Raw genomic sequence first — 72,089 nt, 5'->3', positions numbered from 1 at the left:
GAACATCGAGAAATGTATTAGTATTTTGACATCTGATTAGTAGAAGTAACGTTAAGAAAGTAAAATAGATTTTAGTTTATAGCCTAAACATTTTTAAGACTTATTTTCATCCAATTCAAGTGTGTTATTAAAACCACTTTCTATGTACCATATACAGTGGTACCTCGGTTCTCGAACTTAATCCATTCCAGAAGGCTGTTCGAAAACCGATTTGTTCGAAAACCGAATCAGTTTTTCCCATAAGAAATACTGTAAATTAAATTAATCCGTTACAGACCTCCAAAAATTACGCATTATAAAGCATTTTAAGTTAAAATATTGCTTATTTATATCTGTATAATAATACTTACATGCATAAAGTCAACCACAAAAACTATAAACACAATAAAAAACAATAAATGTAAATTTAACTGTACTTTACCTGTACTGAGGAGAACTGGCGGCGTAAATGAAAGGTGATGAGGAACTTGGAGAGTAGGAGGGTTATTATTGTTTGGAAAGGGAGTCACCTTCCATAAAAACGTCAGATAACTCTCCTTCTGGGGTTCTTTCTCTTTTCTGTCTCTTTGAACCGCTGCAACCTGCTTGAGACTCACTGGATCTATTTCTCACTAAAAACTTGTCTAATGAGGTTTGTTTCTGTCTCCATTTTAAAATGTTTCTGAAGTAAGACATGGCATTGTCATTGAAAAGGTTTATGCTGCGGTTTGCTACAGCTTTGTCAGGGTGAACTTTTTCCACAAAACTTTGTAACTCCATTTTTCACACATTTCCTTGATAAGTGAACTAGGAACATCCTCCCTTCCCTCCTCCTCATCTGAAGACACTTCTTCAGTTGCCTTCTGTTGCTGCTCCTTTTGAAGGTCTTGGAGTTCTTCCATGGTGAGCTCAGTGTTGTGGTCTTCCATCAACTCCTCCACATCATCACCACTCACATTCAAGCCCATACACTTGCCTAGTGAGACAATATCCTCAACAACAGGCTCAGCCTCAAAGCCTTCAAAGTCTCTATCTGCTACTGAGTCTGGCCACAATTTCTTCCAGGCTGAGTTCATGGTCCTCAAAGACACTTCCCTCAAGGCTTTGTCTATGATCCTCAAGCAATAGAGGATATTAAATTGATTTTTCCAGAACTCTCTGAGGGTTAACTATGTGTCAGAGGTAACTTCAAAGCACCATTGAAACAGTGCTTTGGTGTAGAGTTTCTTAAAGTTCGATATGATCTGCCGGTCCATGGGCTGAATGGAAGGAGTCGTGTTAGGGGGCAAGAGCTTCACCGTAATGAAACTGTACTCTTCCACCAACCCATCCTTCAAGACTGGTGGGTGAGCAGGTGCATTGTCCATTACAAGAAGGGTCTTGAGTGGCAACTGTTTTTCCGTGAGGTAATTCTTTACACTTGGGGCAAACACTTCATGCACCCACTCCATAAAAAAAGCCTGGTTATCCATGCTTTACTATTAGCCCTCCACATGACATTTAGTTTACTTTACAGGACATTATTTTTCTTAAAAACCCTCGGGTGCTCAGAATGGTACACAAACAAAGGCTTAAGTTTTAAGTCCCCACTTGCATTACTACATAGCAATAGAGTCAGCCTCTCCTTCATTGGCTTGTGTCCTAGCAGTGACTTCTCCTCCTTGGTGATATCGGTCCTCTTTGACATTTTCTTCCAAAAGAGGCCTGTCTCATCACAGTTGAACACTTGTTGGGGAATAAAACCCTCAGCTTCTACATAGTCCTTAAATTCCCTAACAAATTTATCAGCAGCGTCTTTGTTAGAACTGGCACCCTCCCCATGTCTCACCACACCATGTATGCCACTTTTCTTCCTAAATTTTTCAAACCACCCCCTACTAGCCTTGAAGGCATGATTTGTATCAGCACTCGTTCCAGGGGTGTTTTTTAGGAAGTCAGCATGCAACTGCTTTGCTTTCTCACAAATGATGGTCTCAGAAATGTTATCACCAGTTAGCGGTTTTTCGTTTACCCAAATCAACAACAGTTTTTCTACCTCTTCCATTGCTTGTGATCTTTGTTTAGTAAGCACTGTCACTCCTTTTGCAACATCAGCTTCTTTGATGACCTCTTTATTTTTCAGTATGGTGCAGACTGTAGACTTCGCCATACCAAACTGTGTAGCAAGGTCAGACACACGAACACCACTCTCATGCTTCGCTATGAGATCTTTTTTCATCTCTATTGTGGCTCTAACAACTTTTCTTTTTGGTTTGCTGCTTTCATTATCCTTCTTTGACCCCATGGTGGTTTATTTAATCAGAATATTTAGAAAAACAATAAAAAGAAAAACGAGAACGTTCACAGCAGATTTTAGCGGGGGTGTGGACTGAGCAACAGGTGCGGGTAAAATGTTTTGGGCAAGCTTGGCGTGGACCGAAAATGGTCGAAGGGTCGTTCGGGTCATCAGTTGGGTTATTTTGGGGGTTCGGGCCACGACAGCTTGGTTCGACAACCGAGTTTATGTTCGACAACAGAGACATTTTTTTTCAAACAATATGTTCGAAAACCGAATTGTTCGAGAAGGGAGTCGTTCAAGAATCGAGGTACCACTGTAACATGTTAACATTCGAGATGAAATAAATAAGTGAAACGTTTTTATCATCCAATACAAATTTCGATTTTGAGAGTTTAGTCAGTTTTATTGCAAACCCATAAAATTTAAGGCGCTAAGTTACTAATAAGTACACAAATTCGGCAATGAATACTATATACAAAATTGACGTTGGTTGTGGTGTTCAATTATGTAAAGATGTTTTATTACTCAAGGTTGATATTAAAAATAATTACTCGTTAGCAGTTTTATTAGCATTTAAATGAACGTTCCTTTTAATATTAAGGTGGTGATTTCTGTTACTACTTGATAATATTTGCTACCATTCAGTTTGTTGTTTAGAGCTTCAGATAATAAGATATATTTGGATTATTAAACGCTTTAAGAATCCGATTAATATCTAAACCGAAAGACAAAAGAAAGAAAATATTTGCCAACTGTGATCTATTGAAAAGGATCAATTAAACATATATTTTTAAAGATTTATAAAAATCTATAAGCATTGGATAGTGATTTTCACACTTGCATATAGAGCATGTATAATACATAAACATAAGTCATCATCTTTTTCCATCATGCAATTTTGGTGCATAGTCGAGACTGGTATTAAACACTGAAGTTATTGACTTAGTGTATTCCTGTCACTCAGAGATAAGGTTGAGAGTTTTTAACAGTATAATTCTCTCTAGCGACAATACACATTTTAAAGATGGAGAAGTATATTGCCGAAGTTCATAAAAAAAACTGTAATAGTACAATAACATAATAATGAAAAATTATTAAAGAATTAAAATATTAACAAAATACTTCCGACTAATTTCAATAGATCAAACTTGCCATTTTCTTAACAGATACAGTAAAACTGTTCTCAATAAGTTTAGACCTAAAACGGTTCCGATTCATCTGTAAAGAACACAAACCTCCAGTCTGACTAACCCCTCTGTTTGTGTTTCAATGCTTATTTCAACTTTTGGCTCAATCATTTTTTCTCACCAATGGTATTCAGGCAGTTAAACGTTTACTGATAGCATTTGATGCTAAGGTCTATCTTAATGTTCGTGCGGTAACGCCCACATTTGTATTTACAGTAAGATTGATGACAACATCTGTACCCGGTCGCCATCATCTATCTCGTATGTTTCTACAGCCAAAACAATTATTTCTACACGCTTATCATACAGTGTTTTAGTCCTGTATTTACACTACTGATAATGGGTAAGTATAGCTTACTGTGCTTTTACAGGCTTTGTACTGTCGTGGAACTTCCTTATTGGTCGAGTAACAACCATTCACAACATACATTATGAACATGTATTCGAGTGCTATTCATTTTCACATAATAAATAAATGTTTTTCTTTAGTACATTTTTATTACCTTTGTTCTCACTGTTTCTTTAATTACGCATGTATATAAAAGTAAATTGCTTTAATTCTAGAAATTACATTATTTGTAAACAGACAATCAAATTATAAATCTGTAACAGCAATGGAAGTTAGTATGAAAACCAAAAAATGAAATGTCTATTATGAGAGTTTAACCTTTTTTTTTTTAAATCGTTGGGGATATTCAATTTATCGGAACGATCCAAACGCAAATATGAAAAGATAAATTAGAGGTTAAGGGCTGAGGAATAATTATTTAAAAGATGGAGTTTGGGAACAGAATTTATATGAATATTGGCTGATTTATTTATACTATCAGGTTCCTCTTATATCGAAATATTATATTAGGGGTAAGTGTCTTCCCCAAGCTGGCTACACATAACGAAACCTAGTATGACGTGAAACATTGTTGGTTTGTTTGTTTTTTGAATTTCGCGCAAAGCTACACGAGGGCTATCTACACTAGTCGTCTCTAATTTAGCAGTGTAAGACTAGAGGGAAGGCAGCTAGTCATCACCACACACCACCAACTCTTGGGCTATTCTTTTTCCAACGAATAGTGGGATTGACCGTCACATTATAATGCCCCCACGGCTGAAAGGGCGAGCATGTCTGGTGTGACGGAGAATCTAACACACAAACCTCAGATTACGAGTCGAACGCCTTAACCCACCTGGCCTAAAAAGGAGGAGCATCTCTAGTGTTGCGGAGAATTGAACCCGCGACCCTTAGAGCGCCATAACCACCTGGCCATGCCGAGCACTAACTGTGTTGGTCAAAATACTTAATTTCTATTTGAAATTTGCTTTTGGATCGTGTTTGATAGAAGAAATATTAAAAGAAGCTCATAATAGATTACATCGTGTGTATGTATATATATATATATACCATGTAATTTATAAATATATATATATATATATACACACACACACCATGTAATTTATACACATCTGAAAAAAAAGTTAAATTGCTTTTAAATTCTATTTAACTGAATAAAATAAACATCATTAAATTTAAGTAAAAAAAAACTTAATTCTTTCCAACTGCAACATCATGTTAATTACATCTTCAGAAAAAATAAAGCCCCCACGGCTGAAAGGGCGAGTATGTTTGGTGTGACGGGGATTTGAACCCACGACCCCAGGATTACAAGTCGCGTGCCTTAACCACCTGGCCATGGGGTGTGTGTTGGTATTTACTTGCTGAAAGTCCTGGCGCTATTCCTCTTAATCATTTTGTATAGCATTACTATTTCTTGTGTTTCTGGTATAGGCCCCCCTTTGTAAGACGTTATAATTATATTCTCTAATCTTAGCAGTCGTGCCCGTTTCGTAACTGTTTTCTTTAATCATGTCACGGACGTGGAGGCACGTAAGTTATAATTGAAGGTCTCAGGTCTTTACCATCTAGATGTACTTGCTTCACGAATCTTAAAAAATGTATTTCTAAAGTAAAATAAAAATTTTAAACTTATTTTAGAATTTAACTTTTTAAAATTGTATTAAACATGTCTGAGTGTTAATACTTATTTATTTTTACGATTATATCAGAAATTTGTTAAAATAAATAAACAAAAATGCGTATCGTGTACAACGGAATTTCATATTCACTAACACGTGTCACATGTTTTTTTCTAGCATGAGGCTACACAGTATTTTATATGCGATGTGCTCGCCACAGGGATCGAACATCGAGATTTAGTATTATAAACCTCGACGTTATTGCTGAGGTAACACATTTCCCATGATTTATCCAACAACACAAGTAAAATGTTTTGACGAAATTAAGAATAATTTTTATAAAAGTCAAGAGGTGTAAAAAATAATAAGAAATAACTTAACTAAACCCACATAAGTAAAATGCAATTAAAAATCATTTAATGCAACTTGAATACTACAGTGGCAGTCGCGATAAACTGAAGAAAAAAATGCAACAGAAAACATGAGGAAAGGCCTAAAAATATCTTTTTGTAGAGCATTGGAATCATATGGTAGCATTACTCTTTTGTCTGCATTAGTTCGTCCTGGTGATGTCAGCCTATAGCAAAACGCAAGATGTTCACTTTTCAAAAGATTTGTATTAACGTTTGAGAAAGTATAAAGTATTGTACCTATTGACATTCAGTTATTTAACTTCTCTCTATAGAGATTAATTAGTATTCTTAAGATATCACAAGTTTATTTCTTAATAAATAAAACTTGATAAAATATTTGTATTTACTTGGAGGTTTAATTATAACCATGCCTGTGTCTGTAGCCATGATAAGGAACTGCGTGACCATACGTTGGATAAGGAACTGCGTGACCACACGTTGGATAACTTACAGCGTAGCCAAAGTAAAAGTTTTCAAGTCTTTGGTGTCCCTTTCCACCACCATGACGATAACCATGATAAGGGTAAGCGTTTCCATAACCCTATAAGGATAGCTGTACCCACCTCTGTATCCGAAAGCCGATCTAGTAACTTGTGTAAGTTTTTAATTCTTCAAGTTCTCTATTTTTAAACTTTAGAACGTCAAAGTTGAAGGATAATTAATATAAAATCATTGTTGTGTAATATGTTTAAAATGTAGGTGATATTTCTATTGTTTTAGATCTTCACTTTTATAACTGCATACTGAAAGTATGCAGTTTGCCACAAATCTATAAATCGAATAAAATAAACAGTTTTTTTTTTCTGGTTAATGTATCAGGGGTTTTCTTTGTGTGCAGTTGATTACAAATTGGATAAATATATATAGAATATTTAAGAGTATAAAATTTCATTCCAGACTTATTAAGTACTTGTGTTTACTAGAGTATTATTCATTTTATGGATCATTTGAAACAATATTATATGGTTGAATGCATTTTTGAGTTACTGTTAAATATACAAATCTGTTCAGTTTAAGAGTTATTATTTATTTTATTTAGTGATCTAATCTAATATTTAATGATTATTTGGTTTTAGAGAACGAGACAATTATTTTAAAGCTCTGGATAAAACAGTAGTAAGTAATAGCGTAATGATTTTTCTGTACATACGTATGATTTGTATTGAATATATTATTTTAAAACAAGGTGATTGTTTGCTGTCCATTTACTGTTGACATTCATCACCAACAAGTCTCAAAGACCTGCTATAAAAAATCCCAGTCTCACAAAACTTAACAATTACTTTGGTTTTCTATCATAATGTATGTTTTTTTTACATTTTCGAAGCTAGAAAGAAATAGATAATATATTATCACTTGAGCTGTAATTGAAATGAATTAAATTAAATGCAATAAAAGTGAAACTCTTTTAATATAAATGTAACATTTACCAGTAAATCACAGCGGGTGTTTGCAAACCTTACATTAAAGATTTTTGCTATAGCCTCATCATTGTCTATAACACATTGGGAAAAATATTAAGTTCTATTAAGCTAATAGAGTTAATCTACTATGTAAAGACTTCTCATCCAAGAGAATGTGTCACCAATTTCATCATTTTGTGTCGCATGAAATCCGGATAGATCTTAAGTGCCTTCGAGGCGCGAGAAAGATTAACTAATTGATAGACTTAAGGTAACAAATACCTGAGAAAGAACACCCTCCTATTTCCCGTGAACTGTAAGCAAATAACAAAACAACCACTCTCTATTCACATGCAAATGTGTGGTAAATAACTCTAATAAGGTTTACTTTTACTCTGATACGACTAAGTAGTGCTATGAGAAACAAAAGACACTCCAAAAACGACGGTATTTTTATATGTGACCTACCTAGCTACTAAGACCAGCGCCGCAGTCAAATTTACCACCCAACATCCAAGTTAAGGTGTTGACTGTAACACTTATAACGCATCTACAATTTAAATCATGGAGTAAGGGATATCTGTGACATCGCATGAATTTGAACCTAATCCGTTAGTTCCGAAATTCAGAGCTCCATCACAAGACTAATGCAGCGGTTGTTGTTGTATACACAATGAGCTATCTGTGCTCTGCCCACCACGGGTATCGAAACCCGGTTTTTAGCGTTGTACATCCGCAGACATACCGCTGAGCCACTGTGGGGCCTAATGCAGCGGTCACAAGACAAATGCTGCAATAATATACAAATTTAAAGCGATCATGAACAAGTTTATAAGATAAGCTAAGTGTCGTAATATACCTGATCTCTGTATGTTATAAGATTAGTATTACAAACGTGTAGGTTCTAAGTGTAAAAATATTATAGTGTTACTACTTTTGTAAGCAGTACTCTATTGAACGATAAAGTCCACGTATCTAATAGTTTTAAACAAAAGTACTAAGTGCGCGTGTGTGGTTTGCACTGATTACAACAATTTAATGTGCATGATAGTTAAATAGGGTTCCTAAATAGTTTTTTTACTAAAGAAGGGTACTTTTAGTTAATTTTCATTAAGAGTTGAATTGTGTCAAATAGATATTGTAATATATTAATACGTATTATTATTTTCATTATTACAAGTATGTTGTACTTAAATATTTATACTTAACCGAAATAAATGGACTTATGGTTACTTAATAAAGTAGTTTAAACTGTTTTAATTATTATAAACTGTTTACTTGTTCCAGTCATCATCTTGATTTGATTTAAACACACTAGATGGCTTGTTAAATTTATAGCGTACACACAGTATTTGTGACACGCCTTTTGGCTTTATAGTGTACACTTTTGGCTTTGTTGTGTAAGCATTAAGTCTTTATAAGCAGTGCCTGAAAGACACCTTTTGGTTTTAAAGTGTATACAGATATTCTTTGTTAGTATTACCTGAGAAACTCTTATTGGTGCGTAACTCGCAAACTGAGGGTTATGGGTTCGAATCTTTATTCCACCAAACATGCTCGCCTCTTCAGTTGGGGCATTATTATGTGACGGTCAATCCCACTATCTGTTGGTAAAAGAGTAGCCCAAGAGTGGGTGGTGGGTGGTGATGACTAACTGCCTTCACATTAGCAGTGTTTCATTGCTAAATAGTGACGGCTAGTGCAGATAGCCTTCTTGTAGCTTTGCGCGAAATTTAAACCAAAGTATTTAGGGAATGTCTTTGAGAGTAGTGTTTGGAATATATATACTACACGGCCAAAGGTATGTGGACAACCCTTCTAATTAGCGGTTTCGGCTATTTCAGCCACATCCATTGTTAACAGGTGCATAAAATCAAGCATACAGCCATGCAATCTCCATAGACAAACATTGGTAGTAGAATGGGTCGTACTGAAGAGCTCAGTGACTTTCAACGTGGTACTGTCATAGGATGCTACCTATCCAACAAGTCAGTTCATCAAGTTTCTGCTAGAGTTGCCCCTGCCAACTGTAAGTGCTGTTATTGTGAAGTGGAAACGTCCAGGAAAAACAACAACTCAGCCACGAAGTGGTAGGCCACACAAGCTCACAGAACGGGACCGCCGAGTACTGAAGCGCGTAAACATCGTCTGTCCACAGTTGTAATACTCACTACCAAGTTCTGGAAGCAACGTCAATACAAGAACTGTTCGTCGGGAGATTCATAAAATGGGTTTCCATGGCCGGGCAGCCGCACACAAGCCTATGATTACCATACGCAATGCTAAGCGTCGGCTGGAATGGTGTAAAGCACACCGCCATTGGACTCTGGAGTAGTGGAAACGCGTTCTCTGGCAGTCAGACGAACAAATCTAGGTTTGACGGATGCCAGGAAAACGCTACTGTCTGAATGCATAGTGTTAAATGTAAAGTTTTGTGGAAGAGAAATAATGGTCTGGGATTGTTTGTCATGGTTTGGGCTAAGCTCTTTAGTTCCAGTAAAGGGAAATCTTAATGCTACAGCATACAATGACATTCTAGAAGAATTGTGTGCTTCTAACTTTGTGGCAGCAGTTTGGGGAACGCTCTTTTTTGTTTCAACATGACAATGCTCCCTGACCCGGCATAGCCAAGCGTGTTAAGGCGTACGACTCGTAATCTAAGGGTCGCGGGTTTGCATCCCTCTCGCGCTAAACATGCTCGCCCTTTCAGCCGTGGGGGCGTTATGACGTGACGGTCAATCCCATTATTCGTTGGTAAAAGAGTAGCTCAAGAGTTGGCGGTGGGTGGTGATGACTAGCTGCCTTCCCTCTAGTCTTACACTGCTAAATTAGGGACGGCTAGCACAGATAGCCCTCGAGTAGCTTTGTGCAAAATTCAAAAACAAACAATGCTCCCGTGCACAAAGCGAGGTCCATAAAGACATGGTTTGTCGAGGTTGATGTGGAAGAACTCGAGTGGCCTGCACAGAGCTCTGACCTTAACCCATCGAACACCTTTGGGATAAATTGGAACGCCAACTGTGAGCCTGACCTTCCCACCCAACATCATTGCTCGATCTCACTGATGCTCTTGTGGCTGAATAGGAGCGACTCTCCGCAGCAATGTTCCAAATTCTAGTGAAAAGCCTTCCCAGAAGAGTGGAGGCTGTTATAGTAGCAAAGGGGAGACTAACTCCGTATTAATGTCCATGGTTTTGAACAAGATGTTCAACAAGCACATACGGGTGTGATGGCCGGGTGTCCACATACTTCTGGCCATGTAGTGTATGTTGATTATTCAATTTGCCAAGTGAACTTAGAGAAACAATATCTGGGACACACCGATTTTAGATATAACTTACATCAAAAATATTTCAAGTAAATAGATTATGCTACAAATATAATAGTTGTCGATTTAGACAGGACGTATATAAAGGTAGAAGCTACTTGCATTAATATTTTTGTTCATTTAATGTTCTGCACTATCGAAAATATATTTAGATAATTCATAGTTTTTAATCATTACTTTTTATTTCACATATGTATTGAGAGGAAAGATTTATTTTCTCTCAGAAGCTTCTAATGTAACTTTTAAACTGATGTCAAATTTCTAATAATTTATTTTTTGATACACACTATTCATTTTGTAACTTATCCGGAAAAATAACACATGTTGATGCAAGCAGTAAGGGTACCCAGTAATTCAACAGATTTATAATGCTAAAATCCGAGGTTCGATTCCTCGCGGTGAACATAATAGATAGCTCAACATGTCTTGCTCTAAAAGAAACGAACATATCAAGCATCAGGAAAGTGCATCTTTAAGAATTAATGTGAATGTAAAATAGTAAAGTTATCTCTTTCTTTTTCATACAATCAACTCGTTAAACATGAGAGCTATCATAAACGATTAACATTTATTGTTCACTGAAATCGTGAATAATGTACCGTAAAACCCGTCTAAGACGAAATCGCACAGGACCGAGTAAAATTTCCGGTTCAAATAGGTTTTCTGGCTCAGACATAGTGAACATGTATTTCCTTAACGGAACGTTATACGTGCTTGACTCAAGGGAAGTAAGACATTTGTGAATAAAGTTATTATACTGTTTATGCTTTATATATTACAATAAGAAAAAAACAGACATTGAAAATATACATAAATACACAAAATATTAATTAAATTTATTTGAAGAAAGTGTCCAATTTCAACTGTTTTGTTTTTATAATGAACTTTCTCCTGTGGTTGAAAAAGAACGTCAATTTCAAGGCGTTTTCATAAAGTTCATTTCCCCCTTCAATTTTGCAGACAATTTGATAACGCTTTTTTTTTTTTTTAATTTCGCGCAAAGTGTAAGACTAGAGCAGTGGTTCCCAACCAGGGGTGGTCACACTCCTTGGAGGTGCGAGATAGCGTTCAAGGGGGTACGAAATAACATTTGTTTTGGCCATTTTCACCTTTATTCTTAAATAAATAATTACTGTGAGGGGCGCGGGGCATAAAAAAGGTTGGGAACTACTGGACTAGAGGGAAGGTTGCTAGTCTTCACCACCCACCTCGCCAACTCTTGGGCTGCTCTTTTACCAACGAATAGTGGGATTGAGCGTCACATTTAATGTCCCCACGGTTGAAAGGGCAAGCATGTTTGGTGCGACGAGGATTCGAACCCACGACCTTCAGATTACGAGTCGAACGCCTTATCCCACGTGGCCATGCCGGGCCGTTTGATAGCGTTGATATAAGTTAACACTTTCGATGAAGTAGGAATTTCAATTTCCTCACTATCTTTTCCATTTTGTTCGTCTTGTGAATCTCTCACATTGTTACCTTCTTGCGATTTTATTGTAGATTTTAAATCAATTTCTGTTAAAACATTCTTTTCGACGTTCACAAAACTTTCTGCATTCACAGAATCATCTACATCAATTTTCTCAATAAGGAGTTTGAATTTCACTAGAATCACCATAACAAACAACTTCTCCACAATCCTACCATTATCAAGAATAAATCCATAGTTTTGAAAGCACTTTATTATGCATTTATTTTTTACGTATTTGATTTAATGACTTAAAAATGTAACGGTATCTAACATGTCAGTTTTCATGGTCATTTCAGATGTTCACTTACAGTCGTCAATGTTTGCAATAATATACTGAAACATCAATTTTCTGTATTTCAATTTTATACACTGTATAATTCCATTATCTAGTGGCTCTTGAACTGTTGTTGTATATGGAAGAAGAAATACTAAACTAACACTTGAAAGTTGAACTTTCAGGTGACAAGTTGCATTATCGAGGAAAAGTATAATATATATATTTTCTTGTTCCATTCTTTTGTTTAATTTCTTTAAAAATTCTTCAAATATAGCACTTGTCATCCATACTTTATTATTCGCTTTCCATTCCACAGGAAGTTGATTCTTCCTTAAATTTTTTAAACAGCGCGGATTTTCACTTTTACCTATTATCCATGGTAAATTTTCCTTAAATTTTAAAATTACGGAAGACTGGAATTTATTTTTTTCGTGAGAATTATTTAAAAAGCAGAATTTTGCACATAAAAGACAAATACATTTCCATAAATCATTAATCTAATTTAACTGCAAAATAATGACGGCAGCAAAAAGAACAGAACATATTTAACCAATATTTAGCAAAATGTCTGAGAATTTATTGATATTTAAACAAATTATTAATTAAACAAGAATTTATTAATATTTAAAGAAATTATTAATTAAATAAGAAATTAATATTTAATCAAAACATTTTTTTTGTCTTACTCAGGTTCTAATCCTACTTGTTGATAGATGAAAGATAGTTTTCCGTGCGCGTTACGCAGGTTCCGCCATATAGAGGGCCTTTTAAAAGAGAAAGATCATGCTGCAAAATTTTGATATTTCCGGCTTGTACAGGTTTCCGCCCTATGCAGTTTCCAGCTTAGACAGGTTTTACTATGTGTGTGTGTGTATATATACAAACTGAAAACAAATACTCATATGTATTTTCAATGCTGATGTTGTGTTTAAAGGTTTTTATGATAAAGTGAGGATATTATAAAATATTGTTTTAAGCGGTCACGTGTTTCAAGAGTTTATAAGAAAGTTTTACATTTTCCCTTCTCTTGATGGTTACACCACATTCAAAGCAGACTTCCCAATGAAAGCAAATCAGTAATCATACAGGAAAAGCTTGATTAACCGGAAGAAATAAAATACTGAAATGTTATTGTTATTACAGGTCATAAAGACTGCAAAAAGTTAGATGACTTAGAAAAGAATTTTGCACAGAAAGCGAAAACCAATAAATATCGTTAAACTTAGAACTAGATAAATGTGCAATATAAACGATAAAAACGTGTTTTTTTTGTAAGACTACACTGTGACCAATAAAGAAAAGATGAAGTACAAATTGAAGAAAGTTCATGCTTGGACACCTCACTGAAGTTCAATCCAAAAGTCAGCGATTTATTAAAATTAATGATGAAGATTTTTTTATACAAGAGTGACTTGTCTTATCTATTCTGCTTATATAGAAGTATCCTTGATAAGACTAAGTGATCTACTTTCAACAAAGATTCTACGAAGAAGAACAAACACGCAATAGTGTCATCTTTTCCTTCGCACTTCTGTGATTCTAAAGTTCTGTACCTTTTAGGATTGGGAAATATTTATAAAATGTATGTTAACTTACTCTCCCAAGAAGGCGATTGAAACAAAACAGAAATCTATAACACAAAACTAATGTTAAGTTCATAGAAACTAGTTTGATTTAGTAGCTCAATAAACTGAAAGGCACAACCAGAACTGGATTTACCTTCTCTGCTTCCCCGAAACTAAACTGACTCAGATCGAGTCTTTGTTGCTAGTGCTGTGAAGTTTACCAGCTTTACTTACTTAACTGTTTAATGCATGAAAATGTTGATTAACACAAATTTATGTTGAATTAACAGCTTTATTAAAATATGTATCAATATTATAAACACTAAGCAATTTTAGTTACAGTTTCGGAAAAAAGAAGTCAATCATTTCACAGTCTGAGTCACGTTCATTAGGATATCATTTCACATTTCTGGAGCGTAGTTTTCAATAGTCGAAGTCATCAGTAACATATTCGTATGAAAATGTTTAAAAATTTCCGAATCAATGGCAAGTAAAGATAAGCTATTCAATCTTTCTTGGCTTAATGATGACTTTATATAATTATTAGTGCGTTTTAAATAAGAAGAAGATCTCTCAGCACTACAAGTGGTAACTAGCATGCAAACAAAAATGCACAAGGATATGTTTAGATCCAAATAAATCATTACAATTTATCAACTCTCATTAATTATGAAATTCTGAAGTTATAGAGATTCATAGCCTGAGCCTTCAAATTATTAACAGTTAGATTAATGATTTTTCTCATAGAAACTGAACCTTTTATCCACCAATTGGTAGGTTCTGCTCTCCACAGGGTAACCTTTCAAGGACCGATGAAAATATATTAAGTCTGAATTTATACTTCGCAGTCAGTTGACTCTCATCAAATACTAGTTTTCTCCTCCTATATCTAGCTATAGCCATGTCATAATTTTCTAGACATGATAGTTTTTAACGTTTTTTTCAAACTCGTCGAGATCATTTCTAGATCCTTGACAAAGATTGAGAAGAACACCATAGAGTCTCGCAACGGTTCCTATTTGTATAACGTTACTCTGTGGGTTCTGGCTGGTGGTATTGAGTCTATCCAAAATGGAGCTCCACAACACGGTTTTGATGTCAGTTTCCAGCCGCTCCAAGTTTTTTCCATCGAGTCGCTGGCTTATTGAAATGTTCTTCCTCGGTTGTATCCATGTCTTGAATTATCTCCTTCCACGATTTTCCTCAGACTGCGGTATGCATCGTCGCTCGCTGATCATACTGTGATGGGCAAAGCTTTGACGAAATTGCCTTCAGATTATGTGAAGTTATCACTTCTTTGCTGTTGGTGGACACAGATAAAAGTTGTACGGTTATTGAATCGTTACAAGGAAAGAAATTACTTCCAAGTAGCACTCAGCAACACATGTTCTCAAAAGATTTCATTAATTTACTAAACAAGGTATATACACAGTTAAAGAGTTTCTTTCCTTGATCCCATCTTGGAGACCAAAATAAGGATCAGACATGTGGCTATCACTGTCGTAAGACTGGTTTCTGGATTTGAATAACTCAAGTTGGTAAAACCCCAGTGTATTGGTAACTAATTTGAATACTCAGCTTTACGTGCTGGGCTTGAAATGAACTTTAGAAATCGTTTCAGAGAGATACTGTTATTTTTAACATACCAAATAGTGAAGGACAATTGGTCAACGTATGTTTTATCCACTGTTATCAGCTCTTACAGGACAATATTTACTGGCTTTCACTTTAGCTGTTGGCCCGGCATGGCCAAACGTGTTAAGGCGTGCGACTCGTAATCCGAGGGTCGCGGGTTCGCATCCCCGTCACGCCAAACATGCTCGCCCTTTCAGCCGTGGGGGCGTTATAATGTGATGGTCAATCCCACTATTCGTTGGTAAAAGAGTAGCCCAAGAGTTGGTGGTGGGTGGTGATGACTAGCTGCCTTCCCTCTAGTCTTACACTACTAAATTAGGGACGGCTAGCACAGATAGCCCTCGAGTAGCTTTGTGCGAAATTCATAAACAAAACAAACAAACACTTTAGCTGTTATCATTTCTAACAATTTGACTGCCATGAATTCAATAATGTCAATTAATTGTTAAACTTTAACATTCTGATATACTGTATTTTTCGAAGTACATATAAAAGATAAACTTTAAAAAATTAGTAATAACAAATCACAAAACTTGTAGCATAAAAATTCTTGATTTATATTAACAGAATGCTAGCGATCAGTCATATATACTTTTATAAGTTTAAATAAAAGTATAAATAAATATAATATTAAAAAGACGTTGATATATAAATTGTTATTCTAATAAGCAAAATAAAACTTTCTAATAAAACCTGTAATATTTAACCACTATTAAAAAATATTATAGAACTATTTGGACGTTTTTCAAGAATTTTTAAGTCACTACATTTACTGACCTAGTTTCAGACACATCTTTTATTCAAGTTGCCTCCTTTGCTCGGTTTGCCGCCCACATTCGAGTTGCCGCCTTTATTAAAGTGGCCCAGCATGGCCAAGCGTGTTAAGGCGTGGGACTCGTAATCTGAGGGTCGCGGGTTCGCATCCCCGTCGCGCCAAATATGCTCACTCTTGCAGCCGTGGGGGCGTTATAATGTGACGTTCAATCCAACTATTCGTTGGTAAAAGAGTAGCCCAAGAGTTGGCGGTGGGTGGTGATGACTAGCTGCCTTCCCTCTAGCCTTACACTGTTAAATTAGGGAAGGCTAGCGCAGATAGCCCTCGAGTAGCTTTGAGCAAAATTCAAAAACAAACAAAGAAACAAAACTAGAACACAGGATGAAGTTACATTACTTGTTACTGCGCGTACAAAACTATATAAACATTTTGATGTATGATAGATCTGGGATTAAGAGCTGTTCGAAGTCCAAGTATGACACCAAATTCAAAAACATCTGTACACAAAGTTTTATTACAGAAGAAAAAAAATATACCAGTGCATAAAATAAATATCAACAATAACCATCGTTATGGTGTGAACGCCTTTTACTTTTGTTATAAGACAATAATACTAGATTTATTGTATTTTAAACACCAAATTTCTTTCTGGTATTTAGTGTATTTCAGAGAAGAAGAGTTTGTAATAGCATTTTAACCACTAAACCTTAAAAATGAGTTAATACGTATATTTGATTTTGACATATATATATATATATATATATATAAAGACAGTGGACTATCGTCACATGACAAATATGATTTTAATCATGCGTCTTTTAAAACAACGTTTATAACGAAAGAACTGTTATTTTAACAGCTTATATAAACAGCATACGTACCACGACTATGTTTGTTGCATCTCAGCCGATGTGATGATTGAAACCCAATTGTTCGTGGACACTGATGAGGTGGTGAGGATTTCCTAAACCGCTATAATTCAATAACAAGCTGTGAATAGAACGATAAATAGGATTTCACATTTATTTTCAGTATCCTAAATAGCATGAACGATGAATAATTGATAAATAGCATTAAGTTAAATGTTCGTAAAATCATATATAAATTGGTTTGTTTGTTTTGAATTTCGCGCAAAACTACTCGAGAACTATATGTGTTACCTGACCTTATTTTAGCAGTGTAAGACTAGAGGGACGGCAGCTAGTAATCATCATCCACCGCTAATTCTTGGGTTACTCCTTTACCAACAAATAGTTGGATTGACTGTCTCATTATAACACCACCCATGGCTGAAAAGGCGAGCATGTTTGGTGCGATGGGGATTTGAATCCGCTACCTCATATTACGAGTCTAATGTTCTAACACATGGCCATGCCGGGCCTCATGTATGTATAGGTTTATTGTGGGAAGAAGAAGAGAACTAAAACCAACATACATCTTCATTTTTATTTAAATAATGGCGGTTTGTTCGAAGTTAAACACAAAGCTGAATAATGGGCTATATGTGTTCTGCCCACCATGGGTTTGTAGCGAGCTGATAACGACGACGCTAAAAAAGGCTAATATTTTTTTCGTTTGTCCTGAATGATAACTCCTTTCCGGTGAGATAGCTGTAAGATTACAAACAGTGCTAAAATTTCAGGTTCGATTTCTCGCGGTGGACACAGTAGTTAGCACAACGTAGCTTTTTTCTAGAACAGGTAAACAAACACTAAATTAATATGCGTATACTAATAAGCAAATGAACTTAAATGAATTAGAATTAACTGTCGTCAAATAGTTTATGTTTTTATTCTCTAGTTTCATACGTTCCTGGTGCCCCAACGGCATATCTGCGGACTTGTACTTTTACAAGTCGGGTTTCGATATTTGTGGTGGGCAGAACACAAATAATCCTTTGTGTAGCTTTGCACTTAATAACAAACAACACTGGAATTTTTTTTCACCCTAGGACATTCACTGACGATAAAAAGAAGAAATATTTAGATTTTACCTAAGTAACAATTATTAAAGAAACAAAATTACTTAACGACAATGGTAAACATAATTCTCTTAGACGTGCATCAGCAAAAACTTAGCAATCTAAATTAAAATACGGCATACGAATAATCTAATTATGAAACTCGAAACTAATCCTGGATCCAAAAAGAAACGATTTGTTTATTTGGAATTTCGCGCAAAGCTACATGAGGACTATCTGCGCTAGTTGTCCCTAACTTTGCAGCATAAGACTAGAACGAATACAGTTAGTTATCACCACCAACCGCCAACTCTTTGACTACTCTTTTACCAACGAATAGTGGGATTGATCGTAACATTATATGCCCCAATGACTAAAATAGCGAACATGTTTGGTGAGATGGGGATTCGCACCTACGACCCTCGGATTGCCTGCCAAGAGCCTTCACCACCTGACCATGCAGGGCCTCTTTAAAATAATTTTTTAAAGCAGCTATAGAATTGTTACTTTTCAACCTAATGGAGTTAAAAGTAAAAGAAGATGATATGAAGACAACATGAAATGACGAAAATAAATGTAAACACATTTCTAAATAAGTTTAAAAAGAAATATTGATTACTGTTTAAATCAACTTGTATTGAGGGGAAGAGACTTTGAGTTCTTGTGTTGATATGATAGCCACACCTATAGTTTATGTCTTAATAAAAAGTGGCCAAAAATTCAATTAATTGGTAATTCGCCGCAGACGTTTCCATCTTCTATGTAACCACCAGGTCATGCCAGGCCTTAAAACGACGAAGATTCGATAAAGGACTGACTTTCCTGTCGGCTGTATGATGGCGCCACCTTTTCGAAATCGGCATGTTTTCCGATGTCCCAATTTGATCTATTTTTATAGACCCAACATCATTCTTCGGTAAAACTATACATTTATTTATATCCGTATTAAACATATATACGTATATAAACGTATATACATATACCCGTATTAATAAATTATCTTCTTGCATATAGATATATACGTATTAAACTAATAAATACAAAGAAGAGTAGTTAAAATCTTTAATTATGACATCTTTAAAACCTTAAATAACTTGACCTTACGTAAAATTAAATATATGATATTATTTAATGTTTCTTGAGTAAATACACTTTAAACATAGTTGTGTCTTAAGAAACGAAAAATAAAACAATATGTATCTAATATCCTTGCTTACAATTACTTATTCTTGACATAGAACATGTAAACATTTTAATCATAAATATTCAACAATACATTTTGTCCCATTCTAGATGCGTACGAAAACCTTAAAGTCAGTTTCATTGTTATATGTTACGAAGTAGCGCTTTATGGCAAGCAAAAATAGAGTAAATGTTTGTTTAAAATACATTTCGAAAACAAGTAGGTATATATTAGTAGTATAATTAGGTGTATTAAACCCAAGACGTGATACTTTTATCCATTAGGTTTTAGAATATTATATTTCAAAGAAATACAAAGAGAAAAATAAAATGATTTTAACGGTACAAAATTGTAACAAATTAATCGAGATAATAATTTAACCACTCCTTACTCGTATTGTTCAGTTTTATACAATTATTTGATTAATAAAAAAAATCGTCTTTACACTTGCTTCAGTTACAACATTGGACACACAAAAGATAAAATACGATAAGAAATCTTACGTAAAATCACAGTAACGCAAAACATACAGATTCAATTACACACCACAGGATGGCGCAGTTTGATTTGCATTGGTTAGAAATTTTAAAGTGGTTTACTTTTAGCAATCAAAGCCACTGCTTTTCTTTATTTTTAAGTCTTAATCTTTGAGAATTTTTACTCCCTCTTCCGCTGCTAAGGCTAAGTTGTCTTTATTAGAGAAAGTGGTACAAATTTCATAGAAAATGGATATAATTTAAATCTTTTGTTTTTCTCTACCTATTAATTCTCTATTTTACATATAATGACTATAACCTCAAGGCACTGCATATGAGCGTGATCTGGCCAGGTGCGTTAAGGCGTTCGACTCGTAATCTGAGTGTCGCGGGTTCGAATCCCAGTCGCACCAAACATGCTTGCCCTTTCGGCCGTGGGGGCGTTATAATGTGACTGGTCAATCCCACTATTCGTTGGTAAAAGAATAGCCCAGGAGTTGGCGGTGGGTGGTGATGACCAACTGCATTCCCTCTAGTCTTACACTATTGAATTAGGGATAACAAACGCAGATAGCCCTTGAGTAGCTTTGCATGAAATTGAAAAAGAAAAAGAAACGAAGCACTGCATACAAATATAGTGTTAAATTTGTTATGCTAACATAGCTCTGAAGTGAAATAACTTATCTAATATAGTATGTATAATTATGCTTGCTGAAAATACATGCATAGTATTTTAAAGATGACATAAAATAATATATATGGTTACTATTTTAAATGTAAGAAAATAAATACAATAAATTGAGAAAGGAATTTGAAGTCATATGTAGTGCTTGACAATCACAAATTACCCCGAACTTTCTCCCTTGGGTTTTGTAGACGTCTTACAGCTTTGAAAAAGGTATAACTTTGTTGAACCGGTTAGTAGCCTACATGATATAATTATACTTGTAGTATATTACACCATTACAGGAATAACTTCTTTAAAAAGCCGATTACCTTAATACTTCTCCAATTTCAGCTGGATTTTAGTTTCTACAGAGGCCTGGGATAGCCAGGTGGTTAGGGCACTCTATTCGTAACTCGAGGGTCAAGGATTCGAATTCCTCGTCACACCAAATATGCTCGCCCTTTCAGCAGTGGGGCGTTATAATATGACGGGCAATCCCACTGTTTATAAGTAAAAGAGTAGCCAAAAGTTGGCGGTGGGTGATGATGACTAGCTGTCTTCCCTCCAGTGTTTCACTGCTAGATTAATGAAGGCTGGTGCAAATAGCCCTCGTCTAGCTTTGCGCGAAATTCAGAAAATAAACAAATAGTATTTACAGTTAAAGTTTGTGAAAAATTATTACGTAATTTGAATCAGTAAAATATTGCTCAAAGCTTTACTGTGTTCCCAGTAACTCGTCATTTGATTAATAAATTTAATTAATCCAAGAAATTTTCAGACGGACATGTCCAACTGTAGAAATAGCGGTAGTTGCTTTTAATGATTCCTTTGGAACTTGAATACAGTGAAATATGCTGTGAATTTACTTATCTTTAACTATTTCAAAAACATTTACATATTAGTCTTTGCCATACTAGCTTTGTAGACAGTTGTTAACACTTGAATTGCTGACTTTTTGTATTGTTCACTTTCGGAGGGGTTAAAGGTTAAAAACTGGCCAAGATTAGACGAAATCGACCATTTATTTACGTAAAATACATAAAAGATTGTAGCATTAATTAGAAGATTAATTTTAATGTCGATAGAATTTCAGGATTAACTGTATTAATTACGTCTTTTCAGAACCCCTTCTCTTCTCATAAATTCTGCAGATCATCGTTAATATTTACTGCCACTGGATGGCAGCAGCTGCAAATGACTATTTGGAAAAAAATTTGGAATTGTTTTTGAATTTCGCGCAAAGCTACACGTTCCTAATTTAGCAGTGGAAGACGTGAGAGAAGGCAGCTAGTGATTACCTCCCACCGCCAATTTTTGGGTTACTCTTTTACCAACAAATAGTGGGATTGACCTTCACTTATAACGCGACCACAGCTAAAAGGGCAGGGATGTTTGGTTTGACGAAGATTCGAATCAACGACCCTTAGATTACCACTGGAGCACCCTCGTCACCTGCCTATGCAGGACCAAACACTTGATGAACTAAATAGCTGTAAGGTGGCAATTTAAACATCTAATTTGAAGTAGTAACATAATAACTCTATCGGTTATACTACCACTATTTTGTATTTACTAATTATCGTTAATAAGATAATATATCTTCAATTTAAATGCCTTAATGAAATATTCATACTTTTATGACTTCTAGAAGTTGAAGTATAATTTCTTTAAAAACTTACTTCATAAAGACCATGCTTAAACATAAAAATAAGTCGTAATTAAAAGAGTTATAATATGCAGATTCTCGACCATATGTTTTCACTGATCTTTCATGAGTTATGACAAATCTAGAAGCCCGGCATGGCCAAGTGGTTAAAGTGCTCGACTTGTAATCCGAGGGTCGCGGGTTTGAATCGCCCTCGCACCAAACATGCTCGCCCTTTCAGCCGTGGGAGCATTATAATGTGACGATCAATCCCATTATTCGTTGGTAAAAGAGTAGCCCAAGAGTTGGCGGTGGGTGGTGATGACTAGCTGCCTTCCCTCTAGTCTTACACTGCTAAATTAGGGACGGCTAGCACAAATAGTCCTCGAGTAGCTTTGTGCGAAATTCAAAACCAAACAAAAACAAACAAACAAAACAAACAATATATTAAAAATTAATAAAACAATAGTGACATCATATCAATGACATCTCCTTTGGTCTAAAAAAAAACAACTTTTCTTCTTCAAAATGTTTAATTTTGTTACGGAATCCCCAGTCATTAATTTTTGTCTTCAACATGTAAAAAAAATTGTCTGTCCAAGCCAAAGTTGACAAGTGTGGATATCCCAAAGTGTTCCTTTTATATAATCTAATAGCAGGAAAGACAATGAAACGTGGCATTACAATTCAAATAAAATTATGCTACTAACAGGCAGTATCTTAGCCTACATAACTGTTGTTTTAATACAGGAGAAAAAAGTATACCAGTGGATAAAATATTGGGTCCATTCATTTAGATCAGCTTTTTAAAAGAAACAAAAATTAAGACAAATTTTATTTTACAAACGTATGAGTATTTTTGCTTTCAAAACTTATTATTAAAAGATTTATATTTCCACCAATGAAGCTTGAAATGAAGTTAGATTAAATGTTACATTGTACGGTCCTAGCGGCCAAAAGGGCAAACATGTGCAAGAAAGGGTTTCGATCTCGCGACTCTCAGACTGAGGTCAAGGCCTTAACCACCAACTCATGTCAAGATGCTATTACATAATGAAAGTCACCTCATTCTTGTGCTTCATGGTTTAGAATTACTAATTATGAGTTTGGTTAATGTCATTCTTATTTCCGTTAAATAAACCACGTGACCACTTCCATCAATGTAGATCCCCACTAATATTAAGTTTGGAAATCTTTCGCTGAGATAATAGACTTGAGTCGGCGTGGCATATATACTACACAAGTTGCAGGAACGTGTATTGTTCCACTGCAACTCATGCACTTAGGAATATAGTCTCCAATTAGTTCACAGATGTCGGCAGGGGTCTATGTTAGCGAATGTGGTGCATGAATTGATCCCATAGATGCACAATCGGATTGGGATCTGGTTATTATTCTGGCTAAAGGAAATGACTAGAGCTGATGTCGTATTCTCTCAACCTATTTCAAACAACACATTTGTAGTGAGTTGTTGCTTTATGATGCAGGAAGAGCTAACCTCTTGTTGAGGTGGGAAATTTAACGTTGTGAGATGGATGTCACCAGCTGCTACGTCTAGAAGAATTATGGATATTATTCGATCTTCTAATGATATCGAAAGACCCAACCCTTATCAGAGAAATATTTCCAATATCTTGATGCCATTTTAAGGAGCTGTGACTATCGGATGTATTTTTATTTTAATTTTGGTACAAAATAAAAGAAATAGGTTCAACTCATAGGTTCATTTGACACATTTACAAAGATTCATTGTATACAGTTTGTTCTTTGGGGCAAAAGATCAAACCATTTTAACATTTCAGTTGTTCAGTTTTCAACTGGTCAAATGCCGGACTGTGATTTAGTAGGTCTAAAGTTCGCGTCCCGTTATCGCAAAATCTTGCTCCGAACATCGTTTTCATGGGTGCATTATAATAAAGTGATGGTAATATCCTACTGTTCGACGATAGTTGTCTAAGAGTTGACGGTGGGTGCTGTTGATAAGCGGCTTTATTTCCCCTTTAGCAAATCAACTATAACTTTGAAAATGATAACACAGATAACATTTGTGTTGCTTTGCACAAATTTCTGAAAGAAAGAAAAAACTCGTCGTCGGTGCCGTGTGGTTTTCGGTGCTGGTAGTCGAATCTTATCCTCTGTTGAAAATCAATCAATTGGGACACAGCCTGACGTCTGTTGCATTGTACAAGTCTGTCCAATCATCTTTGTCTTAATCTGTCTTTAATGGTTGAGAATCATAGATTTTCTTACAGTGGAAGACGTATTCCTTCACAACTGCATCTGTAAATTTAGAGACTGATAGCAGATATCTTTGAACAGTTGGTCAGAGTAGCAATCTTGAAACACAAGGGTGGTGATTTTGAAAAAGCCAGTATCATTACCCTTCAAAAACTGGAATGGTCCTTACTTTTACCCATTATCTTGAAGAGTAACCATAATATAACTGGATTTCTACGCTAATAAGGCTCGTGTAGTGATTTGACATGTCACATAATTGGTATGCTTTGCATATGCACATATATCTTCAGTGCTATATAAATGCATGTTCGCAGACGGAATTGCAGTAAAGAGGTAGCCTGTGTATTAACTAAAAAATTAATCCGGGAAGTTTTAAATCAGTAATTTGAAAACCCTGTTGTTATTTTTGTGTGTATGTGCGAATAAACAATCTCATGGTTTTGTACAAATAGTGTCGAAGGTTTTGAAAATATACAACTGCTCCTTAGGTGTTTCTTATTGCTAGTCTCTATACAAAACCTTCGAACGTTTTTGGTACAGGTTTCAATATTTGATAAGTTTTTTTTCAGTGTTCACAACAACAGAATTATGATTGGTTTGTAATTTGAAAAGGTAAAAAGAAAATTACTTATAACATTGACAACACAGTCTTTCTTGAATAGTTTCGTTTTTGAGTTTACTTACTAATTCATTATAGTTTATCGTACGTTACATCTTTTACTGGAAGTGCTATTTGTTTTTGTAACAGGTGTGATCGTTATCGAGTACACAGAGAGTTTTGATTCCTTTTCACTGTTTGTTTTTAAGATGTTCATTTTAGGTAGTGTTAACATAAGCCCACAGATTATTTCTAATTCATGTTACAAAAGCATTAAAAAAAATCCTCCTCCGGAAAACGCTTGATAAGCGGTTCCATATTTCACAGGAAACCCTAATATCGCTCCAGTATCTCTCAAAGTAAGATTTGGATGCAATCAGTTACGTGGTCATTTGTCTTTTCGTATCTCTTTTTTCTTTATCTTTATTCGAATATGGGTCTTTATTTTTGTTTTATTTGGTAAGTTAAGAGAAACACGAAAAGGGAATGACATCTTTACGATGAAAATATAACCAGTAACATTTGTTCTTGACACGCACGCAGTACCTCAAAAAAAAAAAAACAATAAAGTGATTTGATAAAATATAATAAGTCTTAAAGAGTATATCGAAAATATAAAAAAAAATGGGACCAAAGTATTTATACCACGAAAAATGGCTAATACAAAATAAGCCATATTTCTATGATGATTTTAAACTTTAATGGAATAGAACGTAAGATTTCACAAGGATGAGTCGCCCTCTAGAACAGCGGTAAGTCAACGGATTTATAACTCTAAAATCAGGGGCTCTATTCCCCTGGTTGGCTCAGCAGATAGCCCGATGTGGCTTTGCTATAAAAAAAAAACAACACACACACAAGGATGAACAAAGAAAGGACATTCAAAATTAACACCATGTAACAGATTTAATGTAGCATACACCTGAAACACTGGCAAAAACAATGTTTTAATAGTTTTAGGAGTATATAGAGGCATTAAAAAAGTGTTAACGCGTTGTTGAATATCTTTTTGATGGTTAGAAGACTTAAGTTTTTGAAGTAGAAGGTAAATAAGTTAAATTAATAAATACTGGAGACATATTTCAACATATTTCTCTTGTTTCTAATAATTGTCATTACGCAATAAACGTAAATTGATCATTGACTATTTTTTCGTTTTCATATGACTAATACGAACCATTACAACCCATAAACCTTATCTTACATAACTTTTCTGGATTAATTGTTCATTTTAAGCACTTTATGTCGCTATTATAATGATTTATCTTGGTTTTCTAATCACAGTTTGTTCTCGTTTAGAGATAAGTTCTCCACTGGTACAGAGGTAAGTCTTCAGATTTACAACGCTAAAATCAGTGGTTCGATTCTCCTCTGTAAACAAGGCAGATAGCCGGAGATGGCTTTGTTGTAAGAAAATCACACAAACAATGGAAAATAAATTAAACTAGTTTGTGTCTCAAAAATTACAACACAAACTTTTATCCATCATACCCGTATAATAACGTAGTAGAAAAATTAAAGTAGTTATTAATTATACCTATTCTAAATAATATATTTCTATGTTAATAATAAAACAGTATCCTTTCAGTGGCTTATAAACACTAAAATATTGTTTAGATATCCGCGGCAGGCAAAATTAAGATAGTGCATTATGTAGTTCTTTTGTGTGTATGTGTATAATAAAAAACAAAAGAAAATAAGATAAAACGGTAATTGATTTTTGATTTTTCAAGTATTTCATCAAGAATTACCTAATTTTGTGTTGTGGTATGCTTTGTAATCCTTTATCCATTCATTTAGAATATGTCTGTATATTGTATTTCTTCAAATAATGCTTTTAACTTCCTCATCATTCCTGGGACTCCTATTCTCTAGCACTATAAACCGGATTTCGACACCCTTGATGGGCAGACTAAAGATAGCTCATTGTTTAGCTATGTGCTTAGCTATAAACAAACAAGGGCCCGGCATGGCCAGGTGGGTGAAGGCGTTCGACTCGTAATCCGAAGGTCGCGGATTCGAATTCTCGTCGCACCAAATATGCTCGCCCTTTCAGCCGTGGGGACGTATAATGTACGGTCAATCCCACTATTCGTTGGTAAAAGAGTAACCCAAGTGTTGGCTGTAGGTGGTGAGGACTAGCTGCCTTCCCTCTAGTCTTACACTCCAAAATTGGGGACGGCTAGCTTTGCGCGAAATTCAAATACCAAAAACAAACAAATAAACGTATTCTCTAATAAACTGTAAATCACTACCATTCTCCACTTTACTTTACTCTTCAAAATACGACTTTGTAAACCGTGCAACAATACATATAAATATATTAATACATTTCTTTAAGTCAGATTATCATCATTTGTAGTTTAGTAGGAATAGAAAAGGAAAAGAAATTTATGTCTAAACAAAGTCCTGTAATAGTTTTTAACATTAATTGTTGTCATCAATGACTTTGCTGTAACTAGACTTATCATTACAAAGCTCGTAAGAACCTTAACAAATATGGTATGACGTTTTTAGAAACAGTAATTTTTCGTTGTCCGCTTTATTTTATAAGATGGGTCAGTATTTGTTTTTAATTTTTAGATATTTTCTAGTTTTGATATTCTTGATTTAATATTGTAATTAAGAAAATGCTTTTGTGTTGCTTTTGAATTTTGCGCAAAGCTACACGAGAGATATCTGCACTCGCCGTCCCTCAGTAATATAAGACTAGAGGGAAGGCAGCTAGTCATCATCACCCACCGCCAATTCTTTTACCAATGAATAGTGAAATTGACCGTCATATTATAACGTCCCCACGGCTGAAAGGACGAGCATGTTTGGTGCGACGGAGATTCCAACCCGCGACCCTCGGATTACAAGTCGAACACAAGTCTTTTGTGTTACAAGATATAATAATGTATTACTAACAGAAGATACTGTTCAACACATATATTTTTACAGGTCAGAGGTCAAAATTAAAGCATAATCAATAAAACAATTAGTTGTTTTTTCACCTTACTACACATGATCGTGAAACAAACACCCGTTCTTATCATTTCACGGAATATACCACAGGAATTTCATTGTTATCCGATGAATAAGTATTGTTAACAGTTAAGCTTATACTTTAATTGTTTACCAAAAACCAACAAAAGTCGACTTTTATTACAAATTCTAATGTTTCTTATAGATTCATTTCACAAATTAAATCAGGCTCTAAAGAGAAAAACGTCACAATACGGGGGCGTATGGTAGGTGCAATTTTAGCATTACGTCATTGTTTCACTCGCTAAAGCAAACAACACTATTCAAACGACATCTTTTCGATTTATTTTCTTAGCTGTTTTTTTGTTTCAGTTTGGTCTATGAGCTTGAGAATTTCAAAGTTTGTAACATATAACTAATTGTCATACCGTTCACTTCATAAATGTCTTATGTTTTTTAAAAATGTCGCATAATTCACAGACAGTAATAGCTTTGGTTTTATTTTTCTCCTAATTTTGTATTCTATGAAAAAGGCGTGTTTTAGTCAATAAACCGAATTTAATATTATTGTTTATGCAAAACGTGTATTGTCGTATCAACCTAAGTTACGATATCTATATATATTCCTGTTCCTCATACGTTCTCACGTTTTTTGATCAATCAGCAACATGCTTGACGAGAAAATAATAAAGGGGAGAGGGTTGAATCCCCCTTCTAATTTCATATCAAATCAGTATACCTTGATACAGTGATATAGAATGACACGAGGAAAGTCATGAAGAAGAATAGAATCCCCCGTCCAATGTCATGTTGATAGACCTTTTGAAAACAGTGTGTCTTTCTTTTAAGTAGTAGCACCTTTATATGTTTTAATTTCAGTTTTAATAATTACTCTGCTAAAAAAAAAGAAAGCCCAATTTTTCATCTTTTGATGCAAACGAGTGTTGCTTCACCCGTCTAACTGGTATTCCATCTAGGAGTTAATATATATATGTATATATTCATAGATCGTTATTAATAATGGTACATTCCAATTGTATAGCTTTAAAGCTGTTTACGTAGTTTGTATAGCAGGAATTATTCTAAGGTATATTCAACTTCTAGAGAAAGAATAAACATCTGTAGAGTATTTTGATGATTAGATGTGCTGATGGTATTTTCGTCCCTGTACAAGCTCTATTGTAAAAATTCCAGAACAATGTTGAATAAAAAATAAAGAGAAAAAATTACTGTTTTAGTAAATCCACAAGAACCAACTTGTCTACAGTCTTGTGATTTACTAAAATCGTTAAAAACGTTATAAAAAACAATAATAAAATAGAAAGCCGTATTTAATAAATATGTTACTTTTACACGTAGTTATTAATTATTACACACACCTAAATTTACCTACTTTAATTGTTATATTAATATTTCATTCTGATATTTGATAAGAAAATGCAATTAAAACTTGGAACATGATTGACTTCAACCGCCTTCAGTTACCAAAGTGTTTTTTTTTTTTCATATCGTTCACTATCAGTGAGCTAAGGCGTGTAGAGTATCGTATTCAGTAGTTTTTTGTTTTATTCTCAATTATAATCAATCCTCAATCCAATCAACGGTCAAAAAAAGATGGTGTTTTCAGACTCATCTACTTCCCACTAAACACGTGTATAGCGCCATCACATCAGCAGAACAGAAACCAATAACAACTTATTACCTTCGTATTCATTAAAATACAGTTAGTTACAGACTAGATCAGCTCACAATATCTTCACAACGATTAAACCTTGCACTTAAATAACCACCTTCTTTCATTTGTAACTTAATTCATTATATGAGATGTAACGATTTGCTTTAAGTGAAACTGTTTACTGACAACCAATGAAGAGCTAATTAGAATAAAATAATCGATACAATGTAAATATAATACAGAAGAAAAAAACAAACATAACCTCATGGTGAGATTGATCACAATCTAGTAACAAAATTCTTTCTTATCTGTTTTTAAATCTTTCGTTTATTTGTTATCTGTTACAATCCGCTTGACTGGTTGTGGAGTATGATGGGTTGAATTTTCGCGCAAAGCTACACGATAGCTATCTGCGCTAGTCTTCCCTAATTTAGCAGTGTAAGACTAGAAGAAAAGCAGCTAGTCATCACCATCCAACGCCAACTCTTGGGCTATTTTTTACTAACGAATAGTGGAATTGACCGTAACATTAGAACGCCCCCACGGCTGGGAAAGAGATCATGTTTGGTTTGAGGGGAATTCGAACCCGTGATCCTCGGATTTGACCATGCCGGGCTATATGATATTTTATGATATAATTGTAGTGAAAAACAAGTGTATAATATAATGTATTATAGTGTATTGTAACATAGGGTAGTGTAATGCAGCGTAATGTTTTGAAGTCCACTGCTTTACTGTAGTATAATATATTGCAGCGAATGTTTTATAATATAGTGTATGGCTACATCACATCATGTACTATAATGTAGTGAAAATTCTTCCTGTTTTTCCATAATCAAGGTGAATGAAAATTCTGAAATGGATTGATATGTTGTTTAAGCAAACAAAATTACTTTAAAATTAGAATTTGTTAGTAGTGATTTAAACCTTACAGTTAAAATACATATGTTGACTTTAATCCTTGGGGTTACGTAACAACATACGGGCTGAATTTTATGATATAGTGTAGTTACTTCATAAATTTGTTTGTTCTGTACTTTTTTGTGAAACCACAGGATATCTGCGACAACCATAATTAATTTTGAACGTTTAGACAACAGAAAGACAATTAATCATACCTAATCAGATAATGGTGCTCAACCCTAACTCCTGTAGCATACTCATGGCTCTATAGTACAGAGCGCATCTTCGTGACACCGAGGCGCGAACCAAAATCCTCAGTTTAAGTGCATGAACTACTAGGTCACACTAGATATAAACCTTGAACACAAGTAAAATTCTGTGTAAAATGGTTAGATTAATCTCATACGAAATAAGCAACTCGTCTGAAGAGAAGTATACTATTTGCTTCTGAAAATCACAGTTCTGGTGGTACCACCAGAAAGCGGTGGGCAAGGTTGCCATGTTCTCCACTCAATGTAAGTCCAGACTTTTCTAGGACAAATGTAGATAGGAATAAGACGCTAACATACACGAAGTTCAAAGATGCATAAGAAGTATTCAGGGTCGGACTGGCCTACAGTAATTTCCTGGTGGACTTGTCGATGGATTGATTAAAATTATAAATAAGAAGTCAAAAACAGTAGTAATGTAATAATAGTTTACTGATGTTTAATACACAGGAAAACAGTTCTCTTGGAAAGAGTGAGCTTTGTGTGTATGGGCGCGGTTGTACAGAGCTTTGTTTATTATTCAAAAAGCTAAAAACAAATTCCACTCGATCCTCCACAACCGCCACCTCTTTAGCATTGTTTCGTTTTTGAATTTCGCGCAAAGCTGTTTTTGTTATTTTTTTGTTGTTTTTTTTAAATTTGCACTAAGCTACTCGAGGGATATCTGTGCTAGCCGTCCCTAATTTAGCAGTGTAAAACTAGAGGGAAGGCAGCTAATCATCACCACCCACCACTAACTCTTGGGCTACTCTTTTACCAACGAATAGTGGGATTGACCGTCACATTATAACACCCCACGGCTGAAAATGCGAGAATGTTTGGCGCAACGGAGATGCGAACCCGCGACCCTGAGATTACGAGTCGCACCCCTTAACGCGCTTGGCCATGCCAGGCCCACGCGCAAAGCTACACGAGGGTTGCTGAGCTAACCGTTTCTTATTTAACAGTGTGAGACTAGAGGGAAGGCAGCTAGTCATCACCACCCATCACCAACTCTTGACCTACTATTTTACCAACGAATATTGGGATTGACCGTCACATTGTAACGCCCCACGGTTGAAAGGACGAGCATGTTTGGTGTGACGGGGATTTAAACCCGCGACCCTTGGATTATGAGTCGAATGCCTTAACCATCTGGCCAAGCCGGGCCCTGTAAGTCAGTCAAAAATGTTAAGATGTTGAAGAAATTTGGTTGGCAAAGTAAAATATTACCCCTCATTGTTTTGTCAAAACTAGTGCGTGTCCGTTGATAATGATGAACAGACACATTTCCGTATTTATTGAGGGTCAAATATGATCAACGCAGCGTGGCGAAAGGATGTGCTGTACTGAGTGTCCCTCAAGTTTATTAAAATAATCCTTCATTTCAAAGAAGAATTATAACTTAAAATGATAGAATTTTTCGCCATCAGGTTAAAAAATAAACGGTTTTTAACAAGATACCAATACGTCCTCAGTTATACAAATGCGAGGAAGAAACAGAGCACGTTCTTCGACTGTTAAATGTGAAATGTATTAAAAACTCGATACGCTTGAATTGTGGGTTTTAATCCCTCTCCACTACGTTTCTTCCACTTCTTCAGTATTTTTTTCAACTCTCAGAACACAGCATGTTACCTTTATTATTTCAGTATTTAATATGTAGGTCTTGAACTAACTAACCAACGAAGACATCATAAATTATTTTTTAACGTTGTTGTTAGGGAAATCACAAAACAAGCGAACTTTGATTGCATATAAAAACTTGTAGATGTATGTCGTTTTTCAGTCTTGTAAACCTAAAATAATGAGGATTTTATGATGATTAAATGAGACGAAACCTACGATATCATATATCAGGTCAATCCTTAAGTTGTGTCAGATTTTAGGTACAGAAAAAGAGAAAAGATTTCAAACGCTTTTAATGTTATTTAATCAATAATGTATGTTCCACGATTATTAATCATTTCCTGTCAACGATTCGCATGCTTCTGAATGCCACTTCTATAAAATTCTTGGAATTTGAAGGAAAAGATTGTTGAGAGGGTAGTTTTGATATCTTCATATGTTTCAAGCTCTTTTCTATCAAAATAGTTCTGTAAACTTTGGAATAGATGACAATCAGATGGGACAAGATCTGGAGAACATGGAGGATGTGGAAGTTTTTCTCACTCTAGCTCTTCAATCTATGCAGATGTGATCCTCGATGTATGGGGCCGTGAATTATCCTGGTGTAACACAACACCTTTACGACTGATCAAAGCAGGCCTTTTTTCTTTCAATGCAACATTCAAGTCTGGTGTAATCGTTGCATTGAGTGGCAGCAACTCAAAGTGCATCACACCAACCATATCCCTCCAAACGCTTAACAAGACCTTCCTAGGGTGGAGGTACATTTTTGGCTGTGCTTTAGCCAGTCTACCTGCACTGACCCATTGTCGGCGGCGCTTAACATTTTTATAAAATATTCATTTTTCATCTCCAGCCACTAACCTGTCCAAAAAAGGCGAGTTACGTTCACGAAAGTGCAGAGAAGTGCAAATGTCAGCTCTTTCTCTAAGGTTGGCTTCTGTCAAATAATGGGGGACCCATTTTCCAAGTTTTAATACCTTTCAAAACTGTTGCAGATGACGGTAAACTCTTGAATAGGTTGAATTAAGCTTCTGTACTAGTTCTTCAACTGTTACAGCACAATCGTCATCAAGTGCAGACAGCAACAATTCATCATTAAACTCAACAGGACGACATGAACGTGGTGCATCACTTAGTCACCTGATCTGAACTTTGAAACCACCTTTGACATTTTCTTTCATTAAGAGATTCCGAACCATAAACACCTTGAATGTTTCGTATAGTTTCTGCTGCACTATTGCCTTTTGTAAACTCATAAAGCATTATATGCCTAATGTGCTCTTGAGACACATCTATCTTCATAAGGGTTTAGTTGATTAATGGTCTGAAAAAGTGGAGTTGGGTTAGTTTCTTTTATTTGTCAGAACATTTTTATACACGTCCTTCTACATGTTTTAGTCATTAAAGCCTTTTACAAAGACAGAAATGATGATGTACTTTCTGTATTAAATTTTCGGACATTACTCATGGGATAACCTGATATATATATATATATATATAATTAACTTTTCAACATACGTGTAATATAATTGTTTTATTACAATATATAATGTTTATTTATCAAAAATGCTTACCTTTAAAGAAAATAAATAAAATTCACCAAATGAAACTCTTGGGCCCCCAGTGGAACAGCGGCATGTCGGCGGACTTACGTCACTCAAAACGAGGTTTTGATACCCGTAGGGTGCAGATAACAGATATCCCCTTATGTAGCTTTATGCTTAATTTAATAACAAAACAAAAAACAGTCAACTAGATAGTGTTTCAATAACTCTATAGATTTCAAAACAGTGAAACTGAAAAATAAGTTATGTAACTTTTGGAAATTTTGCCTGATTTAAACACTTCTGATCAGTGACGTTTCTTAATATTCAATTTTAATTTAATATATATATATATACAGTGCTGTGCAAAATTATTACGACAAGAAAATATTTTGTCGTTCTTTCCATTTTAAGGGTTTAATTATTCAATACCATTACATAATGTAAATTTCAGAATATTTATCATTATTTGAAATTTCTATATACTTGTAACAAGAGCATGCCATAAGGGTTCTGTTTCGAAGAACATATAGATCAAATATAGGGTTTGAAATAACAGTCACGGAACCTCGTGCAGTGTTTGTTTGTTTTGGAATTTTGCACAAAGCTACACGAGGGCTATCTGTGCTAGCCGTCCCTAATTTAGCAGTGTAAGACTAGAGGGAACGCAGCTAGTCATCACCACCCACCGCCAACTCTTGGGCTACTCTTTTACCAACGAATAGTGGGATTGACCATCACATTATAACGCCCCCACGGCTGAAAGGGCGAGCATGTTTGGCGCGACGGGGATGCGAACCCGCGACCCTCAGATTACGAGTCGCACGCCTTAACACGCTTGACCATGCCGGGCCTCTCGTGCAGTGTCTTAACTGTATTGAAAGAAGTTTGTAAGGAAGTAACATATGTATCCAGTATATGCTACAATAAATAAAGTTAATAGCACCCCACAAGTTAACCTTGATAAAAAAATTGCTTAACACTGTATATTAAGTTTTATTGTCATGCCACGGCCTGAAAAAAAGGTAAGAAATTGTCAGTAGAGTAGAGAGTTTGCATAAAAGCTTTATGTGATGCTTGCTGGTTGGGCTCTCGGACAAATCGCTAAAGACTTGAAATGCTTCCCAAACAGCTTCAACAAGTACGTCGTAGATCGTGAAGCCGAGACAGATAAATTTTTAAACAGAAAAAGAAGAGGCAGAACATCTACAGTCAATAATAATGATGTTAAGTATCTTTGTTTACTCAGCCTTTGGGACTGAAAGAAGATTGCCACTGATTTGAAGCATAAGATAAACAACCATGTACCAGAAAACTGAAAAGTGTCCAGATCTACAGTATCAAAAAGTCTCCACGGGAACAGATTATTTCGTTTTGTAGAAGTTAAAAAGCCTTAACTTCGATTTTCAAATATTATTGAAAGACTAAAGTTTACTAAAAAGTACAAAACCAGACTTGATTATTAGAAAAGGTTGTCATGGACAGACGACTCCAAGTTTGAAATAACTGGTTCAAATATTAGGTTTTACGTTCTAGGGAAGAAAGGTAAAAAATACTTACCTAGATGCATAGCACCTACCATAAAGCAAGGAAGATGTAGTATGATGGTTTGTGGGTGTTTGTCTGCTGAGAAAATAGGAGATATTTGTAAAATAAATGGAATAATGGACCATTATCATCAGATAGTAATCTGTCGTGGTATACCCCAGTGGTTTACGATTATTGGTAAAGGATTCTAGCGCCAGGAATATAATGATCCCAAAATTCATCAAACCTATGCAGATGTTACTTACCTAAAAAGAAATTTTCTAATATAAAATATCCATTTTTCATCTCCAGTTACTAACCTGCCCAAAAAAGATGAGTTACGTTCACGACAGTGCAAAGAAGTGCAAATGTCCACTCTTTCTCTAAGGTTGGCTTCTGTTAAATAATGGATGACCCATTTTCCAACTTTTGACACCTTTCCAAGTTTTTGCAGATAACGGTGAACTGTTGAATGGGTTGAATTAAACTTCTGTGTTAGTTCTTTAACTGTTACAGCACAATCTTCATGAAGTGCAGCCAGCAGCAAGTCATCATAAAATTCAACAGGACGACCTGAACGTGGTGCATCACTTAAGTTATAGTCACCTGATCTGAACTTCTGAAACCACTTTCGACATTTTCTTTCATAGAGAGACTTCGCACCATAAACACCTTGAATGTTTTGTGCAATATCTACTGCACTATTGCCTTTTTTTAAATCCATAAAGCATTATATGCCTAATGTACTTCTCAGACACATCTATCTTCATAAGGGTTAATTTGATTAATGATCTGAAAAAGTGGTGTTGGGTTAGTTTCTTTTATTTGTTTGAACGTTTCTATACATGTCTTAGTACATATTTTAGTCATTAAAGCCTTCTACAAAGACAGAAATGATGATGCACTTTCTGTATTATATTTTTGGACATTACTTATGGAATGACGTGATATACATGTGTATATACAAATATCATGTTAATTTATTTAGGTAAATATTCAAAATAGTATTTTGTTTTTTTATATAATTTTATCACATCTAGGGTTAGACAAATGTGTCAGTAGGCTGTGAAATGTAATTTTTTTCATTATCAGAATTCCAAAGTTGCATTAATGTATATAATTGTTATTTTGTCATTAATGTGTGAGACGTTGAACGTTCTGTTCGAATAAGTTCAAAGTTGAACAATTAACAGTAAGGTAAAAATTAATTAATTAAATATATTTACATAATTTACACACTTTCTCCCACTTATTGTTACCTGTATGAACTCATATTAGACATATAGCTTTCAAAACCAAGACACTACCAAAATAAACTTCAATGTAAGAAATCGAAAAGTTGGTAATATCAAGTTCATGGATTATCACATCGTTACATAGAACACGTTTTGTCCTTTTTATTTATAGAGTTTCGTTACTTATATTCCAGTATGAGCGGTACTTTAAATCATAGCTATGTTTGATTCTCAAAATTAGTTTTCTTACCTATTTTGTTTTTGGTAACATAATTTACAGGCCTTTTCAGATTCAGAAAACTTTTTATGAAGGAAAGAAAAGTTTTATTACATTTTCAGAGCATTCTCAGTCATCTCTACGAAAAAACAAAAACGAAAATTGAAATAGATTAATTTTATAAAGACTACTAACAATAAGTAGCTGATGGTGCCTAGGAAAACAGATTACAAATATTTGATTCAAAAACAACTGACTACACATCAGCACTTTACTCATTATGTTTGTATTTATCAATGTACTCTATAAACTGTACTCTTACTTAGACTGTATTTTATTTTTGTTCGTTATTTTAATTTCTGCTGTTTCTAAGTATATATCCATATTTTACTTAGTGTATTTCCCTCACCGTCTCGCCCCCCACCCTATCCAGTCACAGCGTTATAACACTAGAAACCTGGTTTCGAGACTCGTGGTGGGCGAAGTATAGACAACACACTGCGTTGCTTCGTATTGAACATCCAACAGACAAACTATTCATCTCTTTCAACAAATCGGAAGGATAGTGCCTAAATGCTCAGTGGTGTATAACTGGACTCGGAACGAATCGTGTTCCGTTCCTTACATGGAAGCAGCTGGACGTAAATCTTTCTCTTAAAATTAAGCACTATATTTCCTTTTGGTCTCAGTCTAAAGTTCCTCTTTCCGTTCGGTGAAAAGATCAAGAAAAATATGAACAACTAACTGTTGGACAGTTGAAATCAAATTCGTGCTTCTGTTTATATTTCTTAACATGATAAACATTAAAAGTGCAATTAGAATACATAAAAGTATCAATACCGAAAACAGAGACATGCTATTTTGAAGAATTCTATTGGTATAAAATTAGATGGTGGGTTCAAGCCCCGCCTCCCGACCTTCCCCATGTTACTCTGTATTAAGTTTGGTGCTGGTTGATGAATAACTATGAAAACATGTAATGAACATATGGCTGAAAGTTACGAACATATAGATACACATTTAGATATATATATATGAAATAATACAGAAGTCAGTATGAAATTCACCTATAAATAATTTTTGATTCTATAAATCATATTCGGCTGAATTTAACATGTTGTTAACCATTTAAGCACACGAACAAAAAACGCCTGTCATATTTCTTTTCACGCTAATCTATTTTCTTTGAATTTACAAACGATTAGGTAAATAAGCATTACTATTGTTCTTGTTATTCTATGTGTATGTTTTCTTATAGCAAAGCCACAAAGGGCTATCTTCTCAGCCCACCGAGGGGAATTGAACCCCTGATTTTAGCGTTGTAAATCCGGAGACATACCGCTGTACTAGCCGGGGACTGTTATTCTATTTCTAACAACTAAATTATTCTTAAAATAAAAATTTCTCAATATTCGCTATTTTGTGAAAACTGGAAAAAATCAATAAAGGTTTCTTCAATCGTTAAAAAAAACTGTTAAGCCTAATGACAAGCGTGATCCCAAGGTAGTTTTATCTAGGGCGTTTTGGTAAACACATTGAATATTACTCCAAGCTTTTCCATCAAATTAGTGATTCGATCACCGTGCTCGAGGGTTTAACACCTGGTGTTTTTCTCATTTGACAGAACTTTATTACCAAGTCACACGTTCGATTAACAAAATTAGAATATCTAGCAAACAAGTTTTGTATTCAAGAAAAACAATAGTATTTGTATTTCAATTTTATCTTTGTCCACTATTAAATTTTTTTCTGTTTTAAGTATTCTATTTTGTGGTTTTATATATATATTTAATTACAAATATTTAAATTCTACGCATAAAATATTTTTAATTATTTAGAGTGAAGAACACGTACACTGTGTGAGTATCTTAAACTAAGATATCGACTTTCTGGTAATAGAGTTACAGATGTAAATAATATGGCAACATCTCAATGATTTAGTTGCAAAGAGTTATTATTCTATTATCATTGTTAATTTGATTTATTATATAAGCATAAGCTCCCATTTAATTATTTTTAGCTAATTTTTTCGAATCTCACTTGCATAATAAACTTTTTTCTTTCACATGTCATGAGGATTTCATATACAAAGTTAGAAAAAAAATACAAACGCCAGTAGCTGATTGTTGGGATTTCGATAAAATATAAGTTAGAATACAAAAAGACACTGTTTATAAGAACGATCTCAAAAAATACTCTTGTATCAACTTGTCTTTAAATGTAACAAAATGTTAATTTAAGAAATCGTTTTACGAAAAATGTTTTTAACCATTTTATCACAAACTCGTGTGCTATAGAATTTTATATTTACCAAATATGATAGTTAGATATTCCGTGTTTATACGGTTCCTCATTGGCCAGGTGGGATAAGACGTTCGACTTGTAATCTGAGGGTCGTGGGTTCAAATCCCCATCTCACTAAACATGTTCGCCCTTTCAGTCGTGGGGGCATTATTGTGTAACGGTTAAACCCACTATTTATTAGTAAAAGAGTAGCCCCAAGAGTTGGCGATGGATGGTGATGACTAGCTGCCCTCCTTCTAGCCTTACACAGTTAAATTAGGGACGGCTAGCGCAGATAAACCTCGTGTAGCTTTGTGTGGAATCCAAAAAAAAGCAACAAAAACGTGTTTGTACACTCTATGTATTATGATACTTTGTAGTGACAGCCATGTTGTGTTAGAAACTACAGACATGGTTTTATAATATTGCTATTAACAAATAATCCTTCTATAGGATTTAATTTTTACAACTTAGGCACAATGGTGTTTTGTATTGACGTATTATTGTGTCATGGTACGCATTTACAAACTTTTGTTTAAAACTATTTTGTGCTGAAAAGAACTAAATAATACAACAGTACTTTTTATTAATAAATAGTAGTGATTGAGAATCTTATTGATTTCAAAAATGCAAATATATCAGTTCGAAAAACATAATTTAGAATATGTCTTTTTGTTCACTTTATGCTGGGCTTTTATAGCCCGCTCACGGAAAATATTTGGTGATAACACTAGCACGTGGTTAACAGTTTCGGGATCTGACTCGACTCCTGGTGGATTATTTATCGGGATTCACTAGCGAGAAATGGCTTTATGTTCTTATGCGTGTAATACATACACAGTAAGGTCAATCATTTATCTCTGGGTGTATCTTTTACAATGTCAGCTGATTGAAGTCCTTGTGTACCATCGTAAATAAAACCAGCTCCTGGTTTAAACATGCATTTTCGCCCTCTTTAACCAGGGACCAAACTAGCCAAGTGAGACAAGCTGATTGCTAGTAAAACACTTGAAATGTGTGACTCATTACTTAAAGCTATGGGTCAAAGCTTCGCTACCCAGCTGCTGATAGTCAGCTGGGATGTACATATTAACGCAGGCAGAGAAGAAAAAAGCACGAGAGAAAACTGTAGATTTTATCAACATTTTACAAGTACTAATTCTGGTTCTTCCATAGGGTGTATTATATAGATACCAGTAAATGTTTGATAATTCTGTACATAGTTAGTGAACGAGTGTACTTTTTAAAATTATTATTGTTTGTTTCTCAAACAAGTATAACCTATTTAATACCGCCGGTGTATTTATGTACATGTGTTTGTTTTCTTGAGAACATTTTCTGTTAGTTATTGGAAATGAGCCGTTTCGGCATGTGCTTAGAAAAAAATTGGGATGCTACCCCAAGGTACTTATACCGATTGACCCCACTCCCCCAAGTGGCACAGCACAAGGTCTGCGGACTCATACTGCTAGAAACTAGGTTTCGATAACCGTGGTAGGCAGAGCACAAATAGCCTGTTGTGTAGCTTTGTGCTTAACTCTAAATAATCAGTCAGTCAAATTTATACTGAACATAGCAGTTAGAGTTTTGAGCTACTATTAGAAAGGCTTCAGATCCGAAACTCACCCGCACCTAGTCATCGCGTTCTTAAGTAAAACACTTGACTGAATATTTGTTTTGATCTATCCAGTTGAGAACGAGTACCTACTAATATCCATGGATTAGCTTGCGAATGTTCGGCATCCCGTCCAGGCAAAGTATAAAAACATTATCATCCGTTTGTGCTACAGGAAGTGTGAATTAAGCACTAGTCTCACGTGATTGACACTGAGAGGATTTGACTAATTAACATGCGAATTGAGAAGTGTTGATTTAAGGTTCAAGAAATTGTTCCGAAGTTGCAGTTACGTATTTATCCTCGAAACAGCAAAACTTTTATTACAGCACGAAACCCAAAAGCTCGTCTGTGGCACAGTGGAATGTCTAGGGCCTAACAACGCTAGAAACCGGATTTTGCTACCCGTGTTGGGCAGAGCACAATAGTCCATTGTGTAGCTTTGTGCTTAATTACAAATAAAACTCATAAATAAACCGTAAGCAAGCACTTAAAGATGGCGGAAAATCTGTAAAGTATACCTTTTCATAACTGTATTTAAAGTATTATTTTGTTTACTTCATATCCTTTTACTTTTTACTTTTTTAGAGATAAAGTTTTGTATGTTAAATAATTTGCTGAGTTCTCATGAAATATACTTTACTATAGAATACGTTCATACCTTACTTTATTTTAACTCAAACGACATCCTATCTTTGAACCATTTCGACCATCTATTCAACTGTTAAACATTTACTGTAAATAAAGGTATGTCCAGTGGTGTGAAGAATCAAAGTAAAAACACACTTAAAGAAAATCGTTCTGCATTAATATATTCAACAAACGTCCAAACTGCTGAATTTATACACCGACAAAACTAACATTGTAAGCAAAATATTAAGAGTTATACATATTCGCACAAACCAACGAGGAATCCTATGATGCAATGATATTGCGATACAGCATTTTAAAATTCATATATTTGAAGCTGCTTTTTGATCTCATGCTTTTCATGTTATGTCTTTTCTCTTTTTTTGCTAAACGTTATTTCCTCAGTTCACTTTTCAAAACTCGATGCGATCAAATTTTAAACACGAACAGTTTTGAAAAATAACACTTGATTTTAAACATCGAGTTTCTATACAAATAATCGATGGTAGTTCCAAAAAAAGTCGAAAGTATTTCTAAACCTCATTCCTGTTTAACTTCTTTATCCTTTCAAGTAAAATGGAGTCTAAAACATATTAATGTTGGAGAGTGATGGTTTGAAATGAAAGATTAATAAGGTCAAACGTTCTGATAAACTGCCCACGCCCGTCATACATAACTTTGTAGGTTCGGCTAACATCTGAAAGTAAAAGCACATATGTTTTAAAATATCACTGTTTTCATCAAATGTATGAGCGTTTGATTCAATCAAAACGTGTATAAGTTTTCTCAGATACTTAATTCAAGATTTCCAGTACTTAGTATGCAACTTGTTTAAACGTCGTTTATTAAGTACAAAACGCCAACAGTTCCGAAAATAAGATAATATGTAACAAAACGTTTTATAAAAACAAAAGTTGAAGTAAACTTAGTATTTTGTTACTTATTCGAAGGTTTCCAGTTTTTGCTTTTTTTTTTACATATTTGTTCAAAAATAGTTTAATAACATTCGAAACAATCAGTTAATCAGAAAAAGCTCTATTCACAAAATTATGTTTTCCAGCATTTGTTTTTATTCATACAATTCAAGGTATTATTAATTTTATTTCCATAGAGACGAGGGATACGGATTGTGAGGTCGGAAGTTCGAAATCAAATGCTGCTTAGCAGTGTAGTATAAAACTAGATGGAAGACAGTTAGTCATCACTACCCACCGCCAACTCTTGGCCTACTCTTTTACCAACAAATAGTGGGATTGACCGTAACAATATAAAGCCCCCATGGTTGAAAGGGCGAGCATGTTTGGTGGGACGTGAATTCGAACCCGTGACCTTCGGATTACGATTCGAATGCCTTAACCACCTGGCCATGCCGGGCCTACTGTTTGTGCGTTATAAGAGTGACAATAAGTTCTTCGATTCTATTCAAACAATAAAACATAGCTTTGTAGCTGTGAGTAACCTGGTTGACACTAATTAGAAACGGAATAGCGCTTTCATAGAAGTTTATGATCCGGTCACTTGCGCATCCTTGAGAGGTCGTTCAGATTTCGTGTTTTAAGCTGCGTTTATACCCATTCACATTCTCAATATTACGTATCATAATTTATGTTGAACGAGTTTCCGATTTATTACGTTACGTATTACAATTTCAAGTGACAGAAAAGTTTAATTTGGAAGTAAATTGAATGTCAATATTTATCAAATTTAGGATATTTTCCAACAATATTGATGCACACAAGTTTCTTTCTTGACACAAATACATTTTAATATACAAACAACAATGCAATTTATAATAACGGTTATTACAAATAACTGTTTGTACACAAACATTTTATAAACTCACAAACAATATTCAGTCTTCTTTCTGGTCTGAAATTAAATATTTATCGACGATCCAGGCCCGTGTCAAGCAAATTAATTCTGAGTTGATATTGTTATACTTTTCTTGACGAGTTGGCTAGTTAGTTCTATTCCTGTCTGGCCTCACACGGTTTATAAGCTCATTTTTTACCGAAGAAGATATCTAACTTTCTCCTAGAAGTACTAACGTCCGAAGTTAAACGGTTTATAATGTTTGAAACATATAAGAATGCCTGATCAATTATCCGTAGATTTCCGATCAGTAAGTGTTTATTATAATTATAGCTTCCGAAGTTTATAGTATATTGACTGTGGCAAACCAACAACGTTAAACAGTTCCCGCGTGTTGCGATGGTTAGTTTTTACATTTATTAGACGAGATTCTTGAAAATTCAGCTGGCCCAAAAATACGCTTGTGTTTTCGTAAAGCATATATTGCTGATTCTTACACTCGAGAATTTTCTTAGAGAACAGGCGGAACTTGTGCAATACACAGTTAACATTATATGTTACATGTTTTAAAGTAAAACAAACGTAGATAATAAAATAAATGTGAAGCAGCAGATCCATTCATCAGGTAACATGGGCCAGTGTTTTATGTTTTCTTTCGGGAATAAACACTCATACGATAATTATAGTTTTCACATCAAAATGGTATGGAGAAAGGCCAAAACGCGCCATGAAGGTCATTCATGCAGGTTGAGATATGGGAGTAGGTTTTCAGGGTCACTGAATCCGAATCTGGCAATTTGTGTTTCTGTCCCTCCTTGAGATTCTAGAAGTTTCATGTTTGAAACTGTGTTCACACCCTCACTGAAAAGCTAGCAATACCAAACAAGGTACACGTGTTCAGGTATCAAGGACGAATATCTTAACAGGTTTGATTTCTGGTATAGACCCCCTCGGGATAGCTGTGTCTTCCTTACCACTGGCTATGACGAAAGGTTAGATTGCTTCCGAAAGGTTATACGAGTAACTAAGAATCTTTCCGAATCTGTCATCTTATTTTGGGTTCCTAGCTCTTCTCAGCATTCTGAGGGTACCGTGTTTGAAAATGTGTTCATCCCTCAACTCACAAGCTAACGTGACTGAACATGATACACGTGCTAAGATACCACACGCAGACGGGCATCCTAACATAATTTGTTTTCGGGTATGGGCCACACTTGGGATAAATATAGAAGTAACTGGGAACAATTGGAGAGTATGATGCGTAGAGTAGGTATTATGTAAATCATGAGCGGGAGTATCAGAGCGCTGGTATTTTAATGATATTAGAAATACAATGAAACATATTTATAGAATATTGGTCTTCATATTTTGTTGTTCTGGTTCACAAGTGTAAATAATATGTTAATCTTGTAAAAACAACTGGAAACCTATAAACTATAGGGTAAAATGTCACATACGTTTTGTGAACCAAACGTATTGTAGAAACAGTAGATTCGATAAATACATTCGCTATTTGTAATAGATATTATACACGTACACATATGCTAACCTACATATTTAAAAACGGTTGGTATAGATAGAGAAAGCACTATGTAGAGGAGCGAACAACGTTTCGACCTTCTTCGGTCATCGTCAGGTTCACGTATTTCGCTCCTCTACATAGTGCTTTCTCTACCCATACCAGCCGTATTTAAATATATAATTTTCTATACAAGTGGGTTTTTCGTCATCACATGCTAACTTCATTGCTATGAAGTTCACCCAAAGTTGACAATGGAGATCAACTAATTTTCATGTTGTTGGTTATCCTAAAATAAATATGTTTGATCTTATTAGGAGCCAACTTAATAGTTTTGTTATGCACTAACATTTTCTGGCTGTCAGATGAGCCAGAAACATTTACTCCACTGGTTCTAATTATTTCTTGTATAGTACAGGACAAAAAAATGGGGTTTTTCAAGAGAGGGGAGAACAACACATTCTACTCTCAGAAAATAACTTAGTTTCCCTTATGTAATCACAGAACAGTTTGTGTGTTTTCTTATAGCAAAGTTGTAGGGATATATCTGCTGTGCCCACCGTTGAGAATTGAACCCAGAATTTGAGAACTATAAATCCAAGGATTAACGCTGTCCCAGACTGCATCAAAGAGGAGCTATGATATCAAAGTGATTTTTATATAATGAGAAAACGTAGATATGTAGTATTTAATCTAATGATGTAGAAAGCCAGTAACATATTGCTGTGACAATGGTGTTTAACTAACACCTAAATTACATCATAACAACATTCTCTATTGAAATGATACGTATTTTTCAACATATTGACAACGTCGTGACAGAAAATAATGGAGTTATAGCGGTTAGTTTAACTGTTTATCAGTTGTATAAATGTTTAATTATCATAAGAAAATATTATTATAACAGCTACAAAGTTCAGATTAATCATTAAGTTGGAAGTAACAAAAAGTCGTCCATGAACGATACTTTAATTTAACAAAGTGGTGAATTTGCATGCATCCAATTATCGCTCACGTTAATTATACAGGCCTACAGATTTCAATTTCATAAAAGTTTATAGGTTTTAATAACGGATTTTTCAAAACTATGATACATTTCAAAAATAATATTCATTTGTTTATATCACATAAGGATTTCTTACAAATCTAGAATAAAACTCTTATTTAGGTCAAATCACTATTTTTATTACCACGATGAACATTTTTTTTATTATGTTTGTTATGTTTGGGCTCCAAAACGATCGATAAGGCTCTCACGTTGCAATTGGTCTAGAGAAATATATAGCCAGTGGTTGTCAACATTTTAAGTATAACAAAACCTAACCATATTTCAGTGAAAATGATTCATTCATGTAAAAATACATATGTGGTTTTGTGAAAAATGTGTACGCGGTGGAGAAAAATGCATATCGTTTTCGGGCTATACGTACAAGAGTTACTGTCAAGACAATAAAACCATCTTATACCTATAAAATTAATTTTTTTTTCTGAAAACGATGCATTTGCTTCTTATAGATTAAGCACAAGCTACACAATGAGCTATCTGTGCTCTGCCCACCCTGGATATCGAAACCTGGTTTCTAACGGTGTAAGTCCGCAGACACACTGCTGTGCCACTTGGGGGCACGATGCATTTGTTGAAGCATATTTAACTTTTGGAAAAGCTTAGTAGTAGAAAACTTGCTTTGCTTCAATGTCTACAATATCACAGTTCACCGTTATATTGGCTGCACGTACCCTAAAAGTTAGCGTATGGAACAGCGGGTTCCAAATTTTCGCGTGCAATTACCATACACAAAGAAAAATGGCGCTCTGTGCTTGGAAACTTAGGCATGTTTTGAAAGTGTCAACCAAAGCACGCCATTTGGTCAAACAAGAGTAGTTCAAGAGTTGGTGGTGGGTTATGCTGACTAGATGTCTTTTCTGTAGTTTATCAGTTCAAAACTAGGAACGGCTAGCAAAATTAGCCCTTTAGTAAAACACGCAAAACTGTTACATTACATTCTTATATGCCCATCATATGCAATGAAGTTTCAATTCAGAAATCTATGATTTTGAAACTACAAAAAGTAAGTCATGAAAATTATAAAGATGACAAACGTGTCATTTCAAATTGTAAAACACAAACACAAATTAAAAAAAAACGTAAAGCGGCATGTTCTTGTAAAACAAAAATCAACAGAAAGTAGATTTAACATTAAAGTGAAGAAACAAAAACGCATGTTTACACTTCAAAATTTGATATTGATTTAAATATTTAATTTTCTAGAAAAATATTATGTTTATTTTTCTTATTATTGATTTCTTACTGCCTAAAGGGTTTTAAAAAATTATTAAATCTACCTATTTGTCATTACGTCTATATCTAAAATAGTCGTTTCTAATAAATCAATGCTATCCCAATGTAGCAGAAGTCCCAGACAGTATTCGATAAAAGAAAACAAGATGTCTCGTAGAACTTGCGCCATGTTTGTTTGTTTTTCCTGATTTACGACATACCATATTATAAAGTCGAAATCAGTGTTAAGAGTAATATTAGCTATTGGAAAATAAAACGAATCCTTTTTTTTCTGATATAAAGATCAGTATTTGATCGCTGTGAAGGTCTAGTTAAAGTTATGTTGGTTTTTATAAATAAAATATAGTATTTATAGCATTTCTCAAATCAAAGTTTTTTTACAAATAACGAAGATCTGTCACCTTTTGTTATATTTTTTATTGGTTTGGTATGTTTTGTTCCTGTAGAGTAAAATCCATTTTTTTTCGAATCAAAGTAATCATTTGTATATGCATACACCTAAAAGACTTGATAATAGTTATCAAAATATAGAAAAACTGATAAAGAAAAAAAAGAGAGAGAAACAAAGTACAAGTACAGAGAATTGTTACACCTACATATAAATAGTAAGGACTTATCGTAATTGTTTTAATATCTAATTTATTTTGAATATTTACTGGTCTTTATTTGAGATGGAACATTGCAGTACGATAACATCATCGGTTTAGACTGTCTTTAAAATGTGCAGTGAAAAGGTTATACAACTAGTATGTGTGTGTGTTTTTTTTTACAGTAAATCCACATAGAACTATCTGCTGAGCCCACAGAGGGGAGTCGAACCACTGATTTTAGCATTGTAAATCTGTAGACTTACCGCTGTACTAGCGAGGGGCAGTACAACTAGTATACAGTGATTAATGAGCTCACCACAGAGATTCATTGTACTCTTGTATTGGACATATCCTCCCCATCCACTCTTCCCATCACAGTTTTCCCAATTCCCCCTTGGAGTTGTTTGAGGGTAGAATAAAACAGGATTTGTATATAAAGACAAAAAAATAATTTCCAGGTTCTATATTGTTATTATAACTTTTCAAATGGAAGGAAAGTGTCATAGTGAAAGAAAGGGAGTTCTAACAAATAAAGATGACTCAGTTCTGTGAAGTGGATTGATTCGTATGTAATGAATTCTTTTTTTGGAGAAAGCGTTCGACGATACCTCAGCAGTGACTGTCGACTGTCCACTTACATTGATTGTTCTCCTGCTGCTAATGCGTTTTATGTAAGGGGAGGTTGAGGCAATGGTTTTGCATTTCATTTCGTCACTTTTTCGTGGCAATTACGCAAATATACATCTTTATGGCTCAAAATCGTTAGTAACTGGATGTAATGTATACTTAATAAAAAATGATAGTCCAATAAAAACTTAACGAACTGCATGGGAAAATATGAGAGATTAAATTCACCAGAGAAAAAATATTGTTTCAGAAAAAGAAATATATATATATATAAAATAGACCTCACAAAGATGTAATTCAATATAATATGTTAACCATATTGAAATCATAGAAAAGTGTATTAAAATAGTAATATATATTTCATTAATTTTACAAGATATGTAATTATGAAATAAATGTAACAAAGATCTAATTAAATATAATGTGTTAACCGTATTTAAATAATAGGAAAGTCTATTAAAATAGTAAAATACATTCAATTACTTTTATAAGTTACATTACTATAATAGTATAATACTTTAATTTTTGTATAGTTTTCACTTTCTGTGCATTGATAACAAATACAAACTCTATTCATATAACAGAAAAATTAAAAGATACATCATTTTATTCTAACAGAATTAGTGATTGCCTGAGTTCCATAACCATACTTTTCTCCACAGATTTTAGCTTGAATATGATAAACGTTCTTCGCAAAGCTATAAGCTTTCTCAGCTCTTCACAGGTTCAACTTGGCATTTTGATCCGTCCTGTAGTTTTTCAAATTTTATTACGTGATTTTACAGACATAAAGTCTTCTCCTGAGGAGACTTATTTAAATTTACACAAGCAGCAGCCCTGTTTCCTTCCTTGTAAATCTTTTCACGTACTTTTTTCCTCGATGATTTGTTTATCAGGTTTCAGTACATTTTTATTCACATTTTCCTAGTATAACAGTCCATTTTTGTTCAGTTATTTGTCTGTCCACTTCAGAACATAAGTACTAATATCTATGCAATCAGTTAGGTGTGGATGTATATAATATAAATAACTATATATACAAGTATATTTTTAAAAATAAATCAGTTTCAATTAAAGAATGGTATTATTTGCATAATTTGTACAGTCTGTACATTCAAAAGTGAGCAATTTTCCAGTGACAAAACGGTATGTCTGCGAATTCACACCTCTAAACACTAGGTTTCGATACCTGTGGTTGGCAAAACACAGATCGTCCATAGTAGAGCTTTGTGCTTAATTTTAAACAAAAATAGATATGAAAAAATCAGCAGTGTTTCTTATATATATATATATATGTAACATAATTTTCTTGCGTCTTTACCAACAAGCGTACTTTACGCTTCTTTTTATTTGGTGAAGAACCAAATGCGCAATATAAAAAATAAATATTTCATTATTCTGTTAGTCGACTGTCATCTATTATTTTATTTTGTTAAATTTAATGTAATTACACTAATGCTTAACTAAATACTATGCTTTACTACCTAAACGTTTGTACAATATTAAGTTCCACGTTAATAAACACGACGTTAAACTATCGAAGTTCTTTCATGTAGTTTTCTTTAGACTCCATTTTACACTGAAAAACCTACAAAATACTAAAGATTTATTTTAGATTATATCGTATTCTTTTCTTTATTTTTTCCGATGTTTGTATTCATGTGAATCGTTTCACTTGTACGGTATGATTTTTACATCTTACTTCACATGAGATCTTTATTTCTGGTTCAGAATTTCAGTTTTTTCTCCCTTTGAAATACTTTTGCAATTTTGTCTCTTTCTTTCAGTAAATCATAAAAATCAATCCTTGTAAAAACTAACTCTTCTCATCAGGCATCTTTATAGTATCCACTTCGAAATTACATTTCAGCGGAATAGTCCATGTTCGTACTTTTAATTACGTACTCATGAAACCAGAAATGAATTTGTACACAAAGGAGCAAACACCTCGTCGCATTCAGATTAATATAATGCACTTATTGCCATGTGAAAAATAATTTGAAATACAGAATGAGCATTTGACATGTTTGTTTGTTTTTGAATTTCGCGCAAAGCTACTCGAGGGCTATCTGTGCTAGCCGTCCTTAATTTAGCAATATAAGACTAGAAGGAAGACAGTTAGTCATCACCACCCACCGCTAACTCTTGGGATACTCTGTGGGATTGAGCATCACATTATAGCGCTGAAAAGGCAAGCATGTTTGGTGCGACGGGGATTTGAACCCGAGACCCTCAGATTACGAGTCGAGCAGTATGGCCAGGTAGTTTGATATGCAACTGTATGTGTGATTTGAGCATATATTTTTAGAGTTAGAATACATAACTTTATGTGCATATTTATAGAAAATTGAGTGCATAAATATATATAACATAGCATGACACTCTTCAAGAAATAACGATAAAAAACAAGTTTCTCAAGTGAGGAATGTAAAAGGTCTGACTTAATTTCTCCAAAACATATCATCCTGATGAGGTTTTTCTAGTATTTATTATGTCATGAAGAATGTGGTTAGTCATTTCGAGCTATTGTTATTTATTTACATCTCTCGACACAGTAATCTATGATGACATAGTAATAATTCTGTTCGAATTTTCTCTACTAATAATAAAAACGGTGCTCAAGTGCAAATTTTACAAAGATGTGTAATAATGATAATAAAAACAGAAACGAATTCATAAATAAATATATACAAAAAATCACATTTTATAAGTATGATTTAAATATGGTGATTCAGGGGATAGGCGCTTCAGATGAGGTTCGTGGCGCCGTGAGAGACACGTTTAATTTTTTGGTGCTTAGCTCTTGTGGTTCATGGCTAATTCCCGACCGTTAGATACAATGCTAATACATATGAGAGTTCTGGTTGTCACAAGACCTTTTCCAATTAGAATAGTTATAGAACAGAATTGTAAAACGTTGCGAAACCCAATTAAACTTCAATGTTTTCCAAGGACACCGGACTGCAGAATGTTTGGGACAACAATGCGCTTCAGAAACCACACCTAAAGCTAATCAGTCTCGAAAAGAAAACTACACTTTACCTTAAAAGAACAACAACAAGGTAATAAAGCAAGTATACTATCTGGTTCCGTTAAGAAGATGATAAGCAAGGAACTGAGGTTAAGGAAGGCTCAGAAACCAAAAGTCTACAGACATACTTCCTAGCATCGAAATCGATGACTATTTGTGAGAAATATGATAGAACAGGCACAGACACAGCCGTTTTATACTGAAGTGTAGTACAATGAGATTTAGAATATTACGTTGTAATGTGTGGTCATGGTCATATATCGAACATAAGTAATGTAATGGAAGAAATGTTTCAAGGACACCGTGTTACATGTAGCGGATGTGGAAGGCTAGAGTAATACAATCCCAAGAGAATGCTTAATTGTCTTCAGCAGTAATAATGAAGAAGAAGGAGTGGACGTCAAAGTTTCCTATACATGTAGTCTTCAAGAGGACAGTGAGCAACGAATACTTATTCATGATAAAAAGTCATCCATTAGTTCATCACATTACATCTGGTATCTAGTTACTGGCAAGATCAATCGGATAATATAATTAGTCCCATATCTGCTATCAGCACTCTAGATACCTTTTATAAATTCCCTACGCCATTTGATTTGTTTGTTTTAATTTTTATGCAAAGCTACACGAGGACTACCTGCGCTAGTCGTCCCTAATTTAGTAGAGTGAAACTAGAGGGAAGGCAGCTAGTCATCACCACTCATGCCAGCTTTTGGGCTACTATTTTACTAACGAATATTGGGATTGCCCTATGTTATAACGCCCCTACGGTTAAAAGGGAGGGCATTTTTGGTGTTATGGAAATTTGTGCCCACGACTCTCAGATTACGAATCGATTGCTCAAACCACCTGGCCATGCCCTGCTATGTCATTTAACTGGTTGGATGTATCTTTCATCTTTGAAAGATTATGGATCGACTGGAAGTGGCCCCCGCTAGTACAGCGGTATGTCTACGGATTTACAACGCTAAAACCAGGTGTTCGATTTCCCTCGGTGGGCGCAGCAAATACCCCGATGTGGCTTTGCTATAAAAAAACACACACGATTGGCAGTGGTGGGAGAGATTTTCCATTTATATTGTTAACATTCTGGTGTTTGACTACGCTTTTCTGTATGTTGCTAATAGCCTAAGATAATATTTTAACAGCTGAGAAAAGTTATTTGAAATTGAAATCAAGAGAGAGTAAACCCTTGTGTTTGCATTTGAGTGTTCTCAGGTGTATCTTTGATTCGAATAGTTTTTCCTGATTCTATGAGTATCACGATGTTTAAAGACTGATCCTAACTTGTTACTGAAAGAAACTTCCTCAGCTTTCTAATATTTGCAGTATAGTGTCTATATTTGTTGGTTAATTTCTCACATTATCTGTATATCTTCTTCTCAAACTTAATGATAAGAATTTTAGGGGAACTGAAGACTGTGATTAATCATTTAAATGTTTGGAGAGCATCAGTTTAGGCAATGCTTTTGGCTTATTTTCAGTAATATTATATGTTTATAATTCTATATATTAATGTCAGATGTAACGGATGTTATACATATACTAATTATACATTGATAGTTTCTGAATACCATATTGAATAACAAACAAAGAAGTGCTTGCAACTGTGCCCATTCTTTAAAACCTACTGCCATTATTTTTGTGGTAGAAATTTCATCATTCAAATAGTCCATGGATCATTAAGATGACTTATATATTATAAAACGTTAGGATATATGACTGTATTACAATTTGGCAAAAAGATAACTTTATTGTCATCTGTCGGATATATTATCTCATAGTAAAATAAAAACATCTCTATTTCTTGAATATCCACGTTCTGGACACTGTGTACACGTAAAATCAATTGTTGCAGTATTAATGAAGAACGGATGAAGTAATTATTACAGCAGAGGAGACTTCATTAAAGGTAGTTCAGTCAGTAATAACTGAAGGACTTATATCTACATTTTTTATTAATTTCCATGAACCACGATGCTTCATGAAGCATGCAGACTGACAATCAGACTGAATCATCATCAAAACTGGTCTTCTTAAAGGATCAGCACTCTAAGCATTCTCATCAGTCCAATTGAACGTTTGAACCATGACTATAATACATTTTGACGGCCCAACCAGATCTTGTGTGCTAACATTTGTTACCAATATTCTGGCGTACAAAAGAAGATTTAGGAAAGCTGAAATTGAAAGTAAGATACATCAACCCCTCAACAGAATGAGAAAATGGAGCAATGGCTCAATAATGGTCATGAATCCTGCTAAATTTAGGGCTTGATTGCGCAATCTCAATAACAGACATGTTGATGAGGAAAAATAATCATTATCCTTTGTAAGAACAACTATGTCTTGGAAGAAAATCTGAAATATCTATGAATAACCTTTTACAGACAACTCTACTCCACTAGCCACATTAATACCAGAGCTATTAAAGATATCAATGCACTAAACGTCTCAGCCGGAAAGAGTTTAACAACGCCATGTGCTTATATTTTACCAAAGTCCTTTCGTTTCATCCTAGATAAAACCGATAACATTGAAATCACACAAAAATATATTTAATACAAGTCGTGTGGTTTACTTCAGCGGTCTCAACAGGGCCTATATAAGTCCAAGTAACATCATAGTGTATCAAAAGTATTTGAAAAGTAGCTACTAGGGCTTAGCAGTGAAAAGAAGACCACGTATTTCAGTATCAAACCAATGTCCTTTTAAATTGAGACATTCCAACTCTACAACGATTCCATAGACACCAGTAAAGTAGAGAATTGTCTAATGAGCAACAGAAAATTTATAGGTTGAGCAGATAGTGAATCAAAAATGTCTTTTGCCAATTATCTAAAGATGATGTTGAAAAGCCTCCTAGCAACATAGCCACAGATATTTACTGCATTTCAGAGCTAGTTCAGTACTTACTATCTTACAAAACAATGACGTTATCATAAGGCTGGTGGAGAATTCAAGCTTTCTGGATTACTGAAAACAATAAACTACAAATGTACAATGTCTCAACATGATATTTACGGCTGACTCACCGTAAATACTGTATAAAATTCAATGTAGTTGGTCCACAGATGTATGGCAGAAAGCTAGTATATTGCTTGACAGGACGATCAACTAGATGTATATATCTGTATATGCAGGAACAAATATTGATATATCCAATGCCAACAGGACCACTTGGCTCGTGTCAGGACCCTTCAGTGATTAAGACAGTACCGACTTAGTAAAGAGTAAATTACATGACAACTGTTAAAGGTGTAAACTAGATTAAGTTGTTAAAGTTTAAATTATCATAAGTTTTATTTATTTCACAACACATCACAAATGGGGCAATTATTCTTTAAAAAAATTTATTTATTTATTTTAACATTAATTATTAATTACACTGGGGAACACTCATTTTGTTGCATTTAAAAAAAGACCTTTCTATAGTCAATTTGAGTGTGTTGATTTCAAATCTGAAGTCGGTTTTTGTCTGCAAGCTACAGATTTTATGCAAATTGACATTTTTATTTATTTTTTAATTTTTCGTCATTATAGGAAATTATAGGAATAGCTTATCAATTTGTTTGTGTATTTTATTCAGGTAGGAATTTGCGTTTGTAACTTTTGCGTTTGTACACTTCATCTGGACAATCTCGTTTAATGCTCCAGCAGTAGTCAGCCATCATACTTTTATCCCAGCGCCCTTGGTAGCGTTCTTCCATGACCTTTAGGTCTTGGTGGAATCGTTCTCCTTGTTCGTCACTCACAGCCCCCAGGTTGTCAGGAAACTTATCAAGGTGGCTGTTCAAAAAATGAAGCTTGATGCTCATGTTGCACCCGAGATCACGAAAAGCGAGGAGCATTCTGTTCACAAGTTCACTGTAGTTCTCCGCCTTATTGTTTCCAAGGGAGTTCTGAACGACTGCCACAAAGATTAACCATGCTGCCTTTTCTAAAGCGGTCATCTTAGCAACAAACTGATCATCACGAATTAGGGTTCGAATCTGTGGGCCATCAAACACGCCTGCTTTGATCTTCTCAAATGATAACCCTGGTAAAGCTGTGATGATGTGTTGGAAACATTCACCTTCGGTTTCCAGTGACTTGACAAATTGCTTCATCAAACCTAATTTGATGTGAAGAGGAGGAAAGATGATCTTATCTCTGCTTACAATTGGGTCTTGTATGATATTTGGCATGCCTGCTACAAGGGTGTCACGAATAGGCCAGTCCTTCTGGACCTAATGTCTGTCTCGTGCTCGGCTGTCCCACATACAGAGGAAACATGGAAACTTGGTGACACCTTTCTGTTGTCCAAGAAGAAAGTTGACCATCTTTAAGTCTACACAAATGATCCAATTGTGCTCATGATATTTTAATAAGTCCATGACCATTCTAATATCATCATAGTCTTCCCGCAAATGCACTGAGTGACCGACAGGTACTGCTCCATAAACATTCCCATTATGTAAAAGAACACACTTTAGACTGCGTTTTGAACTGTCTAAAAAGAGTCTCCATTCAGCAGGACTATAGTAAGGTACACCCAGTTCTTTGAGAAGCCCTTGGATGTCATGGCAGTAAACAAACTGACTGTCTTCTGAAAAGAAGATCACTAAAAGCTGGTCACGCTTTCTGAAATATAATACTTTAACAGAGTGATCAACAAGATTTTTGCCTTGTAATCTTGATGCCAAAAGCTCTGCTGCTTTCTTTGAAAGACCTAAATCCCGCACTAAATCATTCAGTTCAGCCTGGGGAAGAGGCTTGGGGACGGGGAAAGGTTCAGTGTCTGAAGAACAGTTCTCCGATTGTGTACACTTTTCTGACAATTCACTGTCACAACTGTCTTGTTTGCTTGTATCATGTCCAATGTCTTTATCGTCCAATGAAGGCAAGCCTTTGAAAACTGGAACAGGAACTTCTTCAGAGTGCGGAGCAGGCCAAATAGCTGAGGGAATGTTCGGATACGTAATCTTATGTCGGTTTTTCTTCCCAACACCCGTTGTGTTTACCATGCAGAAATAACAGTCAGTTACATGGTTGGTGGGTTCGCGCTAAATCATTGGAACACCAAAAGGCAGACCTTTTCCTTTGGTCCAGTCTCGAAGCATTTCCTCACAATTGTGGCACACAACATGAGGAGCCCCATTGCTTGTCTTGATCACCAAGATGAACTTCAAAATATGCCTTGTAGGCACGCTTGACGAACGAGGATATGTTACGTCTCTGACGATTGAGTGTGTAGCATCCACATATGTAGCAGAAGGCATCAGGCTTGTTTCTGCAATGATATCTATTTTTGGAAGCCATGTTTGATCCGAAACAAAAGAAGAATGATCAAAATATTAGAAGCTATCTATATATATGGACGTGAAAATGCTTATACATGGTTTACGCAAGTTCACATTTGTACAATTTCATTAACCTCAAATTGCATACAAACTAGAGCTTGTAGAGAAAAACTAATTTCAGATTTGAAATCAGCGCCTAAAACTCCTTCGGAATCAGTTAAAATATCCAATGCAACTCAAAGTTACTGAAAAAGTGTTCCCCAGTGTTATTTATTAATCATTACCCTTTTGGATTAACGCGTTCAATACTCAGAAGAACGAGGGAACCATCAAATTAAATGAGGAAGCTTACGAGCTTGCAAGAGAATACTCTATATCAAACCTAATTCAAATCTAATGCAGGATAATGAAGTTCGCTGTACTAGTAAGAGGAAAATATCAACTACAGAAGGTCTTCTTCGATGTCCAGAGGAAATAAGACTGCTATAAAACAATGAGCCATATGGTGTAATAGTGAAAATAAAAAAGAAGAACCAATGATTTCTGGTAACATCAATCAAGGAACTATCTCCTCCCTTATGTGTGGTAGCTAACCTCCATATGAGAGTTCGAGACCTGTCATTGCAATCCATTGAATTATCTCTAACTAATAAACTTTCAACTCAGCAAGATAAAATTTGATCATTGCAGATTGGTGAACGCATAAAACTAGAACATTTGTACAACAGTTATGGGTGAAAGGTTTGTTTGTTTGTTTTTGAATTTCGCACAAAGCTACTCGAGGGCTATCTGTGCTAGCCGTCCCTAATTTAGCAGTGTAAGGCTAGAGGAAAGGCAGCTAGTCATCACCACCCACCGCCAACTCTTGGGCTACTCTTTTACCAACGAATAGTGGGATTGACCATCACATTATGACGCCCCCCACGGCTGAAAGGGCGAGCATGTTTGGCGCGATGGAGATGCGAACCCGCGACCCTCAGATTACGAGTCGCACGCCTTAACGCGCTTGGCCGTGCCGGGCCTGGGTGAAAGGTAATTTACTGGAGAGTTCATTTAGACCTCATGAATATGATGTCTAATAAATTTATATCTGATGATTCCAAGGACTAAAGCTTACCAAGAAAGTGTCATGTGCTACAGCAAATGCAAAAAAGTGATTCTTCTTACTGAATTAATACTGAGCTGTTGTAAGACTACTGTGTGTGATGGTAGGAGGAAAAACCAATAATATCAGAGAAAATTCTGTCATATAGTTGAAGGTTCACTTTTGAAGGGGATAGTCCTGGCTATAATCATCTTCTCCAATTAAATGCTTATCATGATTCATTACTTTATGATATGGAACAAAGCTCATCCTTTGGTTCAACCTGTCGCTGATAAATTAGCATGATTTTAGAGCATATGGAAAAATCCAAATTAATCAAGACGTGAACCTTGTAATAAATAGTTGTTTCCAGAATTGTGTCAAGTACTAGCTGTGGTATACATGCACATTTCGCTGTATCATACTCTGTAAAATAATTTGGTTTAATAGGTTACTCAGACTGAAAATCATAGGGAAGAAAACTGATTGTTACTGAGCTGCTTCTTATTTCATTTTAAAGTAATTTCATCAAATTACGAAAGGCAGTAGTCATATGGTGAAAAAGAATATAGGTTACTTTGAAAAGCTAGTGCTGTCATTGATGGACCCCTTTTGCGCTAGATATTTAAGGAAATCTATGGCTAAAGAGACTGATGAATCAAAGAATAGTGACAGCAATGTGTCATATAATCATGAACTTACTGGTGATAACAAAGTATCTCTCTATCTTTAAGACCACGTATTACATTAGTTAATAGTAAAGGAAACCTTAATAGAGTGTAAAATCCTCTATGTTATTCCGAAGTAATTCGATTTAACATTAGAACATTAAGAGCTATTATGAATTTTGATATTTGCTAAGACTTGTAAGATATCAATAGGATAAAAAGACTTTGAAACCCATCGTTTGTTCTACGTTCTCTTAATGATGACATATGGATTATTCTCAAGCCTACACTTGTTTATCTGTTTGACGATGATAATTTTGATCTGAAATCAGGTTTTAGCCTGTCTATCTGACTAATAGTTATAGTTTATGTATTATAATCACACGTACATGTATGTTATCTTGACGATAACGTTTGAATTGTAACTAAACTGCTACGTGTCTGTCTGCCTAATGTGACTAAAAATAAGATACCTGTAACCCACTTCATAACTCATAAAATAATTGTGTACACGTATTCAGTTAATTCTGCAAAATTTTAGTACAAAATACCTGTGCTTAGTTATTCTGTATAAATATTTTTACAATACACTAAATAAGTTTTCATTTACTTTATAACAACGTACTAGATGGATATACACAAAGTTATTGGAAAAAATTGGCTTCAATGAAGAGATTGGTCTCCTGATATGCTTAACGTAGCTAGGATATCTTGACAAATACAAATTATAGTAAGTCAACTAGTGACTAGAATTCGCTTTCGTATGAATCAGCATCGTGTATGTTGTAAAGATTATCTTGTATGATATTGCTATGTTTGCAAGATATCCAGCCAGAAGTTAAAGATGTTGGGAAAATCATATACCTTCATGCGTCACTTTTCTGACATTATAATGTTTTTATTATAACGAAACAAAAGTACCAGTCTTTGCTCCCTTGGGCTTGGTATGACCAGGTGTTTCGGACGCAAGACTCGCCATATGTTTGAATCCGTGTCCTACCAAACATGCTCCGCTTTTCAGTTTGGGGGCGTTATAAATTACGGTCAATACCACTATTCGTTAGTAGAAGATCAGCCCATAGTTGGCGGTGGGTAGTGTTGATTAGCTGGCTTTCTTCTAGTTTGTCACTGTTAAATTATGGAGGGCTAGCACTGATAACCCTCGAGAAGTTTTTGCGCGAAATTCTTATCTTTAGATTCTCTACTTTTGATACTTACAAGTTGGTATCCGTATTACTCAACTGAGAAAGTAAGAACTCTTCTCTACCCGTCTGCTTACTTGTCGACGAATTTCTAGAGATGGAAAAATATTGCACCGATGAAACACAAAATCTTAGATGATACCTAGTATATTTTGTAAATCCTTTAACTTCCATCAAATAGATTTAGAATTTTAACCACCTTGCCATCAGTTTTATGATATCAATGACGACGAAGTTGGTGCTATATCGATATGTATCGAAAATGGTAGTTTACTAGCCAGGTTTAATAATCGATTTGCACGTTTTCTGCTTTCATTAGAAGCTGTGGCCCTCCTAGCTGCTCAGAAGCAAGTCTAAAGGTTTATATAACGTTAAAAACCGAGTTCTAATACTTCTAATAGGTACAGCACAGATAACCCTTTGTGTAGATTTATGTTTAACAAATAAATTATGTCGTTCGCAAAACATTATGTGCGTTTTAAAAACAATTATAACATTTGATTAGTAATAATACTATTATGTTAAAGTTTACTTATACATAGATATATCTAAGCAAGTACCTTGGACTATGAATATAAGCCAAGTAGACTTATTATCTGATTTTACGAATTTCCTGATAAAACATAATTATAAACGTTTTGTGCTGTTTTCTAAACTTACTTTCTGTTGAAATTACTTGAGTTTTTTTCTAGTAGTTTTCTATGACGATCTGTATGTTGTTAAAAACACCAGTTTCTCAGTCAATCCCCACCCCAACAGTACTGCGGAATTATAATGATAGAAACCAGGTTTCGCTATCCTTGGCGGGCAGAGCACAGATAGCTCATCATTTAGGTTTGTGCCTAGCCTCAAAACAAACTCAGTCTGTTCTCATTTATGCTGAAGCACATTTCGGCTTTGGAAACAAGTATCTAAAACTATGACAGTTTTTAAAACTTGTATCACAAAAGATCTAACATTTTAATCAGATTTATGACTCGTGAGCCCCTGTGTGGTTTAACTTTGTGAAAGTCCTTGTACCTTGGAACAAACTGCAACTTATTCACGAATGATTTGCTCCGGGTTTAACAATGTTCGTTTCACACATCAGTTCACATTTTATTCCGCTTGCATTGAAAGCCGGCGGCAGCGCGAGCGCCTGACACAAACTAGCACTTCAGAGACCTCTACTGCAGACGTAAATCTGGTTATCTTATTTTTTTTATTCATGAATAATTTTCTTTCATATATTTTACAGCTTCATTTACGTGGAACTCAGAAAGTTAATACATATATATATCTAGAAACAAAAAATGACACTTTAAGATATATTATAGAATACTCTAGACACTACCGTTTGTAGCGATTGTATAAATATATTATTCATATAAACCATAACTTTAAAGCATCTCTATATAAACGACGAGTATGATTTTTATTAAAATGATACATAAAATTATAAGTGTGCTATCAAGAGCAAATAAAACATATGCAAATATATATGTAGGAGAAAATATTAAAAACAGAAACCCGATACAATACATAAACAACTGAGTAGTGAAATTTATAACAAATGTTTTATTTTAGTCTCTGGAACTTTTCTTTATTATTGTTAAATGATATGTGTTTCAAAGTTAGCACCTATCAGCAACAGTGTGTACTAATCACTTGTAACAGAAAGTTTGTTTCGGAAGGCCCTAAAGTAATAGGAAAAAAACAAGCAAGCTGAATAAACCTTAAGGTGAAGTTTGTATCTCCATTGTTTAAGTAATTATTTCAAAAATTCTGGAACGCAAATGAACACTGATATATGTTAGAAATATAAAAAAGTGCTTCTAAACTTATTTTTGTCATTAATTTCAACGTTTTCTTCTTATTTTGGACAAACTAGTAAATTATTAATAACTTACATATCAATAAAATTAGTAATGGTATTTAAAGAGTCACGGGCAACACACACCCATCTAAGAAATGTGTATGAATCAGTAATACCTTGCATCGCTGAACACCCAGTCCGCGTATCTGTCTGACTTTCTGTCTAACTTTATAGCACTAAGGAATAAATAGTCCTGTTTTATAAAAGCTATGTTATTTGTTTTACCGATTATCTGTATTGTAACAGAGAAGAAACAGTCCAATGTTAAAAATAACAAATTTTCTGTTTGTCTGTCTATCTGTAAAGTAGCAAGGAAGAAAATATTTGATATTATAAATCCTATATTAACTGTTTGTCTATGACTATATAGTAACAAAATAGTCCAGTGTTATAAATCCTATATTAACTGTTTGTCTATGACTCTATATAGTAAGAAAATAGTCCAGTGTTATAAATCCTATATTAACTGTTTGTCTATAACTCTATATAGTAACAAAATAGTCCAGTGTTATAAATCCTATATTAACTGTTTGTCTATGACTCTATATAGTAACAAAATAGTCCAGTGTTATAAATCCTATATGATCTGTTTGCTCGTTTGTCTATATAACAATAGGGAAAAAAGTTATGTTATCTGTTTGTTTGTCTGTTTATGTAGTAACAGGGAAGAAACAGTCCGGTGTTACAAATACTATATCATCTGTTTGTTTGTCTATCTATATAGTAATAGTGTAAAGTTGTGTTAGCTGTTTCTCTGTTTATCATTATAGTAACAAGGAAGAAATTATTCGGTGTTATAAAAGGTATATTATCTGTTTGATTGTCTGTCACTATAGTAACAAAGAGAAAATTTCTGGGGTTATAAAAGCAATGATATGAGTTTATCTGTCTATTCATGTAGTAACAAGGAAGAAACTGTCCGGGATCATAAGTCCAATATTATCTGTCCATCTATAAGGAATAAGTCTGATTTTTGGTTTTCGCACAAAATTTTAAGAGGGCTATTTGCGCTAGCCGTCCCTAATTTAGCAGTGTAAGACTAGAGGGAAGGCAACTACTCATCACCACCCAACCGCCAACTCTTGCTCTACTCTTTTACTAACGAATAGTGGGATTGAACATCCTGTCATAACGCCCCCACCGCTGAAAGGGCGAGCATGTTTGGTGAGACGAGAATTGGAACCCGCCTCCCTGAGATTACGAGTCGAGCACCCTAACCGATTACCTGACCATGCTGTACATTAGGAATAGGAAAGAGACAACCAGTGTCATAAAATCTATGTCACGTCACTAGGCTGTGTTCGCCCATAAAAATATACAATATCCAACCACAAGTTCATAAGTCGTTCGTTAGGTTGTGGTTAAGAATAATGGTAGTTTCGTTTTATGTCTAGTTGATAGACTGGTGGAAAGAATGGAGAACTTACTATTAGTCTGTACTGCAACTGTCTTTCTAGGTAAAGTTAGAAAACACGTTATAATGAGGGAAGTAATACACACTATAATTATGGAAGTAATGAGGGAAGTAATACACACTATAATGATGGAAGTAATAAGGGAAATAATACACACTATAATGATGGAAGTAATGAGGGAAATAATACACGCTATAATGATGGAAGTAATGAGGGAAATAATACACTATAATGATGGAAGTAATGAGGGAAATAATACACACTATAATGATGGAAGTAGTGAGGGAAATAATACACACTATAATGATGGAAGTAATGAGGGAAATAATACACACTGTAATGATGGAAGTAGTGAGGGAAATAATACACACTATAACGATGGAAGTAATGAAGGAAATAATACACACTATAATGATGGAAGTAATGAGCGAAGCCTTAATTATAAGGGAATATTGAGTTGTTTATTATAAGAAATAAAGAAGCGTACAAGTCACATTACATCAACTACCACTCATATGTACAAAAGTTTAACGATACTATAAAAACGTTTGTATTTTGTGATTACACATGGAATTGTTACATGTTTAGAGTGATCGCAAAGTGTTTTGTGTGTTTCGTGATTACAGTAGGAAGTTTTACATGTTTAGAGTGATTGCAAAGTGTTTTGTGTGTTCTCTTTCGTTTCAAGGAACAATCAGACTCCTAAACTAAAGGCATTATGTTTTATAGGTACAATCAGATTTCAATAATCATCTGTATACATCGTTCACTATAATGTTTCTGAAGATTATTCAAAAATAGAATTTTTTATTATTTATCATCTTTAAGTAAACTCATCTTAGTAATAATTTTAGACAGAATATAATTCAACATTATTTTTCACTTTCAGTTTTTTTAAATACTTTCTTATTTTCTTGTCTTTGGTTATAAATACATTTTTAAAGCTAATAATAAGTCTACATGAACGCAGAAACAAATGAATAGAAGCACAAGGTAAGGTAAGTTTCTATATTTACAACTCAGAAATCCGGAAGTTGATTTCTTGTAAAGTTACATCAGTGGTTTCTTTATGTGTAAAGTAGTCCAAGTAGTTTCAATTCCCTTCGGTGGACACAGCAGATAGCTCAATGTAGCTTTACTATAAGAAAAACGCACAAGCACAACCGAACAAAATGTTAATAAATAACTGCACGATTACAAATTCAATGCTTATTAATTTGGATGATCAATATATATCTTGGTGACGGCTTGGGACTCTTTGTACAAAAGAACTGATTAGGTAATAAGAGTGAGTCTCCAGAGACTGGCTGGAGTTCGTTGGTTAATATCACTTATCAGCACAAAAGTTTGGAAACATTAAAATACAAGAAAAACTTACGTTCAGTACTATAACACCGAAACGACAATGGAAGCATAGATTTAACACTGTCGACTGCATTTTAATGATTAATTTGGATAAAAATGAAGAAATAAACATAAGGAAACAAAGTAAGCTAAGAAAAAGCAAAAATAAATACATTGAAAATACTTTGGCGTGTTAATATGAGATTCGAAAAGAATTTCCAATTATTCTAAGTAATGGTTTGCATTTCATGTGATATTAAAGGGAAAAAATCTAAATAAATTATTAATAAGAAAATGTTCATTTTAACTTTGAGCCATCAGCAGTGTATGCATATACACTGCAGGCCAAAATCTTAAGGCCAATGAACATAAACAAAAAATATGCATTTTGCGTTGTTAGACTCAACCACTTATTTGAGTCGAGCTTCGAAAGATGAAAATAAGAAAAGGGAAAGTAAAAAAAAACTTTTAGCATTTAATAGGGAAAATGTGAACACTATGAAATTAGCATAAACACTAGCTGCTCAAAAGTTTAAGACCATACTGAAACGAAGCGTTAATCGGTAAACACGTAACGAAATTTAGTCATTTGTGTCAAGCATTAGCGTTGTCAACATCTTCCACTGACATCTCCTGTGTTACATTGGGTAAAAACATAGCAAACACTAAAAAGTTGACAGTGTTTAAACGTGGCAGATTGTCGAGCTGCTAAAGCTAGGTCTCTCTTAACGTGTCATTGCTGGTGAGATTGGGCTGTTGCAAAGTTTTTAAAAGACTCTGAGGGATACGGAACGAAAATTTTAAGTGATCGGCCCAAGAAAATTTTGCCAGCGTTGAGCAGGAGGATTTGACGGGATTTCCAGCAAGACACCAGCCGATCGTCGAACCAGATTAAGGCTCTTACGGACGCAGAAGCAGCTCAAGAACAATAAGACGGCATCTACGAGAGAAAAGCTTTCAAAACTGTAAACGTCTTCAAAGGCCACGCCTCCTTCCACACTACGAAACAGCTCGGTTAAACTTTGCTGAGAAGCACCAAACATGGGACGTAGAAAAGTGGAAGAAGGTCTTGTTCTCTGATGAGAAAAAAATTTAACCTGGATGGTCCAGATGGCTTCCAACGTTACTGGCACGATAAGGATATTCCACCGGAGACATTTTCTACACGACACAGTGGAGGAGGTTCCATCATGATCTGGGGTGCTTTCTCCTTTCATGGAACAATGGAACTTCAGGTTATACAGAAGTGTCAAACAGCAGCTAGGTACGTTTTTATGGCGAATAACGTGATTATTTTGGACCATCCAGCGTGTTCACCTGAACTGAACCCCATTGAAAATGTGTAGGGGTGGATGGCAAGGGAAGTCCACAGAAATGGACGTCAATTCCAAACAGTGCATGATCTTCGTAAAGCCATCTTCACCACTTGGAATAACACTCCAGCCAGCCTTCTGCAAACGCTTATATCGACCATGCCAAAGAGAATGTTTGCAGTTATTCGCAATGACGGCCGTGCAACTCACTACTGAGACTTCTTGTTGGGCATTTCCTACCCTGTTTAGGACTTCTTTTTGGTATGGTCTTAAACTTTTGACCAGCTAGTATTTAGGCTAATTTCATAGTGTTCACATTTTCCTATCAAATGCTAAAAAAAAGTTTTTTATTTTTAATTTCCCTTTTCTTATTTTCATCTTTCGAAGTTCTAGTCAAATATGTGGTTTAGTCTAACAACGCAAAATGCATATTTTTTGTTTATGTTCATTGGCCTTAAGATTTTGGCCAGCAGTGTATATGTTACAATATAACACTAAGACTTGAGGTTGTTTCAATTACATCTTCACTGGCCCAAACCAATACCAAATGAAGATGAGCTTATATCACACAAACTATTAGTTGGAATGTTGTATATATATATATATGAACTGCTTGTGATACAATAAGACTTTCGTGCAGTATTCCATACTAAAATACGATCATGAACCAGGAAAAAGAAAGATGCAATTTAAATTATTTTCTGTGTTATTGTGATGTTATATCCCACACGTTTTACTTCTTAAATATTCTATCAGCTAAGGCGTTTTCTTCCCTCTGAAATGTTCTTTCACTCTGATGTGTGAAGAAGAAATAAGGACTGATATTTTGGCTTTTTTCTCCCCTTTAACTTTATCGCTAATTCAAACCAAATCAATAGACTTTGTGAAAATTATCAGAATTTTTATAAGCTCGTTTTGTTTTTATAAACTTATTGGCTGTCAACTTCCATCAAAGGCGACAACGTAACTACCGCAATCACGACATGTTAGAATTTTTTCTTCAGGCGATAAGTTATCGCAAACGCCAAATGTACGAAAAAAAAAAACCCTATTGACACTTTTTCATATTTTCTACTATTTTGATAAGAAATGAAAAAGAAAAGTACAAAAATGGAGAGACCATCACAATCATATACGTCTATTACGAATCGTTAACTCCGTTGATGAGTCTAAGTTCGACCTGCCCAGGTCAGTGAGTCAGTCACGATAGAAATTGATTATTAATTTTTAGATACATCACATCATCATTGGTTACACCTACAAAAGTAGGACTTCAGGACACTCCAACTGCTTAAAAATAAAACTTACCAATAAAAAGAACTTTAAATAATATTAAAAACATACCCTTTTATCATTCTCTAGATTTTCAAATACGTTTTAACCTGAATAAATTTTAAAAATCCTGTGCTTGAGAATCTTTAAATAAATTTTCATATTTAGGGAATAATCATCTGCTCGCATGTATTGTCTCTATATTTTAACCTTTACTAAGTTATAAAATAACTCGTATCAAAGTATATTAAAATACATGTTTGTTTGTTTTGAATTTCGCGCAAAGCTACACAAGGGCTATCTGCGCTAAAACATGGAGCAGAAATGTTCTTTGATCAATCAGTCAAGTTTAAAAGTAAGAAACGAGAAAATCGACAGAGCATAAATGCCGATCATGATGAATATTTGTGACTATTCGCTAATTACTACTATTTTTATTTAACACATAGTATTTAGTTATTTAACGCATAATAATCAGTTAAAACATTAAAGATATATATGTAGTTGTGGTACATAATAGTATCAGCAAACTGTGCGATAATATTTCAGGGTTTAAGATAATGGAAAATGAGAAAACACTACTTGAAATTGATCTTAAAGTGAAAAGTGGTTTATGTTTTTAAAAAACACCAACGGATTTCAAACCCCAAAATTCGAGCATTTTCGAACAGTTCCCTATTTTGTTTTCCAGAAAATTGGTTTGGTTTGAATTTAGCGCAAAGCTACGTAGGCTATCTGCGCAAGCCGTCTCTAATTTAGCAGTGTAAGACTAGAGGGAAGGCAAATAGTCTTCATCACCCACCGTCAACTTTTAGACTACTCGTTTACCAACGAATAGTGGCATTGACCGTCACATTATAAGCGTTGTTGGTGTCAGGTTTAGTTTGTGCCGGAGATGTGTGTACAATACATAAAAGCCTTAAGTGTGAATAGTTAGAACAAATGTTAACCAGTCTTTATAAAGATAAAATAAAAAATAAAAATAAAGTCATAATAAAATAAAATAACGGCATAAGGTGATGGGAAATAGAGAAAATGATAATGTGATAAAACATACGTAAAATAATACTAATATAAAGACTCTAAATTATGAATAATACTACAAATGAAATATAAGTTTAATTACAAATTTAGTTTTGAAAATTTTTTGAGAGACGTACGAAGGTCAACAGTCCTTGGGTTGAGACTGATGACCTTTGGTGTCACAGTTTTTATTAGTGCTATCCAGTAAAAGTCTTTAAATTCTCTCTTCCTGTTATATGTATAATTTGCCAAGGTATGTTAAAGTGTTTTGCGACTGGAAATTCTTTGTTTGATTTGATTGTTGATTTGTGGTTATTAAAACATTGCCGTATAGTTACTTTGGTTTGACCTACATATTGGAAGGTATATTTTCAGCTTTGGATAACGTAAGTAACGTTGATTGTAAAGCAGGTTATGGGTTTAGTGATTCTGAACTGTTTTTGGTTGTCTTTATCAAAAAAATTGTTTGTTTTGTGTACCAACTTACAGGTTTGGCCTAGCTTGCTATTGCAAGGATGACTTCCACCCAGGCTTGGCTTGAAGTTAACTTTAACGTGAACTAATTGTGAATGCAAAGTTTTATTTTTCTGCAAATAATGACAGTAGTTTCTGTAAAAATTGGTTTTAAATAATTGTTTGAAACCAGTTGTGCGTGGTATATTATTGGCTTTGTCAAGTTGTTAGGTGGAAGTGTTTTGTTCTTAACCTCTTCCAGTCATAATCTGTTTCGTAGAATTAATGTGACCATCATAGTTTTTACTCTCACACCACATCTTCTTTAATCTAAGTGGCTGATTGAATGTGATATTGCGTTTGAGGGTGTGGAGGGTGACAGCGTTTATTATATAAATATTTTGGTTTATTCGTTGGCGTTCGGTACAAATCAGTATGCAAAACCACATATGTTAATGTTAGGCGATGCTGTGTATTGACTTCATAACCAGAACGGATTTCAAAATAATTTGTTAATGTATTTAAGACATTCGATTACTTGTCAATACTCCACCAGCGATCAGTAACTACATCTAAGTTCTTATCAGCCTAATACTGTTTTAGAAACATGCTTTGCTTATTGAGTTTTTGAATAATTTTTTACTTGAAATATTTGTTTCTAGTTTATAAAATATTCATTAAGATAAGTTCACATATATTAAACTTACAACTCCTGTAAAGGTAGCTGATACTTTCATACAAAACGCAAGACGACCTACTGATCAACTATTTGTAATGGAAAGCTCCATGTTTGTTCGTTTGTAGTTCAAGGGACTATCCGTGCTGTGATGTCAAAATCCGATTTCTAGTAAGTCCCCAGACATATCGCTGTGCTAACTGGAGAGCTCTATGTTTGATAAGACCACATTTAAAATTATGTTCTAAACCCACGTGAAGATAAGTTTAAACTCTTTTCTTAAAGTACCCCTACCTTATGTTTCAGGAATGACAGTCTTTATAAATCTAAAACTGAAAGTACATGGAAGAAAAAATCAGTATAGCTTTTTCACTAGTTTTCTTTAATATTAAAGAGAACTGCTTAAGTTACATTTTCTTTGCTTATGTAATTTACTAGCAATAAGAAATAACCCAATATTAAATTGATAATTGTTACTAGGAGAAACTTAGAGTATGTTTGTTCGTTGAAGTGCAAAAACCACATAATTGGTTTTCTGCGTTCTGTCCACTGCAAGGAATCGAATCCCAGAATTTAATGCAGTGAATCCGAAAACCTACCTTAACTCAACGAGTTAAAAATTTAGGGAAGAAATACAAAGGAAAATCCATTTATGTGACAAAAGTTAAAGTACGACTAATCAAATATCAGTCATTATTGGGCAAATGTTGTTTTAATTAATCCGTACATCAACACAAAATCTTAAACGTTGGTTAAATTAGTTCGTATTTCAAGTTTATTCTGTACCATTTAAAAGGCTTTTTTCAATATATTTGCATTTTGAGTATTAAAAGTTAAAATCAATATAAGCGCTATACTCATCAATGTTATGCGGGTCTTAGCAAGAAGTAACTAATTAATCATTTTTATCAGTAAATTGGAATAGCTGGTTTCGTTTCGAGTAAAATAATCCATCAGGAAACGAGTGCTGGAGAGGTGTGTGTAGTTTTTGGAAACTCAAGAACTCTCTCGACCTCAAACAATGGTAAAAATATAAAAAACATAGCATAAAAGCGAAAATGAGGCTTGTTTTTGTATAGATATAAAACTGACATTTGTGTTTGCTCATTTCATCAGCTCTAAACCAGAAGGTCCAATGTTAAAGTTTTACACAATGAGACATTTATATGCATTTAATACGTGGTGCTATATCAGATTTCTTTTTTTTTTTTACACTCTTACATATCTACTACACGTGTAACTAATTTGTGAGTCATGAACGAGAGCGTGACATTGCATGAAGAATTCACGCTCCAATTATATTTGTCGTCTTTAGTTTGGAAAGCCACGCAAGCAAGTTCTCCATCAGGGTTGTTTTCTGGGTTAGTTTTATTGTCTCATTAAGTTCTGATCGCCTGATTAGTGAATTAAGTCTACAAGTAACATAGAAGAGTATTCACGTCAAAGTGTATGACAGCGGAAAGGACGTTTTGTGGTTCAATAATACCATCATAGTCGTCCACAATGAAACCTTACGTGACTGATAGATAATACGAAAATTAGGCTTTTTACACTTTTACACGTGTATTTAATGTATGTCAACAGAAATAACTAGACTTTTCTCACCAGTCCCTCAATAAATTGTTTCTATGTGTATGTATAGTATGTATAGTATGTATACATTCATGATTTTTTTTGCTGTTAATATTTGTAATTCAACAATGTGACTTACTTTATTCTTAAATAGTGTCTTTTATGAGAAGCGGAAATATTTTAACGACACAATTATGCTCTAAAAATTTAAGCTACAAAATACTATAGTGAAACATAACTTGGAAATAAATGTTCCTGATTTACCAGTACACTTAAAAACCAAATCATAGATATGATATTTTAAAGTATAGAATACTGAAAGGAGATACATATTCCAAGTGCATCAATACACAATATGCACTTGTTGAACTGTATATTTCAAAATACTATTTAACAAAGCGCTATACACATCTTACATTATCCGGACAATCAGAGCTTGAAACACAGTACTTATTAAGAACAGAAATATGGCTTCTACATTTTACCTTATTGCACGTAAACTAACAACATGTAAATACTTTGAAATGAGGTGTTTGTTTAGTGGACGACAGAATTACATAAGTTATATATTCACAATTTTCAACCATTTATTGAAATTCAAGAATGTTTGAAGGTTGAAATATATTTTCGTCCTATTTTGTATCCCTCCCCCTGTGGTTCAGAGGCAAATCTAAGGGCTTAAAAAACTAAAAATCAGGTTTTGATACTTTCGAGGCCACAGCACAAATAAATATTATGTTACTTTGTACTTAAAAGGGAAAACAAACAAAACATACAGACTGTCCTGATATGGCCCAACAAACAGTATTAACACATTAGGGCAAATGCATACACTGTTCTTCACATAACCATAACAACTCCACATATGCTGACTGAAAACACTAAAAAAAAAGTTAGAATGCAAAAATTTTCTTAAATTAACCCACACGAACGTATAACAACAACCATACAAAGTATAAAACCTTTTATTTTCTGAAAGGTCATGTAATAGTTACATCGTACATTAAGTTATAGGGCCGTACTTCCTTTGTGTATAATACTGTGGGTGGTCTCGTTTTATTGGAAGATAGAACATGGCTTAAATTTATTGATTGGAGAAAGAACGATGGTAAAATGGATAAACGCCCCACTCCACTTTGATTAGGGAGGAAGCTAGATGGAACACTTCATTCATATATTAATGCAAATTATTTTATCTTTTTTTTTTCACTGCTTTATCTTTTCTCCAAGAAGAAAAATATTTGTGTGAAACCTAAAGCTTCAAACCATGTAGCTATATATCAAAGCAAGTCAACCAGTTTGATGACTTCTATGATAAAGGTATTCTGCACTTAGAACTAGTATGAAACATCGGATCGATCAGGTTCCATTGAATGGCATTGACAAATTTGGCTCAATCTCATATGTCAAAAGCGTAAGCTGAAAATGTTGCTATGAAGTCTGAATTTTTAGATAAATTGTTATTTCATTATAGTTGAACATTTATTGTTTACTCATGTAACGTATTTAATAATAATTCACTATTTA

This window comes from Tachypleus tridentatus, chromosome 13, assembly GCF_004210375.1.
Source record: "Tachypleus tridentatus isolate NWPU-2018 chromosome 13, ASM421037v1, whole genome shotgun sequence".
Classification (NCBI taxonomy): domain Eukaryota; kingdom Metazoa; phylum Arthropoda; class Merostomata; order Xiphosura; family Limulidae; genus Tachypleus; species Tachypleus tridentatus.
The sequence above is the reverse complement of the archived record's forward strand: the minus strand, read 5'-3'. Positions refer to the sequence as shown.